This window comes from Quercus lobata, chromosome 7, assembly GCF_001633185.2.
Source record: "Quercus lobata isolate SW786 chromosome 7, ValleyOak3.0 Primary Assembly, whole genome shotgun sequence".
Classification (NCBI taxonomy): domain Eukaryota; kingdom Viridiplantae; phylum Streptophyta; class Magnoliopsida; order Fagales; family Fagaceae; genus Quercus; species Quercus lobata.
The window spans coordinates 5,070,040-5,141,882 of record NC_044910.1 but is presented as its reverse complement, the minus strand read 5'-3'; the positions used below and the strand labels follow the sequence as shown (position 1 = coordinate 5,141,882).

At 33.7% G+C, this 71,843-nt stretch overlaps 6 protein-coding genes and 1 long non-coding RNA gene across 7 annotated transcripts in view; 3 read left to right on the top strand and 4 right to left on the bottom strand.

The window, feature by feature from the left end:
- LOC115953966 (guanine nucleotide-binding protein-like NSN1) overlaps positions 1 to 1,982 on the top strand; it is a 5,121-nt gene extending 3,139 nt beyond the window's left edge. The window contains exons 6-9 of the mRNA XM_031071804.1: positions 1 to 192; positions 676 to 855; positions 1,065 to 1,276; positions 1,461 to 1,982. The exon at positions 1 to 192 is cut by the window's left edge and continues 73 nt beyond it. Of these exons, the coding sequence (XP_030927664.1) occupies positions 1 to 192; positions 676 to 855; positions 1,065 to 1,276; positions 1,461 to 1,829 (953 nt within the window). The 3' untranslated portion in view covers positions 1,830 to 1,982. The remainder of the gene's footprint in view (positions 193 to 675; positions 856 to 1,064; positions 1,277 to 1,460) is intronic.
- A 9,160-nt stretch (positions 1,983 to 11,142) lies between these two features.
- Positions 11,143 to 14,404, bottom strand: LOC115953429. Its single transcript, XR_004083698.1, has 3 exons — positions 14,282 to 14,404; positions 13,618 to 14,005; positions 11,143 to 13,271 (listed from the first exon to the last, which is right to left on the bottom strand). It is a non-coding gene; the product is annotated as an uncharacterized LOC115953429 (long non-coding RNA).
- An 85-nt stretch (positions 14,405 to 14,489) lies between these two features.
- Positions 14,490 to 21,519, bottom strand: LOC115951427 (TMV resistance protein N-like). The gene is made up of 7 exons (XM_031068640.1): positions 21,323 to 21,519; positions 20,683 to 21,177; positions 18,256 to 19,087; positions 16,908 to 17,216; positions 15,598 to 16,254; positions 14,948 to 15,524; positions 14,490 to 14,530 (listed from the first exon to the last, which is right to left on the bottom strand). Exons 1-7 carry the CDS (start codon positions 21,517 to 21,519, stop codon positions 14,490 to 14,492), a joined length of 3,108 nt encoding a protein of 1,035 aa, XP_030924500.1.
- A 16,743-nt stretch (positions 21,520 to 38,262) lies between these two features.
- LOC115954005 lies at positions 38,263 to 41,953 on the top strand. Its single transcript, XM_031071854.1, has 4 exons — positions 38,263 to 38,438; positions 39,417 to 39,539; positions 41,157 to 41,259; positions 41,406 to 41,953. Exons 1-4 carry the CDS (start codon positions 38,344 to 38,346, stop codon positions 41,649 to 41,651), a joined length of 567 nt encoding a protein of 188 aa, XP_030927714.1. The 5' UTR covers positions 38,263 to 38,343; the 3' UTR covers positions 41,652 to 41,953.
- A 6,605-nt stretch (positions 41,954 to 48,558) lies between these two features.
- Positions 48,559 to 50,473, top strand: LOC115953863 (protein GAST1). Its single transcript, XM_031071686.1, has 4 exons — positions 48,559 to 48,708; positions 49,704 to 49,763; positions 49,905 to 49,938; positions 50,219 to 50,473. Exons 1-4 carry the CDS (start codon positions 48,574 to 48,576, stop codon positions 50,398 to 50,400), a joined length of 411 nt encoding a protein of 136 aa, XP_030927546.1. The 5' UTR covers positions 48,559 to 48,573; the 3' UTR covers positions 50,401 to 50,473.
- A 1,352-nt stretch (positions 50,474 to 51,825) lies between these two features.
- On the bottom strand, positions 51,826 to 60,392 carry LOC115953445 (UDP-N-acetylglucosamine--dolichyl-phosphate N-acetylglucosaminephosphotransferase). The gene is made up of 11 exons (XM_031071088.1): positions 59,922 to 60,392; positions 58,629 to 58,716; positions 57,345 to 57,436; positions 57,112 to 57,230; positions 55,365 to 55,480; positions 55,163 to 55,290; positions 54,825 to 54,911; positions 53,389 to 53,449; positions 53,239 to 53,279; positions 53,032 to 53,152; positions 51,826 to 52,300 (listed from the first exon to the last, which is right to left on the bottom strand). Exons 1-11 carry the CDS (start codon positions 60,305 to 60,307, stop codon positions 52,241 to 52,243), a joined length of 1,299 nt encoding a protein of 432 aa, XP_030926948.1. The 5' UTR covers positions 60,308 to 60,392; the 3' UTR covers positions 51,826 to 52,240.
- Positions 60,393 to 62,949: 2,557 nt separating this feature from the next.
- On the bottom strand, positions 62,950 to 70,932 carry LOC115953668 (DNA-(apurinic or apyrimidinic site) lyase, chloroplastic). The gene is given in 13 exon segments (XM_031071420.1): positions 62,950 to 63,377; positions 63,732 to 63,891; positions 64,842 to 64,922; positions 65,423 to 65,470; positions 65,545 to 65,682; positions 66,178 to 66,285; positions 67,983 to 68,063; positions 68,066 to 68,298; positions 68,493 to 68,744; positions 68,937 to 69,016; positions 69,219 to 69,319; positions 69,404 to 69,608; positions 70,728 to 70,932. Coding segments are annotated over 13 exon segments (1,659 nt in total). The 5' UTR covers positions 70,778 to 70,932; the 3' UTR covers positions 62,950 to 63,255.
- Between the last annotated feature and the right edge of the window lie 911 nt (positions 70,933 to 71,843).

Below are 71,843 nucleotides of genomic sequence, written 5' to 3'. Positions count from 1 at the left end.
AGAGATCCCATGTTGTCAATGTTGGTTCTACTCCTGGCTTAACAAGATCTATGCAAGAGGTTCAGTTAGACAAGAATGTAAAATTGTTAGACTGCCCTGGTGTTGTGATGCTTAGATCTGGAGCAAATGATGCATCTATAACTCTTCGTAATTGCAAAAGAATCGAGAAGTTGGATGACCCGATTGGTCCAGGTGAGTGAACTCATCCTTTGTCCTTGTGCTGGTTTATTTGCTATTCTGCTTGAGTACCTTTTCATGTGGCAAAGGAAATACAGCATTCTATTCCTTTATTAATTCGCATTCTCCCTCCAACTGTCTTTGTATGTAAGGAGATTGCATATATAGAATCAAGGACAATAAATGTTAATTAAAGAAGCTACAGTGACGTCAAATTCTATTAATATGTATTCTCCACTATCTATTAAGCTCAATTGGCGCCTACTAGTGTTTCTAACAGAGACGCCTAGGTTCAAATCCCCCCACCCCCAACTATTGAATTATCAAACAAAATTATTTACAAATCAAAAAAAGAAAAATGATCTATTTAGAAATTCTGGTGCATATTTCTTTAGGAAGAAGTCCTTTGGATAGTAAAATTTTTGTGGATTCTGTGTTATTATATTAAGTTATATCAGCGGATTTTGATATTATACTGTCCCTGTCCCATCTGTGCAGTGAAGGAGATTCTAAGGCGTTGCCCACCCAGCATGTTGGTAACTCTGTACAAGCTCCCTAGCTTTGACTCAGTCGATGACTTCCTTCAAAAAGTGGCTACTGTTAGGGGTAAGCTGAAAAAGGGTGGTGTTGTGGATGTGGAAGCTGCTGCAAGAATTGTTCTGCATGACTGGAATCAGGGTATGTGTTAGGCATTTATGGTTTATGTGCCCTGGGAATATGCAAACAAACAAGGGGAGAACAGGAAAAGCAAATTGTAATATATAAAGATGCAAAGTGATGTTAATAATTTGGGTGTTAGAGGTGTTGAGTTCGATTCTCAGAATGCCCCTAATTATCTATTGTTTTACTTATATAAAAAAGTAAGTTAATAATTTGATTTTTTGTAGGTAAGATTCCATATTACACTATGCCCCCAATTAGGAATCAAGGAGAGCCTTCAGAGGCCAAGATTGTTTCTGAGCTTGGGAAAGAATTTGACATTGATGAGGTTTATGACACTGAATCTTCGTTCATTGGAAGCCTCAAGTCTGTTGATGATCTCAACCCTGTGGAAGTTCCTCCGAGTTGCCCCCTCAATTTTGATGAGGATCTACTAGAGGTTTGTGATCTCTCTTAGTTTTAAGCATCTATTTATGGTCTTAGGCTGTGAAGTGACTTTGGGTGCTCCAAATCTCCATCCCCGAGAGGAGCACACCTCCTCATTGTTTTCATTATACGTTGTTTTTTAAATGTATGAAACTAATACCTTAATGTCCAACTCTTTTTGCATTTTTATGCATTAGAATGATGAACCAAAACATTCAATCCAAAGTGGTGAAGTCCCCAAAGACATGTATAATGATGGTGACGATGTGTCCATGGCATGTGAAGAAGATGAAGAAGGCAGGAACAAAGGAAAAACTGCTACTAGCAGGCAGAATGAGAAGTTATATGCTGTTGAAGGTATGCTTAATACAAAGATGAAGAAAGCAGAGAAGAAGAGAAGGAAAAAAGCTGAAAAATCAATCCCAGAAGATGCCATGGATGATGACTATGACTTCAAAGTAGATTATGTCAAAAAAAGATCTGCCATGGATGTTGGTGATGAGGATGATGGTAATCAAATAATTGGTAAGGTGCCTATGTCTGGTATTGAGTTCACTGATGAGTGATGTAAGACTAAAAATGGCATGCCTTATCTTTAAATGGAGTGAATGCTTTTGTATTTTATTTTGGTTGAGTCGGCCAATTTTGGAAAGGATAAAGAGAGTTAATTGAGTATTGTGATTTGGCTACTTATTGTTTAATCCCATGCTTTTCTGTACCCTCTCTCTCTCTCTCTCTCTCTCTCTCAAATGCATTGGTGCGTACACATAAACATGAGTGGCAAATTTCAGATCACCCTATTTTTTTAAGGAAATTTTAATTACTTCTTTTCCCACAATTACCAAATGTAGAGTTCCCCTAGCTTGTGATCAGAACACTGGATTAACCAAAAAAAGTTCGTCTAAATCCAAAATCCTAAATTTAGGAACCTTTAATCCACAATCTTTGGTGAACTGAGGCTTTTTGTTGATCCATTAAGCTTGAAATGAAAGTCATCTCTTCCATGATCCAAGCAACTCTTTGGGGGCCAAATTTTGGCTTAACATTTATACGTATTGTGTTCTTCAATAATTCTTTTGAAAATGAAAACAAATTATGAAATTAATTGTCAAAGACCAAGCCATAAATGAAAACAAAATTCAAATCTCAAAATTTATGACATGAGTTTCAAGTATCTTATGACTAATTAGCTTTGACGGAATTATAAAAAAAGAATACATATTTTTTTTTTTTGGGAAAATAGGAATATGCATAGAAATTAAATAGTCACAAGTCTATTACAAGATCTGCCCTCTTATCAAGGATACCAAATTCTCCACCACAAGCAGTGGGTTATCGGATAAAACATAAGTACTAATTACAGAAATTCCAAGTTTAGCAAGAGCATCCACACGGTAGTTTGCTTTGCATAATGTTTGCTTAATTTGGCTGTTAGGGAAGGTATTCGAAAGGTTCTAGTGAATGATTGGCCATAAATTTTTTCATGAGATGAACAACAATCAATGAATCAAAGCATCCAGCTCTACATCCAAGTTCACTGGAAATTATATTTCAGGAGAGCTTGTTGTGCCTCACTATAAAAATGTCTTTTCTAGGGTTTTTGGTTCTTTTTTTGCTAAATTTACTCATTGTGTCGTCACTGGGAAAAGGTGTCTTCTTTGCCTATTTAATTTTCTTCTTGCTGCTCTATCGTTTTGTAGTTACTGAAATTCAAACTTTGTTCCTCTATCTATCTATCTATCTATCTATTTATCTATATCTATCACATTTTTATATGTTCAGGGTAGCTTCTACATTGGGTACTGCTCTTCCTTCGCCATTGCCATGGATGTCCATCCCCTACAAAGAGTATTGGTATCTCTGCTATGATTCAATTCTTGCCTGCTGCAGATCGTGACTGTCTTCATATTCAATGATTCTTCCACTTTTTGACTGACATATTCTACCCTGCAACCATTTCATGCTGCTCATCAGTTGCATTTAGAATTTTGCGGGCTATTCATCACATGATTGTCCATCCAGATTCAATTCTTGGATTGTTGTAGGAATGAGTTGATTTAAGTATATTGGTTCCTTTCTAGGTTGGTTATGTGTTTATTGAAGCCTTCTGGTTTATTTAGGATCTATGCATGGTTTTTTTGTATGCACTGGTTCCTTAATTTGAAATATATTGATCAAATTTTGTACTTACAGACAACATGTACTGCTTCTTCACAACTGATCATGACTTCATAACCAAGCAACTGCAAGACTGTCAAAAAAAAGCAACTGCAAAAGATTTATAACTGATTGAATAAAATAGTGTTCAAGTGCCTCTGGTGAGTGGAAACAAACAGTATATAAGGCACTTGGCCAAAAAAAAGTGTCATATGCAAATATGAGATTGTTTAGGAAAAATATCCAAAATATAGAATATCACAGCTGCTTGCTTTGCCTAAATATGTCCTTTTTTATTATTTATTTATTCTATATTCCTTATGCAAAAAAAGATAATGAAAACAATATGATGTGTGAACAAGGATTAATTTTACTTCTCCACCCAACTCTAAATTGGGGAATAGGTCCTGGTGGGGAAGTTATAAATATTTTTCCATGTTGTGTCTCTAGAGTTAAAACGATATTATAAATTAGAGTTTTTGCATTGACCTAATATAATAAAATATTTAGTTCCTATTAAATATCCCTCTTTCTCTCTGTCTTTTTTTGGGCACTTGTATGTTACTGAGACTCAAGGTCATTGGCAAACATATTTTGAGTAGTTGGAATGCATTAAATTGATCTACTTGATGTTGATTTTCATTGAACTTTTTGAAGTTACCAGTTCTCAACCAAATAAGTTAACCTACTACAATGGCTGATATTCCAAATTTTTTGTTTCAGCTCTTGCTTCCTAGTTAGTACATCCTTTGTTCAAAATATTGTCATGATTCAACATTTCAATTTTGGCTATAGCGCGTGATCTAGTAGAGTACTATGCTCACATCGATGTCTTTCTGATTCCAAATATGCAGGCATTCATTGCCCTTGTCAACTGTAAAACCACCTACTTCACCAGACCTTAACTGAAAACTTGAACAAATCTAATCACACAATTTGATTATTAATTTGGCTAAACAAAAGTGTTTGTAATCCCCTTCAAGTTTGCTGAATTTTTATTTTATTTCGTCCAAAAAAAAAAAAAAAAAAAAAGCAAACGTTATACGTAGGTTTGAAAACATTTGACAATGACATTGATATTTTTTTGATGATAACTATAGCTTTTTAGCATTTGATAAGAGCAGCCTCCAATTTTTAGTTGATCTTATGCATTAATAGCCTGACTGGAATTGTTACAGTGAATTCAAACAAAACCAAAAGAATTTTCGAGCAATTTTATGATAATTACCAAATTTCCAGCTTAGAAAACTAAACCCTTATTCTAACAGGGGAAGGGTGTACATCTCAATATTCTGCATTTCTACTCATATATCTCCCAGTTTGTAGAGAACCCTTCTAGCCTATTTAAACAGTTAAATGATCCACATTTCCTAACTTCAATGAATGATGTTTTCACTATATTAAACATTTAGTAGAAAATTATACTGATGGGAAAAAGAGCAAGCTTGATAAAAACCTGCATTCCTACAAGATAACTGTAATACCATAAAGGAGGTGTTGCATGAATTTTGCCAAAAATCTGGGCAGAGGATGAGTGAAGTCAAATCTCGTGTATTTTTCTCTCCAAATGTGAGTCCGGATCAAAGAGAGCTTCTCTCTGGTAGTCTTGGGTTTAATTCGACTCCTAATCTTGGTAAGTACCTGGGGTTTCCGTTAAAGCATACAGGAGACCGCAAGCACGACTTTGATTTTGTGCTAGATAGAGTTAAGAAGAAGTTGGCAGGGTGGAAAGCTAACTTACTCTCTATGGTTGGCTGGGTAGTTCTCATCCAGGCTTCCTCCTCAACCATCCCAAATTATGTGATGCAATATGCTTCCCTTCCTAATAAAATTCCTAATGGTATTGATAGGGTCAATAGAAAAAAACTTTCTCTGGGGGTCAACAGAACATGCTAAAAAAATGCATTGGGTTTAATTGGGGCGAAGTGACTAAACCAAAAGAGGCAAGTGGGTTGGGTTTACAAACTGCTAAAGGTAGGAATATGGCGCTCTTGGCCAAGCTCAATTGGAGGTTTCATAAAGAGGGGAATGCTCCTTGGGCTAAGGTTTTGAGGTTCAAGTATTGCAATAGGCAACGAATTAGTGCAAGGAATGAAGCGAGACTTCCAAGCTCTCTGGTCTGGAAAGGTTTAAAGAAAGGTGAAGAAGTTTTCAAAAAAGGGGTTAAATGGATCCCAAGCCATGAAAGCAACCTTAATTTCTGGTCTGATACATGGTCAAATCTTGGTCCCATCTGGTCTCTTAGTCATGGCTCGATCCCGCAAGATTTGGAGAATTTACAAATCAAAGATGTGCTTTCTCCTACTGGCTGGGATTGGACTACTATCCCTTTTGAGCTGCCCTCTGAAGTTAAAGCTGACATTCAAGCTGTCCCTGTTCCTCGTGTGGCAAGATGCAGTGATAAACTAGCCTGGAAGTATTCTATAAAAGGGAAGTTTGATATGAGTAGTGCCTATCTCCTTGCCATAAACTCTTTCGGTATGGGGTCCTTCTCTGGTTCTTGGATTTGGAAGCTTCCTTCCCTGCCTAGAATTCAAATGTTTATTTGGAAGTGTATGCAGCAGAGTATTGGTGTTAAGGAATGCCTAGCTAATAGAGGGATTCCGCTTGATACTACCTATCCGTTGTGCCATTTAGAAGTCGAATCTATTTTGCATGCCCTCAGAGATTGTAGATTGGTTAAACCCATTTGGCAACAATTGGGTTTATACTGTGTGCAATCTTCCTTCTTCTCTCAAGACATCAAGGAATGGCTAATCTCTAATGGTGGCCTTAAGTCCTCTCAAAATGCTGTGGGTATTCCTTGGAATGTCATATTCTCTTTTGCTCTTTGGTTGATTTGGAAGCAGCGGAACCAGGTTGTTTTCAATAGAAAGAGTGTTAATTCGAACCTTGGTAAGAGTATTTCATCACAGGCTTCGGAGTTTTTCCTTTGTGCCTCTCAACCAAGATGGAACAGCCCAATGGTGCTCAGACAAGTGAAGTGGGAAAGACCGAAGCTGGGGTGGTTGAAGTTGAACACTAACGGGTCTTGGAGTTCAGCGTTAGGCAAGGCTACTTGATGCAAATCATGTTATGAAGAACAAAGAGTTTTTATTATTTTCCTTTTCCTATTTGAATTAGGATTTATTTACTCTAGTACTTTGAATTAAAATCCTTTTCCTAGTTGAATTGGGATTTTAATTGTTTTTCTTTTCCTAGTTATATTGTTTTTCCTTTCTCAAGTAGAAGTAGGTTTATTATTTCTTTTCCTAAAAGGAGTAGGAGAAATTCTATTCCTATAAATACTCTTTATAGAGAGGTTATTTATGTTATGTGTGTTTTTGAATAAAAGTTTGCTAGATAGGTTTTCTCTTTTACTTTGCCTATTAGCCTAGTGTTCTTGTAGAACTTAGGTTTAGTGGAAGAGTTGTAATATTTGTGTGTTATAGATTCTGTTTCTACATGCCTACGCTGCATCACTACTAGGGGAGGCTTGATCAGAGACGATATGGGCAATTGGGTGGTTGGGTTTACAAGGAAGCTGGGCAACGTGAACAGTTTCACTGCGGAAATTTAGGCTCTGCGGGATGGTCTGATGCTTAGCCATCAAATGAAACTCCCTGCTATTATTATCGAGCTAGACACTGAGGCTCTTGTGGATGCTCTTAAAAATCCCCGTTACAGTAACTCAGTCATCTCTCCTTTATTTGATGATTATAAGTATCTGATTTCCCAAATTCCCCAAGTTCGTATCAATCATGTATTTCGAGAGGCTAATAAATGTGCGGATTGGTTAGCTAATTCTCGCCACTCTCAAGTTTCAGAGTTTATTATTCATTCTGTTCCTCCCATGGAATTGGTCTCCCTTGTTGAGGCTGATATTCATGGTGTCTCTTGTAACAGGCTTTGTCCTGGGTTTGTTCCTGTTTGCTAGTTGAATGTTAATTCCAGTTTACCAAAAAAAAAAAGAGGCAATATAAACTCCAACAACTTCATGAAAATTGGTTGAAGACTGAAAAATTTTGCTAGTCCACCAAGGTTTGATACTTCAAAGAATTTGATCATCGGGTTGAGTCATTTTGCTCATCGACACTTTCCCTCTTTCCATTGCAACAAAAGAAGTGTGGCAACTTGACCTGACCACAGCTCCTGTGAAAGGAGTGTTGTAAATTGTACAAACAATACATCAATATAAAGACAAGATTACTTATTGGGACCACGTAAGTACGTATATTCAATTTTTGAAACAGGTGTCGTAACTCATTAGTGTTTGGTTTAACACATGCATGAGGTGGAGGCCACAAAACTTTAGCTTTTTACTACGCGTGTACTATTGTTATGTTTGAACTGTTGTATTAGTAAATTTAGTCATAGAGGATGCACTATGCTCACTTTGTAATAAATTCATTCCTTCATCTAAGGTTTTCAAGAAATGATTGAATATTAGTTCATGGCATTATTATTTACAATTTCTCTCTTTCTTTTGCAAACCCTTGAGGCCCTGCTTTCTCTTCTAAAATGAAGCAAAACCTCCTTAAGTAAATGATTTGTCAACTCACTAAGACTTCATTTGGATAAGCTTATTTTCACCCTAAAAGAAAATGTACAACTTTTCAAAATATCATCATTTTTAAAGTACAGTTGTACTTTTACACAATAAACAAAATAAGCCAATAAAGGCTAATAATTCAGCTACTACACAGAGACTTCATGTTTGAAGACAGCAAACCAAATAAGACTCAAAATTAGCAAAGCAACCTAAAGTGTTCCTTAGAGAAAATCAAGAGTTAAGTAAAAGACAACTGCCAAACTATGGTTTTAAAACGTTAAAAGCCTTGAATCATAACTGAAACCCAATAATACTTGAATGTAAAATGCATTATTGGTTTTTTTTATAAAATTTAAAAACACTTTCAAATAACAAATATAAATAACTTAATTTAAAAAATCTAATATATTATAAGCTAAATTGCAAAGTATACCCCAAAGTTTAAACCGTTTCGTAACTAAGATTGAGTAAGGTATTTTGGATGTTTTTGATATACGTGTGGGTGAAAAATGTATAAATATATTTGAAATGTGAAAAATATGTATTGAGTAGGATTAGCAAATGTTTTTACACCTTAAAGGTTCATTCCGTTAGGAAAAACAAATCCGCCCCTTCATTAGTGGACTCGCTTACATGGCTGTTAAGTAACACACAGGCACCAAGACCCACTTGAGACCTTTAATATGACCTTTAACATGTAATTATTTTTTGGTCACTTCAGCCTTCCCAAAACTGCTCTTTCTGTCTTTCACATGAATTAAATCAAATTGAAATCCACAGAACGTCGCCGTTTACGGTTTATCTGAAGGAAAAAAAAAAAAACCCACGTCCAAGAACGACGCCGTTTCACGAGAAACTCAAAACCCTGCTTGAGCTCCCTTATTTCTTCTTCTTCTTCGGTTTGAGTTTCAACAGAAAAACAAATACATCAAAGTTTGTAATACTACACTGTACTGTGGCCATCAGTTAAAGCACAATCTTACGAGAGATAGAGAGAGGGGAAAATCTTTGGCCACTGTCTGACTGCTTGAATCCCCACCGGTAACGTGTTTTGTTTTTCCTTTTATATATACATATTTTTGTGTGTAAACTCTTTTTTTTTTTTTTGATAATTTGTGTGTGTGTAAACTCTTGTTTGTCTTTTTGGATGTGTGAGATTTTACCTTCTTACATATATGTTGCTCCCTGAACATAAAGGGTAATAATAACACAAATCATTAAATTAAACAATTTAAAAATAATAATCTTACTTTTTTTTTTATCTATATATTTTAATAAATTTGGATTTTTTTTGAAACCTAATAAATTTGGATTTAAAATAGGTAAATCTCAACCCAAAACTGTATTTTAATCATTATTTCTATTTTTAAGTTAATGGATCGAATTAAACCGAATTGGATCAAAGGGGATCGAAGTGGACTGAAATAGACTGAAGTAGACCGAAATTGGCCGAATGGACAAAAGTAGACCATAAGAACAGAATTGGACCTAAATGGACTGAAGTGGAAAGGATTAGACCGAAATGGACCAAAATTGTGAATTTAAATAGTTGAAAATTGTGACTTCCTGTGCAAAAGTGGTGAGTATGTGAGCCACGTGTGAAAGTGTGTGAAATAGACATTTTCAAATGTGATGGGGCGTCCTATTGTATGAGATATTTCTGTTTACAAGAAAGTTTCCTCCCTAGTCTCCTCGTTTAGAGAATTTGAAGGAAGAAAAAAACATTTTTATTTAGCTAAAATTTATGGTAAAATATAAAAATTATCATTAGATTTTACCCAATACTTGATACTATCAAAACTTTTAAAAGTACAAACAAAAAGCCATTCGAAAATTTATCTACTTCTGCTTCTTTTTTTCATCTCTAGTTGTTATTTATTTATCATTTGCTATTCAGACCCTCTTTTGTGCATCTAATATTATTAGATAATTGCCTGTTTAATAAAGGAATGGACTATGTTCTTTCTTTCTCTGTGTGTTTGTTTTCACAACTTCTCAATATCCTCTGTTTCAGCTTTCAAGTCAAATCAACAACTCTTTTGCTTAGTCTTCAATGCCTATTTTCCTTTGTTTTTTGTTTGGCATGGCAGAAGGGTCGAACTTTCTGGCTACTGCTACATGAAAGTCAATTCATTGATAATGATTCCCCCCCCCCCCCTTTTTCTTAATCCTTTCCTTTATCTTTTTTACTTTCTTTAAAATTATAAATAAATAACTAACTAAAAGGGAGATGGTAATTTCATGGCCAGCAATGGAGCCTATAATTGAAATTTCATTAAGATGTGAACACATGACAATTATTTGACACGTGTTCAAATCTCAACAAATCCAATGCACTGGATCTGAGCCGATTCCCTTACTCAAAAGTTTCATTCTTAGTCTCCTCGTTCGGAGTTGGGAAATTGGTCTCTCTCTCTCTCTCTCTCTCTCTCTCAAAGATATGAATAGTGCTCAATTTTATCACATTCATGATTGATACCGGCATACTGCCATAATTCCAACAAGCACGATTTTTTTTCCCAAATAGAGGTAGAAAATTTATTGAATAGAGTAATGAAAGAATACATCAAATCGCTGTATGGTGCTTCCCCTTGCCATAGTTGTGAGGACTTAATACAGTAGGCATGTTTAGCCATACACAATGCTCCTCTAATGTTGTTAGTCAGGTTGATATAAGATATTATTCATTTATTCATTCCTATGGGAGGACACATAGGACTGAACAATTCCTCGGTTGAATATATTGTCATTATTTATGACTAGCATCTTTGTATGCATTTGATTTTATAGACACACACGTACGCACACTAACAGATACTTATAAGTATATACCAAAAATTTGTAGTAATTCTATTTTCATTCTTACAAAATAGCAAAGATGGCATTAATGTCTTTATTAAGGAGGTTTAAATCTTAAAACTCTAAAATCTTCCACAACCAAAACATTGGAAAGAGTTCCCATTTTTCTTCTTTCAAGTTGTGAGAAATGGAATGGTGATATTACTGTGTTTTCCTTTCATACATTGGATAAAAATTAGTATTAGCCAAACGAGACTCCTTGGTAACATCTTACAAATAAAAAATCTTGTCCATTCAACTAAATAAACTCTGAAGTCTAGACTAAATATCTCCATCAAATATCCTCTCTCTTGCTTTTGATGCCTGAAACATCAACATAAATACAACTAGGCATTCAAAATGGTTTAGTCTAATATTTTGTCCATTCAACTCAATTGGACACCAATTATTTCAGTCACAAATAGTTATAAGGTTCTCAATTTTCATACTATTTGATCAAGTTGAACATGAATTTTATTTGTAGAAAGGTGTAAAAATAAAACCAAATATATAGAAAGGATTAATTTTTTTGTACTAATAACCTGTTTTTCCCAATTTGTGAAACTTGTTTTACGAGCAAGCAGATATGCCTGTACAGTAGACCTTGTCAGCATTCCGATCCAAAGACCCTTTCCTTTCAAGTGTACAACGAAGGCCAAAACAACGCCTACTGGAACCCCAACCAGATAATATGCCCCAAGATTTACATAGGCTCCTATATCCTGCCAGCCACTTCCTCTAGCGACCCCTGATGCATATATAGCACAACATAACTTTGTGAGTTAATGGCAAGCAATATCAAGGAAGAATCACAACTTCTACATTGACATCTTTTGCTAATCTATTTTGATGAAATATACACAATATAATAATGATGGTTATGACTATGGCATAACAACTAACTAGACATTTCCTGTTAAGGATGTAAGGCTATTTGTTAAACCAGAAAGAAATTTACTTCCGAGAGTAAACTTGTTTAATTCTTTCCACACCATTAGTAAACTTTTTTATTGCAAAGAAAATATTCTAAATTAATAATGAACTAATGTGTATTTGATAGTATAGCTATAGTATTCACTTGAATTGATAAGAATTAAGAAGTTATAACTTTCAAAAATTTAGCTCCAACTCAAAGCCCATTACATGAGAGAAATATGAGAAAGTTACTTGAAAGTACTGCTTGTAAGCCATCCACGATTATTATTTATTAAGAGACAAAGCAAAGGACCCATATCTGCAATACGATCTACAATTTCCTTCTTACAGCTAAAGGCATAGCCCAAAACACGATGGCAGAAGAAGAGAATCATGGCTACAATAACCATCTCTGCAACTACAAGAACTATTATGGCCTTAACAGTTATTTTAGCTGCTTGTGCATTCCCAGCTCCCAACTCATTTGAAACCCGAGTGTGACAGAGCATTTAATGCATTCTTTTCCAAAACAATTGTATACCATGCTTAGACAAGTTTAGGCGTAAGGAAACAAATTTAAGAGCAAACCTTGCTGTGCTGCAAATCCATATGGTATGTAGTAGTACAAATTAGTAATTGTAAGGCTGCATGCAGTGAAAAATTAGAAGCATTCTATTGTAAACCTCATATATTACATATGGAAAAGAAGCATACCATAGCAAAAGCACTGAAGTCTCCAATTCTGGATTTGGTAAAAGACCAGAAAGCAAAATAAGTCCCTCCAAACGACCACCATACAGACTATTATGATTAGCATGCAACAAAATGCTAAGAGACTTAATACATGTAGGCGAAAAATGAAGACTACATATGTCTTCTATTCTACACTGATTAAAAAACAAGGTTAATATTATTTTCAGCTATAATGCATGGATGAAATTTATCTAGAGGAGGATAAAGGAGACAAGGACTTTACAATGAGACTGTAGCCAGTTACAATGGCGTAAGAGGTGGCAACAGAGACCCCGGAAAGAGAAAGTTCATCAAGGTGTCCCACCATCATCAGGGAAACAGATGGCAGGCAATACTGCAAGACCAAGATGGCTACCATTGGTGCTGATAAAAAGCTCACCATCTTTAGCTCTATCACAAACACCTCCCACTTCCCTTCTATTTCCTACCTCAATTCCTTCTGAAACAAACAGTGCCTATTCACATTTCCAAGTCTGATTCAACCAACATATAGATTTAAGACCAGTTGTGCCAGTCTGAAATAGTTATAGGATTTGGAATATTCAAGCTTTACAATCAATTTGAGCATAAATATACTAAATTGCAGTAAGAAGAAGAAGAAAATGGAGGGCTGGGGTGGGGGAACAATTATGTAGAAAGGAAGAAATTTTTGTACTAATAATAATTTGCTTCTGCCAATTAGTGAATTTTGTTGCATGAGCAAGCAAAAATGCTTGTACAAGACTGTCTCTACATCCAATTCAAGGGACTTCAGTATACAGCAGATAATATTCTCCAAGTTTGACATCAGCTTCTATATGTTGTCAGCAGATTCCTATAGCAAAATCAAGGAAGAATCACGAATTCTACATTGGCCTGATATGCTGATTTAATTTGACGAAAGATATTAACAATATACCGGTTAGGCCATAACTATCAACTAGACATATCCCAAAAATAATCAAAGAAGATAACATCAAGGGTGAACTTGTTTGAAGCTTCCAACAGTGTTTGTTGACTTTTTAATTGCATGGAAAATTTTCTAGAATAAAGACAGCATTAATGCTTAGCTAATCGTATAGCGTGATTGATAAAAAGTAGTAGCTTCTAAACGTCTCCAAAATTCACAACTCAAGGACATTAACTCAAAATCACTACACAAGAGAATTGAGTGAATTTACCTGAAAGTATAGCTTGTATATCATCCAATAACAGTAGGCTCAATTGAATGCCATCCTACGGAAATCATTATAATTGACACGGACTAGAACCCTTTAAAAAAGTTAAGAAAAGAACCCACTCTACTATCATTATGAAACAAGATACAAGGATATGTCACTTGAATACATTTCCAAATAATTATAACTGAAAACATTTATAAATTTAATACAACAGACCAGGATTTTTATCTAAAAAGAAAAACAGTCATACTGACAGATATGCTTATGCACGTCCAGTAACAGTAGCCTCAACTGAAATTCAAGCTATGAAAATCTTTGCTATTTAGCATCCAGTCAAAGTATAAGCAGGACATGAGTCTAGAGACATCAATTGTTATCACCTGCATGGCTGCATATATGTGAAAACTTAAGTTAGTACAGTACCATAATTAAAAAAATAAATAAATAATATTTCACTCATTAATAATCAGTATAATTGGAGTTCCTCCTTGCCCTTTCTGGAAGGCATAGCACCAATGATTATGACATATAGACATGGTAGAAAAGGAAGTACTATACAATCTCTAGTTTTCATGTTTCAAAAATTTTTTAGGAAAATTTCTCCTGCTTTTGCCAGCACTAAACAAGGCGAGTATGAAAATTAGCATAATACTTGAACACTTACAAATGGGATGCCATAATAGGACTGAATCATCTACATTAGCAAAATCCTTAAAGTTCATCATCATCATCATTCCCATCATCCCCATCATCATCATCGTCGTAGTCGTCGTCGTCGTCATCATCATCCCCATCATCATTATCAACATCATCATCATCATCACCAACTGTATCTATGTGAAAACCTGAGTTAGTATGATAATAATAATAATTCACTCATTATTAATCAGTGTAATTGGAGTTTGCTTCCTTCCTGTTTTGTAAGGCATAATACCATTACACCAATGATTATGAAGAATATAAACGGTAAGGAAGGAAATACTATACAACAGTCTCTAGCTTTTACATTTCAAAAATTTACCAAGAAAAGTTGTATTGCATTTGCCAGCACAAAATGAATAAGCAAAATAGCATAATACTCTGATAGTTACAAATAGGATGCCAAAATAGGATTGAACTATCTAAATTAGCAAAATCCTTAGAGAAATGTAACGGGTTAAGCTTTAGAATGTATTTCCTATTATTCTTAACTACTTGTTAGACAATTGTCAATAAACTCATGTGGCAAAATTTAAGTTTAATTTTTAGGAACTCAAAACATGTAAGGTGATTGGGCTTGCTTGCACACACAGTGAGCCAAAAGAAGAAAAAGAAAAATTACTTGACTTACTTGCCAACGACGAAGGTTGTTTGAGATGGTCATTACTAGTGAATTCAGAGATGAAACCTTTCCCAAAGCTCTCAATCAAACATTGTGCATTTGTTTGGCTGAACTCGTCCACATCTTGCTCGTACACCAAATTGACCCCACATTCATGTACATGAAAGGCTGAGTCATAGGTCTCAAATATAACCTTAATCTTACGGCATTCACCATTCCCAACAGCAGCAAACCAATCATCACGAGACAAATACAATAGCCAAATACTGTCCTCACAATGCATGAACGTATTGAAAAGTTCAGAGGCATAGTGATTCTGAGTCATATCACCAAGGGCTGTCACACGAGCTCCAACACCAAATCTATTCCCTTTACAAGCTGATACTGATGCACAGAGAGCGAACCCCATCCATTTACTATTACACCAATTTGAAGGCAGCTCTATGCTTATTGAATTTCCCACACTTTGATGAGTTAACCATGATGGAATTTCAAATCCGTGAATAGTTATCTGAAATTCAGTTATAGATCCATCCTCTTTCCTTTTGGAAGAAGTTTCACAAACTGTTTTAAGACAAAGGAGTCCCTGTAACCAAAACACAACTACTGTTATAGGTAGCTGTTACTTTTATCAATTAAAGAGAAAGAGAAGACATTACCTGTAGGTAACGGAACAATCTTGTAAAAGCTACTCCACTGCCGCTCTCATCATACGGATGCCACCGGAAGACTGGTTGTGACAAGCTACTTAGTTTGACCAGTGCTGGTGACGGTTTTAGAGAAAAACAACATTGAGCATTTATAAATCTTAAAGTTGATGGAAGCCTCGGCAATGATTTTAGTTTTTTGCATCCGCGAAGAATGAGTGTTTCAAGAGACCTCAAATCATCCATGTTGCTTGGAAGACATTCGAGATTTTTGCAGGAACTTAGATCTAATAAAGTAAGGGCAGTCAAACACTGGATTGATGAGGGTGCTAGTTTCTTAATAGCAGCCGCACCCAAATAGATTTTTGATAGGCTTTTCATAATTCCAGTAAATTTCAGAATTGAACTGAAATTGTAGCAACAAGAAAGATCAAGAAGCGTAAGGGATTGCATTTCAGCAGACATGCTGGGAAGATCAGTAAGAGATTCACAGCTATCCAATTTTAAATACTGAAGCCTGCTGAGTTGTCCAATAGATGGGTGGATCTCAACCAAACTATCGCAGCAAGAAAGATTTAGTCCCTCAAGTCTCGGAACACCTGAAAAGTCAGGTGTCCTAATAAGGTTTTCTGAAAAACTAAGATCGATGAACTTTAACTTGACTGAATGCTGTTACAACCAAAAAAAAAAAAAAAAAGCTTCCATTAAACATAGAAATTAATTTAATAAGTAAAGAATTCTTTTAATTAATTATACAACTTTATAAATGAAAGGATGAAGCTCGTGAAGTGTATTTGTAGCTACACCTAGTGGATTTTAGGTGGATAGAAAAAATGGGAGGGAAAGAAATTTATTAGAGTATTTGGTTGGGTGGATTGCCATATTTTCTCCTCGGCCCACCAAAATGTCTCCCCAAATTGAGGAGAAAACTGAAGAGAAAATTTGGGAAAAATATTTACCTGCTTGTGCAAACTGCAAACCATAACATCCTTTGCAACTTTCACATGATTTTGTGGATTTTTTTTTTAGCTAATTTGTTTTTTTATTTATTTAATAGGAGCATGAAAGTAAATTTATACAAAAAATATTTTCTAACCTCTTCTTTTTCTTCTCAACCAAACAAATGAGTTTTTCAACTCTCAACTTTTCCATTTTCCCAAGCAAACACACATGAGAGAAAACTAAATATTTTCTATCCTCTCACTTTTCTATCTCTCTTCCATTTTCTCTATCCTCCCACTTTTCTATACTTCTAATCAAACAAACCATTAAAAAAACAGAAATAGTAAATGATAGAAAGACAGTTAAAAGAACAAAATTACCATTGCTCCTTCCCAAAGATATTCAAATGTGCCATGCGGCAAGCCAAGTTGAACAAGCTCCTTTGGTTGGAAACTAGATGCCAAACATCTTAAAGGACATGATGCCCATGAAAGATGTCTTAGCTCATTAGGAATAGCAAGATGCCCAGGATTGAGGGCCTTCGGGGAGTCCAGCTTTCCAAATCTCAGTGGCTTCTTAATTATCAGCAATCTAAGATTAGACATCTTTGAAAACATTTCAGGAAATTCTTCAAAGTTTAAATGCTCTTCCTCGTATTTGACAGCTATGGCTCGAATTTCATCCGTTGCCTAAGATTTCAAAAACAAAAGCTTGCATGGTCAAATGATAAGAATAGTAGAATTACTCAAGTTTTATACTGTGTTAAAGCAGTAAAGGACATAGAAAATATCTAAATGAAATTACTCAAGTTTTGCATTGCAATTTTGTGGACAAAAAGAGAAATTTAAATGAAAATGCAAAAGGATTGGTATGTGGCTTTGCATATTTAAGAAAATTACATTTTTCATTATAGGAGAAAAGTTGTGTTTTCAATTCACAGCTCATGAAAATTGCCAGAAAATTGCATTTTCACACGGCATTTTTTCATCTTTACAAAAAAATTTTACATATTTTTCCAAACACTTAATTTCACTTTTTTTTTTTAAAACACATTTTCAAAACACAACTTCTAAAATTTTCAAAACATTAATTTAAAAAAAAACTAACCCTAACAGATTCTAAGAGTCCCACCAGTAACTAAATAGATCGTGGTACAACATCATATGTTAATAGTAAAATGTACTACATATTAAGTCCTATTGATAGATTGTACTACATCTTTTTTTTAAATCTTTTCTTTTTCTTATTAATCTATTTAAAATTCATACATTAAAACTAAGAAGGTCCACTTCTACCATTTGGAAATTCAAGACCAACTAGGGAAAAAATAGAAATCACAAAATTTACTTCTAAAGTGATGGAAAAAGAAAAAAAAGCCAACACGATGATTTTTTTTTTTATATTAAAAAAAATGTTAAGATAGCCTTTTGTTAATGCAGTAACCAAGAGATGAATGATTAGTTCATTAAATCAAGAAAATAAATTCAATTTTATAAACAATTACAAAGATATATATATATATATATATATATTCAAAATATAAGAAATCACCATTGGCAGTTTATTAGCATGTGAATGTTTTATTCTTAATTTCATTACTTTAATACTTAGGTAACCACTTACTTATTGATTTTTTTTAAAGAACTACTTTATTGAAGAAAATCATGTTACTATACCTACTCAATATTATTCATTGAAATAAAATTATAGCTTTATCATTTTTCTTACCATATTGTTCTTCAATACATGAAGTAGGTCCTCAGTAAGCCACAACCTACTCTGCTTTCCGAGATTCCCACCTGATTCAAAACGAATAATTTTTTGACCCATTTCTGCTAGTAGATCATGCATCCCCAAATATTCACCATCATCCACAGTTAGGAGAGATCTTTCCACAAGAACACTAATACCAATTATTGCATCGAAATCACAATTCTCTAATATCTGTATTACTTGATCTTTCTTCCTCCGTCTAAAGAAACATGCAATATCTAAGAATATCTCCTTCCACATTTCTTCCAATCCATCATAACTTATTTTAAGTATATCAAATATATCTCCTTTAGTTTTTTTAAAACTTTTCAATGCACTTTTCCATTCATCTACTGTTCTTCCAACCAAAAAGGATCCCAAAGTAACAAGAGCTAATGGAAGGCCATTAGCATAATTTACAACTTCCTGAGAGAGCTGCATATAACCTTCTTTGGGTTGTTCCATTTTGAAGGCTTTCAAACAAAAAAGTTTTGAAGCATCTTCATTATTTAATACTTCAGGCTTATACCTTTTATGTACTCCATGTTGGACCAACACATGTTCATCTCTAGTTGTTATGATGATCCAACTCCCCAATCCAAACCAATCTTGCTCTCCAGCCAATTTGTCTAATTGGTCCAATCGGTCAACATCATCTATAACAAGTAAAACTTTTTTATGACACAACCTTTTCTTAATCATGTCAACCCCTTCATAAACATTCCTTATTTTTATATTTTGGTCCCCCAAAATGTCTGCAAGAAGCTGCTGTTGTAATTGAGGCAATCCCTTCATTTTTGAATCTTCCCTAACATTGGCAATAAAACTAAAACCTTCAAAATGACTACGAAACTCATCATAAATAACTCTAGCAAGAGTTGTCTTACCCAACCCCCCCATACCATAAATCCCTATCATGCAAATACTATTTTCAAAACCTAAATATGAGGGGATCAATTTTGCCATAGTAGATTCTATTCCTACGAAGTTTTTGGTTATGCTTGAGGATTTAGAACTCAATTTCTCCATCATCTCATTCACAATGTGTTGGATAAATTCGGACTCATGCCTGGGAAGAAGATAGAAAAATTTTACATGATGGTCCAAACCAGTTATAAATAATCTTTTTCACAATGTGTTGGATAAATTATGACTCATGCCAATGAACAAGATAAAAAATAATTATATGATGGTCAAACACATTTATAAGACTATGGAAGGAAGAACAATATTAGGCAAGAATACTCCTTGCTCAAACACATGTCAATTCATTAGCTCAAGCAACGTGGATACAAGAATTGTATATCATATTAGTTATATAGTTCAAACATACATATTCAAAGCTATAGTTTTTGTTGACTTGGTTGAAACATATCCATCAAATTTAAGCTTGCTTGAGTAGTTAAGCCTTAGTACCTGCACAAATGCAAGTCTTTACCTCTTGAGTCTAGGGCCAAATTATTTTTTCTCCCCGCTTAACTGCTTAAGCGAAGGTGTTCATTAAATTTCTATTTAGGCACTAATATCATTACAAACTACTAAAAGCTCTACTTCTTCAAAGTTATGTAAACAGTTTTTTACTAAATAAAATTATGTAAACAATTAATATGTAATTAAAATGGTTAAAATGTGCTTTAGGTTTACCCAAAACAATGATTGGGGCCAAAACTAAATCGTTTTAAAAAGGACAAATTCCCAACATAAACTTAATCCAATATATAGTTTGGGAAAAAGGTAATTTGGGGTTGTTAAAGCATCACATTGAGTTATAAAAAAGCATTGTAAACGTGGAAGACAATAACCCCTCACATTTCTAACCATATTTAATTTATCAATTTTTTCTTGAATAATAGTGAGAAAACAATAACAAAAGTAAAGTTAAAAACAAAAGATGGAGAATATGAACCAGGCATCCAGCATGGCAACACCCAAGCCAAGAACTTGATCATGCTGCAAGGAAGGGAGGGAGAGGAAGTGGAAGAAATGAAATGAAATTGAGGGACAAAATTTGTCTGTAAAATGCAAATTCTGCTAAGTTGGATAAAAAATCCAAATAGTTTTATTTTAGTCCAGACTTTAAGGAAATGAATATAGTAATTAAAATTTTGTGAACTAAATTGCAGAATGGCAAAACCACAAAGCGTAAATTATGATTTACCCAAAAAAAAATGAAGATAATAGACAATTTCAATAGACTTATAATTCATAGAAATTTATGTCCTTAAAACCAAGAATTTCCTTTTAAATTATTGCAAAGGAGCATTTCCGAAGTCCTAAAGAAGTGCAACAAGATTCTAACTATTATATGTTGTAATATTTCAATCCATGCATATTATGCTACATTATATATACTTCATGAAATAAGAAAGAAGACTACTTGTTTAAATATCAAAAGAAATATACCTATCTTGTAAATGCCAACCTGAGAGATTTGCTACTTCTCTCAAAGCAGCCCTCCACATTTCCACCATCTTTATGTTATCTTTAAATCGTTTTTCATGATCATTAAAGGCCTGTCCAAAAGTTCCTGTCTGTTTCCGTACATCAGATGGATCCACATCATAAAAAATAGGCCAAATCATCAATTTTCTCTCTCTCATGCATTTAACGATATGTGCAAGTTCAACCAAGCACCATGTTGAAAATGCATAATTTCTTGAGAAAATAACAATAGCAAACCTCGATTCTTCTATTGCTTTCAAAAGCTCCGGCGAAATAGATTTTCCTCTCTCAAGTTCTTCATCATCCCTAAAGGTCAAAATGCCTTTCCGTTGTAAAGCAGCATATAGATGGTCAGTAAAACCTCTACGGGTATCCACTCCTCTAAAACTGAGAAACACCTCATATTTCCATTGAGGTGTTGAAGAAGAAGATGGTGATGACATTGAGGCTCCCTGACTGCACATGGAAACAGTTTAAAATATACTAGAAAATGTTAAACTATTTTATATGTATAATTTTGACAAAAAGAAGTTTAACATAAGAGAAAATATTCATGTTGAAGATTCATTTTTTATTTTTTTGGAGGGTGATCATGGCAAACCTTGATTCTTCTTTTTCTTGTATAAGCTCTTGTGAAATACAATTTCCTCTCTCAAGTTCTTCATTTTTCCTAAAAATCCAAACGCCAATCCATCGCCAAACGGCAAATACAATATCTACAAAAAAATTTCTAAAATTCCACCGAGGTGTTGAAGAAGAAGAGGATGATGATGACGATGAGATTCCTTGAGTCCTCATGGAAATACTGGCAAATCTTGAGAAATATAAAATTAATAGGAACGTAAATTAAGGAAGAGGAAAACAATTTGACATGGAAATTTCATTTCAAGATAAAAGGGATGAATGTGTGTGAAAAATGACTGACTTACAGATTTGGAAATAGAAATTACAGTAGACTAGTAATGACTGGTGATTTGTAATGCCCGAAACCCACTTGATAATTGCGTGTTTAATAAAAGATTTGTACTCTGTTCTTTCTTTCTCCGTGTATTTGTGTTCACAAATTCACATCCCCTGTTTTCAGTCAAGCCAAATAGCCAGTCTCAAATGCCTTTTCCCATTTACTTTCTTTCTTTTTTTTTTTTTTTTTTTTTTTTTTTTTTTTTTGTGACTTGGCTTGACACAAATTACTTTCTTATTCCTTCACTTTATTGCTTATTATTATTATTTAAATCGATAGAGTACAGAATATTTTTGTGGTATCCAGCTATGACAATGAAACTATGTTTAAATTTATTTTTTTATTCAGAAAATTGAAAAAGAACAATTTTTTTATTTATTTTTTGCTAAAATTTATGGTAAAAATTATCATTAGATCTTGTTATACTATCAAAACTTTAAAAGAGTACAAATGTCACATAAAGCCGTTTGAAAATTTATCTGCTCTTGCTTTACTTTCCTCTTCTTCTTTTTTCTTCGTTTTTTTACAAACTTCCTTCTCCATTTCTAATGGTTATTAATTTAACTTTTTATATACATTAAAAAAAAGTGTTTTTTTCACCTCTCTAAAAGAACACTTTTTTTTTTTTAAAGAAAAAGAACACTTTTTCATGTATATAATATATTGAATAGATAAACAAAATCTCACATAAAATAATAATAGAAATAGTGAGTAATTGAGTGCAAAACTCATAAATTTAAGTTTTTTTCATGCTTGTTGGACTCTATTATATCTCCCATGTTCGTGTGTATTTACAATTTCACATTCATCTTTTTAGTCAAGTCAACCATGGTTTTATCCTTTACTTCCCTAGTGGTTATTCGACCATTTTTTTCTGGTCCCCCCACTTTTTTAATCCTTTTCTTTATTATTATTATTATGGCATTTGTTAATAAATATCATAAAGGCATCCATTTTATGAGATTTGAATTTTTTTTTTTTTTTTTTTTTTTTTGAGGGGGATGAGATTTGAGTTTATTGTAAGATACTACCATTTTTTTTTAAATATTCAATTTACTATCTAAGAACAAGAAATTAAATTATAAAAGAATGTGGTGTAAAATTTAAGTTTTACCGCTCCAACCCTAACATGTCATATCATCATATTACATATTAAAAAATGGACACAACCACACTTAATCAATTCTAATATTCATTTAAAAATTCAACTTAATTGTGAGTTTATTGAGATGTTATTATGTATGATAGGGTGTATTGAATTTAAAAAAAAAAAAAAAAAAAAAAACTGTTGGTATAACAATCTCTTATTGAATGATGTAAAACATGAGTTTTACCTTCCGTCCTTACCAAATTTGAACTACCAAGCATAAACATCATTTAATACAATTAGAAAGATCTTTTACGCATATAATTGGCATAACATGATGCGGTTCTTTTTCCATATTTTACGATTATTTATCTACATTGGCTGTAGAAATTCTTTCTAATTGCCACAATGCAAGACATACGCAGTTAAGGCAAATTATTGATATTAACCCCAATCTTAGAGGTTGTATTTGTATTTTAGCCTAAACTTCATTTTAAGTGTTTTATATTTGGCATAACTTTCATTTTAGTTTTTTATTAAAAAAAAAAATCATTTAGCCTTAAAAAAGTTTATTTTGTCAAATTAACCTTTAAATTTGCAATATTTGTGATTGTCATCCTTCCATCCAATGCCTTTACTGAGTTTTAATTTTTAATTTTTCCAGAATTCATAATATAATAATACTAATACCCCCAATCTCATAATCACAACTACAAACCATATCATACACACTGCAACTGCCACTGCCACTGCCACCATCAAACCCATGCACAGCTGCACAAGGCCACCATCAAAAACCAAAGCCCGTCAAACTGCCACTGACCAAACACCCTCATTCAAAGTTCAAATCTCACCATCAAACCCATGCACAGCTGCACAAAGCCCCCATCAAAAACCAAAGCCCGTCAAACTGCCACTGACCAAACACCCTCATTCAAAGTTCAAATCTCTACACAACCTTACCCACACCAGGCTAAACATCCAAAATCCCAATCAACCAAGTCTCCAATTCCAACAAATTCATTGTCTACCTCTAACTTGAAACTTTGAAACCCACTCAAATAGACCCATGTCTCCTTCCTCGCTTTGGTCATGCCAGTAAGATGACAAAGAGAAGAGAGATGAGAATATGAGATGATGAAAGCATTGTTCAGGGCAATCAGTCAAAGAAGAAGAAAAAAAAAAAAAAAAGCAATATTTCATGAGAGGGAATAGATAAGGTGGATTTTTTTTAATAAGAAAAAAAATATTTGATTTTACATTAATTTTAGAGAAAATATTTTTAGCAATAAGCAAGAAAAAGCTTTTAGAATTACTTAGATTTTCTAATAGTAATGCGTGGAAGGATGGCATTAACAAAGATTGCAAACTCAAAGGACTAAATTAACAAATCAAATTTTAAATAATTGAAACGAGAATTAATCCAAGGTTTAAGAATATAAAATGAGTTTTAGTCCCACTTTTATTATTTTATAAAAAGAAATGATATGTCCATAACATTTTTATAACTTTTTTACAACAAATCATAAGTGGTAAGTTGTTACTGGTTATTATTGTTGGGGCAAAAAAGTAATTTTAGTATTAGTTTCAATTTTAAACCAATAACAACTAACCACCTGTGATTTGTTATAAAAATATTGTGGATATAACACATCTCTTTTATAAAATACATTTTATTCCTTGCATTTAGGTTAATCCATTTTACCTTTAGAGCTTTTTTACAATATTATAGTTTATCCCTTGTGATTTATTGTAAAGTAAAAAAATTAATATTTTTGTTTTTATTCATGTAATTACATATAAGAATGTTCTCTCTCTCTTTTTATGAGTGTATGTATCTTATGAGGTGGATTTATAGAACACCTCCTTTATGTGGATACAACAAGTGTGTAGGACTCACTCAATGTGAGAGGAGGGATGCATAAATCCGTGTTATAAGATATTAACTCTTGTTTGGACCGTGTGTCCCAAGCAAGAACACATTCAACCAATATGATGAACCAGTGAATACTGAAGTATTGGAGCTACATGTAGCTCCAATACTTCCTAATTTTAATTTAGAAACTAGAACCCCAAAACTAAAGAGCATTGGAAGGATCAGACTCTTGAGTCTGAAAGTAGTGAATTTAGTGACTGATGTCAGTGTCAGTATAAATTCCTAGCTTTTGATATTTGCTCTGCCGTCTGCCCCATAGGCTTGTCCGCATAAAGTCTCTAAAGCCCTAGCCTTTCCCTCCCTGATTAGCAATCACAAAAACTCACTTATCATTATGCTTGAATTATATTCCTTGCTCTGGAATATCAGATTCTCAAACTAGCAGAGTGGTAAAATAATAATAATAATGATGTGTTAATGATAACAACAATAGATTTGAAAAACATCTATGTCAAAAAATTATGGTTTCGGATTGCTAATTTGTATAAGTAAATTAACAGATATTAAATAGTTTATATTAGGGAACATGGTATAAGTAAAAGACACCACTGCTAGTGCTCTAAGCAGGCTAGCGGAGGTTGAGTCAAGCACAAAAGTGGTCTAGTTTCCGCATGAAAATACTCAAATTTTTTTTTTGCTGAATTATGAAAATACTCAATTGAGAGAACATTTTTGCGGCTTTTCTATGTATACACTATACATATATTTCAGGAGCGGCCAAAATGGCCCATTAGCATTAATTTTTGAAATATTTAGCAACAGAGCACTGTTTCGGAAATAATTAGGGAAATACCACTTTTTCGGGCCCTATAGTGGCGTTTTCCAGCAAAATTTTTTTATAAGTCCCATAACAGGTTCAAGGGGCCCTATAGTGGCGTTTTTAAGCCCTATAGTGACGTTTTTGGGCCCTATAGCGGCGTTTTCCTGCAAAAATTTTTTATAAGTCCCATAACAGTTTCAAGGGGCCCTATAGTGGCGTTTTTAAGCCCTATAGTGACGTTTTTGGGCCCTATAGCGGCGTTTTCCTGCAAAAAAATTTTTATAAGTCCCCATAACAGGTTCAAGGGGCCCTATAGTGGCGTTTTTTAAGCCCTATTGTGACGTTTTCGGGCCCTATAGCGGCGTTTTCGGAAAAAGTGGTATTTCCCTAATTATTTCCGAAACAATGCTCTGTTGCTAAATATTTCAAAAATTAATGCTAATGGGCCATTTTTGCCTTTCAGGAGCAGTTGAGTCCATCTAAACAGTGAAATTCTCTTTAAGTGTGCCTTTGCGTAGCGGCTGCATTTGCTTTTGCGTGTGTTGCGTTTTTTTGGCTGCTCCCATGGCATTGTTCATGGGCCAGCCAAAGCACAAAAACACGTGAACAGTATTTTGTCTTTTAAAAAATATTTTGATATAATGTTTTTAGCAATAAGTTTTCAACTTTCAGTAAATAAGCGGTATTCAAATACACCCTAAGTCTCTTGGCATGGCACAACAACCACCGCACTAGTCGCTAATTATAAACATAGGAAATGTTTAGTAATTTTGTGGTGACCAGTTAATTCCTATGGGATGAATTACAACTTACATATCTGTGATTTGGCTGAAATTTAAGCTGTCTACATGTGGTTTAAAACTTAAAACTATACCCACCTGAGGTTAGCTCAATTAGAGTTTCATAACCCTACTTTATTAAAAACAGGGCTAAATATGTAATTTTGCTCCACTTTTATATTTATTTTCTCCAAAAACACAATATATATAAAAATACAAGATCAAATAAAATTAAAAAGAATCTAACAGAATACTTGTATTATGGGATTTCAAACCACATATAGGCAACTTAAATTTCGGTCAAATCTCAAGCGGGTAAGTTGTAAATTTCTGTTTTATTCATATGTCATTTACTACAAAAATTCATTGGAAAAAGAATGCCCTTACAAATTACCTTACAATGACATGTCAAATTGTAATATCTAACATCATAGACCATGTAGATTCAAGAAGGGGTGAGACTCTAAACCAAATCGCAAACCCACCAAGATGGTGGTGGCAATAAGAAGCAAGAGGTGGAGGAGACAAAACTCACATATAGGGGTGGCAATTCGTATTTGTCGATTGAATTCGTGTCGTGTTGAGCCATGAGTATTTTGCTATATGGGTTGACCCAAACCATTTAGTAAATGTGTCAAAAATCCTCAACCCTAACATGGCCTGGTTATTAAACAGGTTGACCCGACATAACCTGTTTAACCCGTTTAATTAACAAGTCATGTAAAAACCAACACAAATGACCCGTTTAATAACTTATTTAATTAATTGGTCATACTTGACCTAAATAACTTATTATCAATTCTCATATATCTAAAATTAAAATACAATTACAACCATAAATATAGTAATAAACATATAATTACAACAAAAAATTAAGTAATAGTAACAAAATAATAATAACAAAAGCTAATACCTTTATAAGCTAAACGGATCAAACGGGTCAGACGGGTCAGCCGTGTTAACCCAAATATGATCTAAACCTGTTTAACCTCAACCCACGACTTGTTTATAAATGGGTTAGTCATATTGGGTTCACAGGTCATGTCAGATTTTGTCACCCTTACTCAAATGTGAGAGAGAGAGAGAGAGAGAGAGAGAGATTAGTGCTCTAAGCAATGTATTCAAAAAGACAAATCCAAATCATGGAAATAAAACTATAAAATTAGATTCTAATGTAATCGTTTGGCATTGAAAACAATTGTAAAGTTGTGATTTTCAATTATGTTTAGTTGGCTTTAATTCTATGTTAAATTTGATTGTATTTTGTCAATCTTTTCCATGTATGTTTATGGATTTAATCTAAGGGTTGAGTGTGAGAGTTTGGTGAAGAATTGTAAAGAAAAGTGAAGTTTACAACTAGCTAGCAACTGGCTTGTGAGTAAACAACCTGCGAAAGGCCACGTGAGAAGTACATGTTGGAATTTGAACAATCTTTTTTCAGGCTGTATTTCACGAGTCACTTTGCGCTTGGCCAACCCGCAAGTGACCTGTGAAACTCTCTGCTTGGATGATTTTAAAGAGTGCTTTCCTCATTTCTTTACCCACACTATATAAGCTCACATTACCCACGAAATTGCAAGGAGACTTTCAGAGAGAAAACCCTAGCAATACACTTGAGAGTTAGAGATTGTAAACTTACAATCATCTACATAATTTCTCTTAGTTTTCCTTTACTCCTATCTCTCCAATTACAAATCTTTAAGAGGTTCTTAGCCTAAACACTTACCTCACCCAATGTAAGGATAAAACCGTCAAATGTGAGAGAAAAAAAAAAAGGGAATCACCAAATGTGACAAAAGAACTGTTAGATGCACCAAATGTGACAAAAGAACTGTTACATGTGATGTTGGAATTGCACAATGTGAGAATGAAACCATCAAATGTGAGAAAAAAATAAGGGAACTACCAAACGTGACAAAAGTACTGTCAAATGTGATGCTGGAACTGCACAATGTGAGGATGAAACTGTCAAATGTGAAAAAAAAAAAATAAAGGAACCATCAAATGTGACAAAAGAATAGTCACATGTGATATTGGAACTACACAATATGAAGATGGAACCGTCAAATGCGATGTTTTGATAACCTAATATAGCAGGTTGTCTACTAGTGAGTACCGTACTATAGAATTACCCTTAACTTGATGTGATATCAAGATGCTTTAATTAATTTGTTTTTGAGAAGAAAGATGCTTTAATTAATTAAGCTTCCATTACCTTGAGGTTGAAGGCAGCTGCCTTGGGTTAAGCCATGCTGAATTTCAATGAAAAAAAAAATCAGAATTTCACAAAAACTCTAATGATAATTATGGTATTTTTGGGAATCATTTTTGTTGGAGGATTTAATAAATCGTATCAAATGTCCATTTTATAAAATTTCATCATGGGAAAGTGACTAATTTTATGTGGCTATGCCGTCGTGGAGTTCGAGCCTCAGTGGTGATGGCCGCCCAAAAAGCATTTTAAGGTCACATTTTTAGCAAAACATGTAGGAATATGCATAAAGAAAAAAGGGGGGGAAAAATAGATCTGATGGAATTCAAAGACGAGAGACATTTATCAATTGATCTAATTGAAACCTACTGATTGTAGAAAATATTTACAATGATGCATTTGAATAGTGATGCAGACACAATGCAGTGACACGGTTTATACGCTTACAATCAGAATTAAGGCTTAAGACTATGGCAAATTGCCGATTTTCCATTTACCACTGCCTAGGAGGATCCAAAATCGTCCACTAATCATTTAGCTGTAACTTGTAAGGCTTTCCTCTCTTTCTATTTTTTTTTTTTTTTGGTGAGAAAGGCTGTAAGGCTTTTTGAACAAGTAATATTAGAAACACAACAATTTTCTCCAATTATTTTTCTTAATTGTTAACATAATAAATTATCATGAGAACAGCATCACTTTCACATGATCTCAATACCAACAAATCTAACTTGATTTTTTTTACCAAAAATCATAACATGATAACTCAATAATTACGGAAAAATTATAATAAAAAAAATTGTTGTGTACACTTACTATCTTTGAACTTTGAACAGTTGAGATCATTTATTTAATGAAACTCCCTAAAAGACCCTCATAGTTGTTGAGACAAATTGGCCAAATTGTCTTTCATGAACTCATCATGCATACAAAGAAGTGAACGATGAAGTTCTTTAAACAACCAAGTTGTCGACTCATGATAGCCTCGTCACCCAATGACTCTCATACTTTCATTCTTCCTTTCAATTTTTATTTGGGTGGAAGTTCAATTTCACCCATGTATATTAAATTGTGTTCAATTTCATCCTTGAACTTTCAAAATAAAGTTTCATTAACTATCAATTATGCCAATTTTATCACTCAACTTTCAATATCAAGTCAATTTTATCCTTAAAAGTTGACTTATTAAGAATAAAATTAACTTAATTTTGAAAGTTAAATGGTCAAAATTGACACAATAAATAATTGAAGAATAAAATTGACATAATTAAATTTATAGGGATGAAAACGAACTTTCCCCATTACTGAAGAACTAATAGCGTAATTTGAACTTTTTATTTACCAAAAAAGAAAAAAGAAATAGGTGAATTGTCCGAATTTTGCAAATAGCTAACACAACTTAAAAATATACCACTCCACCAGGGTAGAGTCTAGAGTGGGAGGCGACTTCACTACAATGTCTCTAATTTAGGTCTGAAATCAAAGAGAGAAATGTTGGGGATCATGTATTTGGCTTGTCCCATGTTGTAAACAATGTCTCCATATTTTGAACGATTGTTGCTCATTGTAGTGCCTGCTACTAGAGCAAGTCACACAATATTCACGAACAAAGAACCATAGGACAGAACCCAAAGACATGAGATAATGGTAGAGAGGAAGAAGAAGTTCTATTTTCCATGAGTTACACAAACAAGGGAGATTACACCCTTTTGTAACCCACTCCCATGTAACCTATGTTACATGGGAATTAATCCCATTAAATGTGTCCAACCAAAGGCCATGGCCCATGACCACTACCGGATGGCCAGACTGTCCAAATTCTAACATCTCCTACTCACACATAGTGGGCATTGCTCAAATATACATTTCTCATGTCATTGTCCTTTCTATTCATACTGGTTTAGTAGGTTGTGCGACCATTGAGCACACTTGCAAAAAATTTGGGAACAGCATACCAAATCTTATTATATAAAAAAAAATAAATAAACAGCATAGCCATATTCCTAAAGTGTCTTGTTATGCCCTAACTTATATGGCCACATCCAATTAAGCATCTCCAATCCTTGTCGAGTTCGATCAACAACTCAGAGCTATGCTTAACCTCCACTAATATGATGTACCCATGGTTATGTTGTGACATTCAAGGAGCTACATAACTTGCCGGCAGTGAATACAAACATAGCATAGATGTGTACCACCCTAAATGAAGCCTAAGTCATTCTGACACCAAGTTAAATAAGAACATGTCATCACAGATAGTAAGCATACTTGAACTTTTAAGGATGATTTCTTAGCCTCAGTTATACTCATTTTATGATATGACTGCATAGTTATTTTTTTACATTAGCAACTGAAGGTCTAAATGTATCTTCTAGTCAAGTGGCATTTTTTTTCACTACTGCACAATTGAGACAACTTTGGAATTTCAAAGGTGACGGTCAGCCATTCACTCAAAGACTTCCAATTACTGTGTATTGAAGATAATTATCAATCTCTAAATCACTTTTTTTTTTTTTTAGTAAACAGTAATACTTATTAGAACACATATGAAAATAAGAATAGTGTTTTAAACCGGGTTTATAATACATTATATAACCATAGTACAACTACAAAAGAGCCTAACCACTGTTTATAATCTCAATCTCCAACTATAAAGATTAGACCCTTTTGTAGTTGTACTCTGATTATATAATATATTATAAATCCGGTTTAAAACACTATTATTATTTTTGTGTGTATTTTAATAAGTATTATTGTTTACTCAAAAAAAAAAGAATAGGAATGTTTTTCCCACATTGGTTGGGTGTGTCTAGTGTCCACTATTTGAATCACTTTGATACAACCTATAGAATTTTTTTTTTTTTTTTTTTTTTTTTTGGGTGTGACTATATTGGAGCACTAATCATATCATAAAAACGCATCCATCCACATCCACACACAGAGTATTAACTATAAAGTAGATATCATGTGATTCATTTAAACACGAATTCGTCTATACCTAATTGTTCCCTCACATCAATTAGGTGACGGGAAGTGAAGAGCCCAACCCTTCCCCCTTCAGAATTTGTACTTTTAGTAAGCAAATTTGGGTGTAATGCTGAAAGCAATAACGGTTGTGCATATATATTATGCTAGTTATTGATGCAGATGACCAAAATTAGTAGTAATCATCTTAATTATACTTGGTTTCAAAGCCTCGTTCAATTGTGTTAGGTGTTATAGTTCCTTGGACAAACCCTACAATTTATTTATTTTTTAATTATTTCATAAGTAAACTACCCAATTTAATTATCTCACAAAACAGAAGTCATTGGGTTGATCCTTTTTGAAATTTATTTGCTAGCCTATCATAACATACACAATCAAAGTAACATTAAACAGTAACTTTGTTTCAAAATAAAAGAAATACAAAGAATTACATTAAAATGAAAGATGCTGTCCTATTCTATCAAATATTGCTAGGACTTGGAGTTGGCAGGAGTTCTGCTCTCCAGCACAAGTAAATAAAAAAAAATACACTATCAGAGAAGTCAGCCGCATACAATCCCATCCATGAATCAAGTGTGAAATCTAAACTAGACATGATGACCGATATCAGAAAGGCTAGAGAATGTGTCATCAACAAGGTTGAGTCCATCATCAAATTCATAGTCATTGCGCATCTTCTTGCTTGGCCTGGTTCCCTCTTTTGAATCCAAGACTTGAAATTCAGAGTGATCATCATGGGCGGGGAATGCATTTTCATCACCTCTGGAAGTAGAATCAAGCAGAAGATCTAGAAAACACAGTGGGTCAAAATAGGGCTCTATGCAACATCACCTATTTTTTTTTTAATTGATTTATTCATCTAATTTTTTTTATAATATTAAATGTATTAATCGAATAATTTTACACATTCATCTTGGACGGTTTTTTTCTTCTAATAATATCTTAGACAATTTTAACTTTACATATATTTTGTAAACTATACTTTACATATACTTTACATCTAAAGTTGCACCAACGGATATTTTTTATTTAATTTGAAAACTAATATTGTGGGGCCAGAGAATTCGTGGCCCAGGCCCACTCTACATTAGGGCCCAAGGCTTAAGCCGAAGAGAGCTATTGCCGAGGACGCATAATGAAAGCCCAAAGAAGGCCCGAGGATATGGCCGAGGACGATCTTATGCTCAACACCTCACAAAACGCCTGAAGAAAAGGACAAACTCAGTACAGGGGCAGGACAAGGGAGAAAGCTGCCAACATCGCAGTACAGAATCCTGCATCTGACAGGCCCATACTCCAAACCATGCTATTTAACTTTTCCAAGCATCCCCAACCACTCTAGGTATGGATTGACAGGACAGTCTGCACCCCAAAAAGTAAAACTTACACGTGGACACTAAAAGGGAGGTGAACACTAGTATAAAAAGGGAAGAGAGCGAAGGGGAAAGGGACCCCCGGAGGGAGGGGAAAATCCTACAAAAGAGAGAAGGGGAAGGATACTATGCTCCTCAGACTCTGTCCGAGGTCTTAAATCTTATAATCCGCACTAATGGAAGGCTTAGCTAGTCAAGCCAAGTCCACCCATATAAGCGCTTCCATAAAAACCACGACTAAACCGCTGACCTGTGACCAAAGTCCTGCCTTTCAAGCCCACTCTCTACAAATCATATTATTAGGGCCCTTTACTTACGAACCCAACGCCATTCTTGGGTCGTTAAATAATCGTGTCCCTACAAATATTATTTTAATAAATAATACTATTTTTTGAATTTATTTGTAATTTTGAATATCTTGTATTTTTCTTCAAACTGTGTTTTAAAACACAATTTTATTTTAAATGTCACAATTTCAAGTGAAATCATGCTTTAAAAATACCAACACTTAGAATTGTGTTAAAAAGTATGATTAAAAAAAACAAGACTTCCCCCCTCCCCCTTATCTACCTATCCAAAAAAAAAAAAAAAATACAAGACTTGTAAAAAATTATTTTTAAAATAATATAATTTTACAAATTATCTCCGAATCAGATGGCTCAAATTTCGCCCCCAATAGTAGAGGCAAAGGTAGCCTTCGCCTTAGAATAATCATCTTCAAGTCTTCTTCTTCTAAGTATCTATCGAGAGAGAGAGAGAGTCTCTCCATGTGTGAGTGTGAGAGTGATTTATTAAACCCAAACACTAAAACTAAGTATCAGCTAGTTGAGTTGAGTTGAGAGTTGAGTAGAGAAAGTTGGGGTTGCGTTGGGTTTAAGTCGTAGTCTCTCTTATTCTAAGTCGGAAAACAAAACCAAGCCAAGCAAAGAGAGGGATTTATATTGAAATTCAAAACCCAAACCCTGACTAACGGCTAGTCGGTGACCACAATATTTATTTATTTTTTCTTACTCCCCATTTTACCCCTCACTTTTACATTTATTGCACATAACGTGACACCCTCTTTTTTTAATGACACTTCTTCTCCTTGTAAGAGCAAGATGGAGGATAAGGTTATGAATTTAAGACCCACTGGTGGTGGGCGTGTAACTTATAAGTAAAATGAAAATGATCATTGGGCGTGTAACTTATATGTGCTATTTGTAATACATTTCGCTTCTGGGTATTACCTAGAGTTCTAGTCTTTTAGGTTGATGCAAGATGTCTTTTACTTTATAAACCAGCTTGTAGTAAGTTTTAACTTTACTTATGGACGGTTTTTTTTTTTTTTTCCTTCTTCTAATAATATCTTAGACAGTTTTAACTTTATATATATTTTTTATATACTATACTTTACTTATACTTTACATCCAAATTTGCACCATTGGCTATTTTTGAATTAATTTGAAAACTAATATTAGTTTAATGAACTAATACTATTTTTTGAATTTATTTGTAATTTTGTATATCTAGTATTTTTCTTCAAACTATGTTTTAAAACACAATTTTATTTTAAATGTCACAATTTCAAGTGAAATCATGCTTTAAAAATACCAACACTTGTATGATTAAAAATACAAGACCTTTAAAAAATTATTTTTAAAATAATATAATTTTACAAAGTATTTCACTAATAGGCTTGGTGTTTTAATATTTTAACATAAAATCATACCTATTTAGCAGAATTTTTATTAGCGGAATATCAATACATTATCAGTACAACCATCTATCTTTTTCTCTCTTTTTTTTTTTAATTTTTAATAATTTGTAATCTCTTGTCAATGATATTTTAAATATTTATAAAATTATAAGGGGACCAAAATATGTAAAATCGTTATTTTACAAGAAAATATCAAAAAACCTTTCCAAAATTTTATGTTTGTTTTACTTAATTTGACAAATACTATATATATATATATAGTGGAGATATGATCCTTGGTCAATGATGTTGTTGTCTTGTCTTTTATCAAACTCAGGAAATATTGAACTGGCTGCAGCCGAACTTAAATATATTAAATATTAATATATAGAAGTTGTTTCAAGATTGTTTTTGGTAGCACAGTGGCAAGGACGCGCGAGTTCACACCTCTTTTATAGTCCATTTGGATTGAGGGAGAGAGAGGGGGATAGAGTAGAGTAAAATTGGCACAAAATTAACATATTTTTAGCCAACTCTACTCTACTCCTCTTCATTCCTCCTCTCTCCCCCTTTATTCAAATGTGCCCTTAACTCAATTTCGACCCATGGTAAATACATTTTTATTTTTTCTCTCTTTATTGTAACAAAACTATGTTGATTTCGATTCATTTCATAACCCTATGTTTCATCTTTTTTGCTTCTCCATTTCTTGTAGTCATATCCCAAAAACATTTAGGCGAAATACTCTTTTCGTTCTTACATTTTCACCCCATTTCCACTTTGGTCTCTACTTTTTTTATTTTACCGCTTTTAGTCCCTAAATTAAAAAACATGTTCTATTTTAGTCCCTACTGTCATCTCACTAATAGAAATTGTCTACGTGGTAGACGTAGTGTATTGTTGGCACACTAAATGCTAACGTGATCATTAAAATAATAATTAAAAAAATTATTTTGCATTAAAAAAATGCCACATTAGTATCTAAATTTAAAAAAAAAAATTATTATTAATTTTAACTAAATAAAAAAATTGAAAACAAAATTAAAAACCAAAAATTACATGAATTAAGATCTAAGTATATCTTGAACCAAAAAAAATTAAACACAAAATTTAAATTTAAGAACACAAAATTAACTTCAGATCCACATCAGATTAAACATGAACACAAAATTTAAAACCCAAAAAATTTGAACAAAAATTTGAAACCTAGCCATCAAGAAGAAGAAATCATGGAAGATTTAATTCCATTTATTCTCCAAGCCATCAAGAAGCCGAAGCCTCACAACAAATATAATAGAAGCCACTCATAAAACTCAAAACGTAGCTACGATTTGTTAAATGCAGCAAAATCATTCAATGGTTCATCTTATAGGCGAACCCGATCTGAATTTCAACGACCAACCATAGAGTTTGTACAACAAAGATCTACATCATCTTCTTGTTAAAACCCATAAAATTTAAAACCCAAAAAATTAACATCAAATCCACATCAAAACAAAATTAAACATGAACAAATCCAAAAGATAAAACCCCCACACCACTAAAGCATCAAACACAAAATCTAAACCCACAAACCCAGATACGCCACAAACCCACAACCCCACAAACCCAAATCGGAATATAACATTGGGATACAACATACACCAGAAACCCAGATACACCACAAACCGAGGGAAATTGCAAACTAACACCAATCCCTAAACAATTTTGTTAGTTAGCATCATTTCCAAACTATTTAGGAAAATAACATCTCGATTGTGTAAGGCTTGATTTTGATGTGCTAAATTGATTATAAACAACTTGATTTCAAGTGGAACTCAAGTCTTAAAGACTCGAGTTCTTCCCTAACCTAGACACCCAACCCAGAAATTAACCCCCCCCCCCCCCCCCCCCCAAAACCCAAAAATAGAGCCCCCAATCTCAAGAGTGAAACAAAAACCCAAACCCAAAAATTGCGATCTTGGCCTTGGGTTTGACGATATCAGCACTGGAGCTGCTTGAGTTTGACGATCTTAGCTTGGATTTGACGATCTTAGCACTGGTTTGGGTTTGACGATCTCAGCATCGGAGCTTGGATTTGTTGATCTCAACACCAAAGGTTTGTTGATCTGGGTTGTGTTTTCTAGTTCGTTCTCAGGGTTATGTTTTCTAGTTCGTTTTCTGGGTTGTGTATTCCAATTCGTTTTTTGTGTTATGTTCTCTGAGTTGGTCTACGGTGGGAAATGGTTTAAAGAAACTCAAGTCTTATAGACTCGAGTTCCACAACGAACTCGATTTGCTACAGTGATCTCGAGCCTTGAAGACTTGAGATGCTAGTTTCCTAAATAGTTTGGAAACGTTGCTAACTAACGAAATTGTTTGAGAAATGGGGTTAGTTTGCAATTCCCCCCCCCCCCAAACCCAAATCGAAATATAACACACACCACAAACCCAGATCAACATACACCACAAACCCATAAATCAACATACACCACCGAGCTAAGAGATAAAGAGAGGAAAGAGAGAGACTTACTGATCTGGGATATAGAGACAACGATTCATAAGAGAGAGAATCAAGAGATAGAGAGAGTTTGAGCCATTTGGGTCTAAGTTTGAGCGAATTGTGAGATAGAAAGAGTGGGTCGGTCAGAGAAAGAAAAGAAAGAACCACCGTCAGTTGTGGCGGTGGCGGCAGTAACGATGAGCAGAGGAGGTTGGCCATGAACTTAGAAAAAGTTGTGAAAGTTTTGGAAGAGAGAGAGAAGAAGATTTAAGAATATTTTAGGAGGCAGTGAACCGTTTTGATAAGGTAGTTTTGGGGTTTGAAGTTTTTTGAGTGTGTGAAAATTTTCTGGGTTTGTGAATGAGATTTTTTTCGGGTTTGGTTGCCAAGAAAATACATGAAAAGAAAAGAAAAGAAAGACAAAGAAAAGGGAAGAAAATAAGGTTTAATTTGCTAAAAATATGAATCATGTTTTGGGGATGAACACAAAGAACATGATGATGTTCTTCCAAAAAAATGAATGAGAGGAATATAAAAATTTACTTAATTATCTTCTTTTTTTTTTTTAAAGTAGAATTTGAGAATTTTGTTATTTTTTTTTCTGTTGTGTTTATTTATTTATTTAAATGTTGCCATGGACTTTTTTATGTTAATTAAAATATTTTTTTTATTATTTTAATGGCCACATACGGCGTTCTGAATGCCAACAATGCAATTCGTTAACTACGTAAGATATTTTCGTTAAAGAGATGATGGTAGGGACTACAACGGAATGTGTTTTTCAAAATAAGGACTAAAAATGGCAAAAAGGAAAAAGTAGAGACCAAAGTGGGAATATGGTAAAAATGTAAAGACGAAAATGGTACTTTCGCTAAACGTTTAACCAAAAAAAAAAAGGATTTTATTAAAAAATAACTATAAAACCCAAACTATATTATTAGTTAGGCAAGGTTTGAAACAAGTTTCATTTCTAACAAATCGAGTCTAAAGGAGTCGATTTTGCTATGAGAAAGTCGAGTGTGAGACACTCAATTTCCAAGTTAGTATGGAAATCGACTATTAAACACTCGATTTCTAAGTGCAAATTCACTAGGTAAAATCGAGTGCAGAGAACTCGAATTGTTAGAAATCAAATATGTTTGAAACATTGCCTAACTAATAATATAGATTGGGTTTTATAGTTATTTTTTAATAAAATCCCAAAAAAAAAAAAAAAAACACAATCTTGTTGATTTTGAGTGCAGCCCATACATGTTTTTGAACTTGTCACCTGAGTCCAGCCCATATATAAATTTCTCAGTCCCAAAAAACACAAACATAAAAAACCGAAGTAGTGCACAATACCAGGAAGACAGAGATCAGCAAGGCCATGTCGTTCCTCAAAGGAGATTTGCTTACTCGTACCAGAAAGCTCGTCAAGGGCTTGGCCAAGTCCGAGCCTATCTGGCTCAAAGCCATGGAACAGTTTTGCCTCTCTCTCTCTCTCTCTCTCTCTCTCTCTCTATCTCTCTCTCTATTGCATTCAATAACTTATTAGTTTTACCTTTATCTGGGTTTTCTCAAATTGTAGTTTCATTTTATTATTATTTTTTTTATATATATGATTCAGTATATATGTGCTGTTTGTAATCCCATTTCGCTTCTGGGTATTACTTAATCATCATTATTTTGTTGAAAATGTGGTGGGGTTTAAGAGAATAGGCTTAATTTGTTATGGTCTCAATTCTGCTTGATTCTAATTTCAATTTTTGCAATTTCTAAATTGATTTGTCAAGTCTGTTCATTATTTCTTTGGTATTGGATTTTTTTTTTTTTTTTTGAGTTAAATTACTTGTTAAATTAGTTAAGAACAAATGGGTTGAATAGTATAAATTATAATAGACTAGTTAGCTCAATTTGTAAAGTCCTTTGCCCTCAAATAAGGGACCAGGGTTTGAACTCTGCTTATACCAAAAACCAATGGATGTCCTAGTCCGGTAATGAAGAGCAATTTGGTTCACCGCAAAAGAAATATAGTTGTGAATAAAGCATGTTTTTGAGACCAGGGTTTGAACTCTGCTTATACCAAAAACCAATGGATGTCCTAGTCCGGTAATGAAGAGCAATTTGGTTCACCGCAAAAGAAATATAGTTGTGAATAAAGTATGTCATAAGTGTGAACTTTTCTTCAAATGAATACATTCAATTCCAGCATTCTTAATCTATTATTATCAAAATTATGATTTCGATGCCTGTGATGCCCATATTAAGAATCTGTTTAAGCTCTTATTCATAAATGTTAATGCTTTGAATATGTTGTGCCAGTGGGCTCTAGCTCAAATGGCACCTCCTTCCCTTGCAAGAGGAAGGTGGCAATGAGATCATAGGTTCAAGACCCACTGGGTGCTTGTGTAAATTACTGATGAAAATAGCATTTTGATTATGTTGCTAACTTATGTGCAGTGCACCACCTGCAACATTTCCTCGTGCTGATGGGAAAGTGAAGAGGATCAGTCTCCCAGAGGATGTTTATATAAAAAAGTTCTTTCAGAAACATCCGGATTCAAAACATGAAGATGCCATCAAGTACTACGTTGCTTCTATATGTCTATTTTTCCTTTGCAGTGTTTGCTTTCTATTTTCTCGGTTAAGTTATTATGATATTCTTGTAACATATCTATTTTGTTATAAATTTGGTTTTCTTATGGTGCTAGCTAGCAGTATGTTATTGAAGAAAATTGATGGCTCAAATTTTTATATGTGAACAACAACAACAGCAAAAAAAAAGGAACAAAATGTTCTGAGTTTGTTCTGCACATTAGTTCTATTGGTCGGCAACCTTGAATGTTTGCTAACATTTTAATACTGCATGAACTGGGTATCTGTGTGATTGAGATGTATCCTGCATGTTGCTGACCTTACTTTTCTTTGCTGTTCAGGGGTTTGTGATTGCATGCCTGCACAAGTTATATTCTGAAAACGCATAAGTAGACTAGTTGCTTGATTTTGAAAGATGGAAATTCTTTTGAATTCAGTGTTGACTCACAGTTCTGATGAAGAACTGTTCATTGCTTTTATTCCTGCTTTGGATACCTAACTATTTATTCCAGTCTTCCTTTCTTTGTGACTTTGTGTTAGGAATTTACCCTAATTCTTAGAACTTGTGAGATGAGATGCCAAAAATAGAGAAAGAAATTACACAAAAGAAACAATCACAGACACAAATTTTACGTGGTTCGGCTACATCCATAAAGTTGCAGCAATTTCACTATCTTTTTTGATAGGTAATATCCTCTCAAGTTTATGTCTAACTTGAGATCCACACCAAATTACAATTATATCTATGTCTAGGAATTTATGTGAGCTCACATGAGATCTTCACTCACTTGAATATAACAACTTTCCTTGGTTGTAAAACCCAAAAAACCTCTCCCTAGAGAAAACTTCAATTTATCTTCCATTGTGTATGTCTCATGGCTAAAGGAAATCTCCTTGTTTTCTTTGCTCTCACTCACACAATTTTTCTTTCTTCACTGCGCTTGATGCATCACACACTTGGCTACTCACTCTATGCAGCACCCCTCTTCTTTTTCTTTTTCACGCAACCTGCTCTCTATGACTTTCAGCAGCACGCACACATCACAATACATATACAAATCTCTTTTATATGCATAAGTTAATAACCCTAGCTGCCTAGTACTTCTCCTAGGAAAATAAGAACTCCAAATCACAAAAAAAAAAAAAAAAAGGTCACGTTGCTCACTTGGTCACTATCCAAAAATTTTTGCATTTAATCCAGTGTGGGCTGGAAGTTTTGGTGCCATGCACCCAACACTTTGCTCACTGCAGCATTGATGGTTGTAGAATAATTCTTTTTTACAAGCTGCAAGTGACTCATTATTTTTATTGTCTTCTTTCTAGTAATTTTTGTTAGTTCCTTTCATATTGAATTTGAATTCATTCCACCTTCTTTGGATTCTAATATTTGCTAAGTTTTCAGACTGAATCTTGATAATAAGTGAGCCTATTTCCTGTATTAACTTGCTGAGTATCAAGTAATTTGCATATAGGCCTTGTTTTCAAGTCTACAATTATCTTATGATTAGGGGTCTTTTCATGATCTCTATAGCAACATTAAAATTGGTTTCTGGACTCATGAATGGAAGTCAAACATTAATTCACTTAGGCTTTGTGTTTCTACAGGATCTGTGGTTTCGATCCCCCTCCAGCTCGTATATTTGGTTTGCGGGTGCTTGACCTGAAGGAGCAGGGAGTTAGTGAGGAAGAAGCAATGGCTGTAGCTGATGTATGTATTCCTGACTCATAAATTCAGAAAAACTGGTGCACTTTGTTCTTCCTCTGTTTCTATTCCCCTCCTGCACCCCACACACCCCCCCCCCCCCCCCGCGGCGGTGAAATTTTTTTTAATTGCTGTTGTTTCTTGGTGTCTAGATGGAATATCGAGCAGAGAAAAAAGCAAAGAAAAAGGCATATTCTCGCTTGAAGCAGATTGCACGTCTTCAAGGGAAGAAACCTCCTCCTAACCCATATCCTAGTGCTATCAAAGAAATTCAAGCTGAGGAGAGGAAGTACGTTCGTGACCGTTTCTTTAACCCCAAGATACTTGAAATTGTGCAGAAGATGAAAGAGGAGAAGGCAGCAGAGGCACAAGACAGATTCAGGGGGGGTGGCTGGTAACCCTATAATGGCACTAGAGCACAAACATGGTGTTTTCTTTTGTTTCTGGTTCCTTAGTTCTGATAATAGTTAGGGCCAATAAACCACTAGGGTTCTAATACATTAGCTTTGATAGTTAGGTATAATGTGAGCTCAATTAGCAGGCCAAGCACTTTAGAAAGGATTTTTTTTTTTCCTTTTTATATGTTAAGATTCTCAAGAATCATCTTTGTTTTTTTGGGTTAACAAAAACTATAGATTCTGTTATTGATTGATCATTGAAGTTTTGAGCAAATATGTAATAAAATTATGTTTTGTGCTTCCATATTTAGTAGTGGTCATTCCTGAGAAGCATCATTCCAGAGACTGAGCTATATAACCCGCTAAAAGAAAAAGAAACCCTACTACTTTTTTCCCTTTTAACTTCATTCCCTAGGAGGCCCTTTCTTCGGCTTTTTATTGTTTGCATGTATTTCTCTTGAAGACTCTAATCTTGCATCCCACCTTCCTTCTTCCCTCCCACTTGGTCTGCAATATTTGATGGCCTATGTTTTGGCTTTTAGGTTTCTAACCTTCAGTTGGCAACTATTTGCAATGTCCATGGCTTCATTATCAACTTTATTCTACTTCATTCTTCAGCTTCTCCATATCCTTTTGAGTTTTGGATCACAGTCGTGGATATGTATTAAATCAGCAAAGATATTCAGGTCTACGTGGATAAGTATTCGAATCCACTGCTATCAGATCTTGTATTGGCCAATCTTCCTTCAAGATAATGGCCCGAGGTAAGATGAGGTTTCTGAAGTATACTTTTTATTTGTACATCAGGTTTTAAATGCTAATTAATACGGGGCTTCAATCTTTGATGAAGATTATAGATTTGCACCTAAAGTTAGGTCTAAAGCCACAATGTTCTTAATGGAAGAACGATATTCTTATATCTTAGAAAGTTAAGTGTTACTTTTGAAGGAAATAATTTTAAGTTTTGGGAGACTTCCTATGCTAAATAGGTTTGGTTTTTGTTGACAGTTAAGAAGAATTCCTCTTTATTTGGTTGATGAGATTCTCTAAAATAGATCAGCTTGTGCACTTTGCTGGATTCAATATTCTTTGCAAGATAGAACTTTAAGGCGTAAAATATCATTTTCCTTACTTCATTGATAATATCATGTCTTATTTCGGAGATCATATATTTTCTTTCCCTGTTTCAAGCTATTCATGGAATCCTCTTCATCAGAGATTAGATAGCTATGACTACACCATGAAGCAACATGTTGTTGGATCTCTTCTATTTACACCACTCTTACTTCTCTTACCGACCTCTATTTTCTATTCCTTCTTTAGCATTGTGAACACAACCATCAGCCTTATATGTATACTGATTGAAGTCGCTATCTCTGTTATTCATGCCACACCTTATATCAAAATTTTCCTTTGGTTGGCAATGCGAAAAGGATTTCCTTCTGGTATATGGTTTGAAATTGTAACTTGTTGGAGTAATCTGATTGATGATCCTGCGATTTGTAGTCTTGATAAATTTGATTCTCCATCAGAGAATTTGCATTGTAATCAAAATGGAGAGAAATCTAGTATTCTAGTTTCATTTCTACACAGAAACTTCTTGAGTATAGGTGAGGGAGGCCTCTAGCTATATTATCACTTGTGATATTATTTAGTGATGTTTCTGTAGGGATGAGTCTTAACAAAGCCTCTCATTTCAAGACCTGGGCTTTGCTAAGGAAATACCCACTCTCTCTCTCTCATACACATGCACACACATCTAAGTTTATATTTTACCATGTCACATCTATCTTTGACTGTCCATGTATGTGGTGTTTTTTTCACTAACCATAACTAGAAATTATATTTCAGGAGAGCTAGTTGTGCCTCACTATAGAAATGTCTTTTCTGGGGTTTTTGGTTGTTTTTTTTTTTTTTTTTTTTTGCAAAATCTACTTGTGGTGTCCTCACTGGAAAAGGTGTTCTTTGCCTATTTAGTTTTCTTCTTGCTGCTCTATCATTTCATATTTTCTGGCATTCAAACTTAGTTCCTCTATCTATCTATCTATCTATATCTATCGCTTTTTTATTTGTTCAGGGTAGCATCTACATTGCGTACTGCTCTTCCATCTCCATTACCATGGAAGTTCATCCCCTAAAAAGAGTGTTGGTATATCTGCTGTGATTCAATTCTTGCCTGCTGCAAATCGTGACTGTCTTCATATTCAATGATTCTTCCACTTTTTGACTAGCATTTTCTCCCCTGCAACCATTTCATGCTGCTCATCAGTTGCATTTAGAATTTTGCGGGCTATTCATCACATGATTGTCCATCCTGATTCAATTCTTGGATTGTTGTAGGAATGAGTTGATTTAAGAAAGTTGGTTCCTTTCTAGGTTGGTTATGCTTTTATTGAAGCCTTCTAGTTTATTTAGGATCTATGCTTGGTTATTTTGTATGCACTAGTTCCTTAATTCAAAATTTATTGATCAAATTTTGTACTTGTAGACAACATGAATTGCTCCTACACAACTGATCATGACTTCATAACCAAGCAACTGCCAAAGATTTATAATTGGTTGAATAACAATAGTGTTCAAGTGCCTTTGGAGAGTGGAAACAAACAGTATATAATAGCAAGATTGGATCAGATGTCATAGGCACACTAGGCCAAAAAAAAAAGTGTCATAGGCAAATATGAGATTGTTTGGGAAAAATATCCAAAATACAGAATATATCACAGCTGTTTGCTTTGCCTAAATATGTCATTTTTTATTATTTATATGTTTATTCTATATTCCTTATGCAAAAAAAGATAATAAAAACAATATAATGTGTGAACAATGATTGATTTTACTTCCCCACCCATCTCTAAATTGGGGAATAGGTCCTAGTGGGGAAGTAATAGATACTTTTCCATGTTGTGGCTCTGGAGTACAAAAACGATATCTATATTACTATTTAAGAGGTTTTTCTTATTTGGGATCCTCATTTTTTTTTGTTTAAAAAGTCCATACATCCCTATGTTTAAGTAGAGACAAAATTAAATGACAATCCGGTAAATATACAACTATAGCTCTCACTAAAGCATTGCCTAAAAAATAAGACCACTATCCTGTTAATTTTCAAATTACTTTATTTATTTATAAATTAGATTCTCAAAATAAAAATTATATATATAAAATAAAAATAAAAGTTTTTATTTTTTGCTACAAAAAAAGCCTCATTGCATGGGCGAAGCACGTATGATGAAATTCGCCCTCTTTCTCTCTGTCTATTTTTGGGCACTTGAGAGTTATTGGCCCTATGAGTTTTGTCCATTGCTTGGATTACCTATGTGCAGAAATGCTTCTTCTCAATTTCTTCTTCCTCAGTTCTGCCTCAAACTCCAAATAAATAAAAGATTGCTGACTTGTAATTACTTCAATTTCTGCTGTAGGCGTAACAGTTACTCTGAATCAACATTTACTTTATGAGAGATAGTCCTCTCTTATACCTTAAGTCCTTAGGCGTAGGTAGAATTTGATTTAAAGTCTGTTGTAGGAGGATAAAGATCTTTAATAACTAAGCTAGTTGAAGACTCAAGGATGTTCTTAGCCAAACCATCAAACCTTGAAGAAGTTTTCTCCTTGAGGTTTCTTCTATGATCCAGGAAATTGGACCCACTGAGTTACATGGAGGGCTCAAGCTAGACTTGCTTGAAGGATCCATGTTGCATAAGTGATCACGTTGACACAGGATCACACGTGGATAATCGATGCTTGAGGCTAATGATAATGTTACTGATAAGAATAATGTGTTGGAGTAGTTTCTGATAAGATAACAAAGAAGATAATTAAAGTTGTAGTTTGTTAGAGTAGGACTTGAGATTAGGCTTGATTATCTGATTTTTCTGTAGGGAATGTTGTGGTTATCAAGACAAGTAGCAGCTGCAATATTAGCAGCAGAGTTCATTGAATAAAACAGAGAAAGTTTCCTCATTTTTCTACCTTCTTTTTCTCTAGAAGGCTGGTCATCCTAATACCCAGCCTAGTTCTTGCTCTTTAACAATTTCTCTTGATAGAAAATTAATTCTAACAGTTTCACTTATTATATTTTCTAAGTTGACATGCAGTGATGCATGCTAATCCACCTTCCCTGCTTGAAATCACCCTTAACAATTTGGTAGAGAAGAAAATGTCATCAAGTGGTATATGAGCCTTGGTAAATAATCAAAGGAAAATAGGAGTGGATGAAGCCCTTTAAACGATATAGGGGAATTATTTAACCACTCCACTCTTTCAATTTTAAGTTTACTGAGAAACAAAAATGGAAGTAAATAGCAAACATAGGCTGTTTGAATTCTTAAGGAGATTAACACATTGTAAAATTGTTGAAAATTAGAAAAAGGGGATTGCTATGTGTCTTCCCCATGTTGCTTGTTGCTGAGCCAGAATGAGGAAACAGAAGAAGGAAATTCTGTATTTTCAATTTTGACCACCTTGTTCGATTATGCAGTTACAATGTTAAATGTGTGTTAATCTGTTGGTAGAGTTATAGATACTATATTATGTATTGCACGGTTGTGCTGCATTATTTGTTTATGGGCTAAATAATGATGCTTAAGTTAATTTCATACCAGAAACATTGTATTCTATAACTATATGCATTCTCTCTCTAAAATTTTCACTCATCTTTAGCCCATGTAGATGCTTTATGGGTCTTCGGTTGGGTAAACTTGATCCACACTGATAACAATTCTACATCTATGCCTTTGCAATTTACATAATCTATAAGTCTTCAAGGTACTCATGCATTTTCATGTACCTATCACACTAATCCATCCAAATTTCCTTACACCTTTGATTCTTTATAATTAATATGCAAGGATCCACAATACCAGTCTTAATTTCTTAAAAATTCATGTCATCATTGAGTGGTGTGGGGTTTATGAATTATTCTTACAATTAACTAAACTATATACACACACATAAAAAAGAGATTTTTTTTTTTTTTTTTTGTCATTTTCTCAAACAACATTCAAATAATTATTGGGTATTTGAATAATGAATAGAAACAAAAGCAAAGTTCACAAGAGGAAACTAACATAACCAACAGAACACCTAATCCTAATGGTTCAGATGGGCGGCTAATTATGGCAATATCTCTCTCTCTCTCTCTCTCTCTCTCTTCTCATACACACACATGGATGATGGATTTCCACATTACAACAGTAAGATAGCAACAAAACAAGGTAGTCACGGGAGTGGAATAGACTAAGAGAAAGCCTTTTAACAATAGGCAGCTGCCACCTATGAAGACAAAGAAGAGATATCGAGTGTTGAGTGTATGGTTTATGCTTAGTTCTTTAATCAATATCTGTTGTGTTACTTGTGTTTGAGTGGCATAAGTGAACCTAAAGTTGGGCATGTGAATGCACATGTGAGTAGGCCTCACATCATTCTCAACCTACCCATTTCACGTGGATGAGAATCAAAAGAAGCTTTGGAATGAACACCATTACAAACCCATACTTTTATGAACATGACCAATTTGGCCTTCCTTAATTGACACAAAATATATGAATTTCTTTAGTGAAACTTTTGTATCCTTGTCTATGGTTTACATGTATAAAGCGATGCCATTGCAAATTAAAAAGAAACTTCAATCTCAAACTATTGGTGCCTAGAGTTGATTAGCATAATAAAATAGATGTGCATATCCTGAATCTCACCCACTATTCTAAGGTTCAGAAGGCATAAATCCAAACCGGCCCCATTAAAAATCTCCTTAATCTTAAGCTAAGCCGTTTGATAACCCATTTTATCTGTCTCATCTTTAAATAATGAAACTAGCATGATTTAGGTTGAAACAACCTGGTTGAAAAATTATGGATAAATTATATTCTACTCCGTACAAACTTTGTTGTAGCCAATTGCTATAATTCCACTCAATATCTTTAGTAGATATAAATTTTGACAAATCCACTATTGGATTATATATTTTTTCTTATATCTTCTATGCTTGCAAAATTTCTAGAAAATCGAAGGTTAATAGTTATGTGATCAATTAAATGTTTAAATTTCATGTGTTTTGTAGTCTTAAATTATACATAAAAATGAATTTATGGATTGAATAGTATATGACATCCAATTGAGATAGAGTTTGACATACTTTTTAAGAACATAAAAAACTTGCAATCCAACAATTAAATTTTTAAAATGTGTAGTCATGTTAATTTTTTTAGTGGAAGCTGTAACCATTGGCTACAATCAAGTTTGTAGCAAAACATTGTCCTTTATATTTTTGGTCTCTAAACTTTGGGGTGAATTTGATGTTGGTGATTTAAATTTAAAAAGTTAGGATTTATTTTCTAAAAAAAAAATGAAATAATTTTGTTCATCTGTCTAGAGGCTTTGTTTGATTTTGGACCTTAAATATGAGATTTGTTCGACTCAGTCCCTAAAAATGGGGCATTTAAGCATCTTGCTAATCACATAAATAGAAAAACAGATGTGCAAAACTGTTTTTATTTTATTTTTTATTTCAAGGGCTAAATCGAAAATTTTCAAATTTGAGATACTTGCCCAATTAAGAGATGAAGGGTATTGCTTCTCAAAAAAAAAAAAAAGAGATGAAGGGTATTATTTTCCAAAAATCTAAATCTTTATCCACAAAATAAACAAACTAAAGAACTAATGAGATGACTTTCCCTTCTTGTCATTGTTCCTTTTTACATACAATGGATAAGGGTAGAAAGCAATGCAATAATTTCAAAGTACAGTTTCATTATTATTGCCCAAACATAAACTAGATGAAGGGTACAATTTGGTCATTTCAATTGATTCTCTATATTTATGTATTTTGTCCTTTGCAATAAATGTATTTTCCATTTTGGAAGCTACAAATTTTGTCCATATTGCTGTCTGTAACTGCTATAAATACTCTAAACTTCCATGACAAATGATAAGCATCCATCTTCACATAATCACTAAAATTCGTCCAAGTAAATTCACTCTCTCTACAATGGCAGTGAAGCTATGCCTTATAATGTTCTCTGTGGTCATCACGATGCTGCATTTACTAGTAGAGAACCATGTAAGCTACAATCTTAAAACTCTTTTTGATTTTTTTTTTCTTTTGCCTCAACATTTCTCTCTTCGATTTAAGAGTGATTAAGACCTAAAGTGGAGACATTGTAGTGAAGATACCTCTCAAGCTAGACTCTACTTAGTGTCAGCTATTTGCAAAAAGAAAGGATAATTCTATTTCTTTTTTGTTTGTTTGGTAAATAAAAGGGTCAAATTACACTTCTAGTTCTTTGTAACTGGGTTTTTTCAATTTCATTTCTATACGTATTTAATTATGTCAATTTTATTCTTCAACTATTTATTGTGTCAATGTCGACCCTCAACTTTCAAAATTAAGTCAATTTTACCCTTAATAAAATAATAATTGAAAAGTAGAAAGAATAAAAGTATGAGAGTCATTGGGTGACAATTAGATCATGAGCCGACAACATTGTAGTTTAGTGAACTTCATCGTTCACTTCTTTCTATGCTGCCATGCATGATGAGTTGATGAAAGACCATTTGTAGGGAAAAACCTTAACCATGCTACAAGCTACCTTTAAGAACTAAATTTCACATGCCACTATTGCAAGATTTCACCTATTCAAAGTTCAAAGGTAATAAGTACAGATACACATAACATTTTTTATAATTTTTTTTTTTTCATGATTATTGAGATAATATGTTATGATTTGTATTTTGTGTTAGAAAAAGTTATGCTAATAGTGAGACCATATTGAGAATTATTTGGGCAGCCCTATTTTATTCTTGGACATTCACATCATCTATTTCATGATTGTCCCTTTTTGTCCACTATGTATTTGTATCATTGTACAATTGGTCTTTTGTCCCCAAATGCATCATTGTAAATATTTTTCTCATATTGGTGGATTTCAATTAGTTTAATTGATGAGGTCTTTTCTTTAAATTTCATTGTACCTATTGTTTTTTCTTTTTCTTTTTCCTCTAAGCATCTCCCTATTTATTTATTGCTAATAATATGTCCTTAAAATGCTTTTTCAGGCTGCTATCATCACTCAGGCTCCAACACCACAGCCACATCAAATTAGCCCCTTTCCCATGGTGAGATTTTTGTAAAATGAACAAAATTTTCTCCGGATGAATTTGTAGATGGACATTCCATATGATTTCCGAAAATCCCATAATTATTTTTAGAATTTTTGTGAAATTCTTATGTTAATTTTTTTTTTTATTGAAATTCAGCATGGCGTAACCCAAGGCAGTCTTCAACCTCAAGGTAATGGCAGCCTAATTAATTAAAGCATCTTGAAGTCACATCAAATTAATAGAATTATGTTAGGCAACATTATGTACTAAATATGACTGATAAAAGTTTCGAAGTAAATTTCAATAATTTTTTGGAAAATTGTTTTTCTCTTAATCAAATTACAAATAAATTAAATTAACAAGAAGAGAGAAAAATTTTCCGGTGGAGCACTTTCTTTAGATTATTCTTTGGAATAAATTTTTGCAAAGAGACTCACCATATTGTTGTTGTATGTACTTGAATATTGCAGAGTGTTCTCCACGTTGCACCCAAAGATGTTCAAAAACAGCATTCAAAAAGCCATGCATGTTCTTCTGCCAAAAGTGTTGTGCTAAATGCTTATGTGTTCCTCCAGGAACTTATGGGAATAAGGAATTCTGCCCTTGCTACAATAACTGGAAGACCAAGAGAGGAGGACCCAAATGTCCTTGAACATTTCTTTCATTGCTTAAAATTGTTGTTATCTAGTGAGTAGTGAGCAATATAAACTACAAAATTGTTGGGATTTTTTTTTTCTTTCTTCTTCGATATGGTATCATTTGTTTGTATCGAATGTTGAATGGATACTCTATTTTTTTTTTTTTTTAACCTTATGTGATTTAATATATTTTTTTGTTGGTATGATAAATGACAAAATTTTTTGTTGTTAAATAAGAGATTTAAGACTTAGTCAAGCACAGAAAAAACACATAAAATTCAAATAATTCACAAACTGATTTTATTTATTAAAACACAACAAATTTGAACCCCATCAAGGTGATCGTATCAAACCCAAAAAAATCACCATAGTCCCTGAACTTCCCAACATATGCATGGGTTGAGTTGGTTTCGACTCGAGTAGACGAAGTTCGGTTTTAGGGGAAACCATGAAACAACAACTGTGGGCTTGTTGCCAGATCTTGAAGGAACTAGTCCAAATCTCGAAGATCTGAGAGAGAGAGAGAGAGAGGATGGTAGTTTCCGACGGGTCTGCATTCGGTCGGATCAGTTTCCATCGGGTTTCAAAACCCAAAACTGTCACTCTTACTAACTATTGAAATTGAGTTGTTTTAAGTTCAGGGTGCGGCCAAGTCGGTTGGATTCATTTGGTGCTAGGTTGGTTCGGACAACCTAGTGACATGTAGTATATAAGTATAGTAAAATTTCAATATTATTTTTTTAAAGATTTATATGAGAAACATTTAATTTAAAATATGATATTCTTCCTCAAATTTGGTTGCTTTTGAAAAAAATAATAATAATAATAATAATCAAAATGTTAAGAAAATGATTGAAGAATTTATGCTTTTTTTTTTATCAGTCAAATATCCCAGATGATGAGAAAACCTTGTTTAAGGAGGAACTGGAATCTGTCTCGTGTCTTTGGTAAAGAGAAAATGAAGCTTTCTTTCTTTTTCTTTTGGGTCAATTTTCAATGTCCTAGGTAAAAAATTTAAGGGTCTTCCTCTTTATCCTTAAGAATTGTGTCAAGCTTGTTGATTGTTACTCTTGTTTTGGGCTTAACAATCGCAATATTCAGAAAGTTTGTCTGGCGATTCATTGCGAGTGCACCATAAACTTTGTCACGTCATAGCACTACATAAACAATAGGTTCTATTCCTTTCACTGGAGGGGGTAGAGTTTAAAAATACCATAAAGCAACAGAATTTCCAGAACAATTACCCAAATTTGGATGTCAAGTTTACATACAAACCCATATTCCATTCCATTCCCACCAAAAAAAAAAAAAAAAAAAAAAAAAAACCCACATCAAACGGGTTCAATTGTCTAGCCATTTTTTCAAAAAGAGATGCATCATCCACTGTCTAATCCTAAATTATAAACCAGCATAGCATATGGATTCATCATCAGTAATCATATAACAAAGGTGTAGTTGTATAACAAGAGAAATATCAGCACTAATCATATAACACAGGTGTAGTTGTATAACAATAGAAATATCAGCACTGACATTGACTTTAACTCTATCTTGGATTTCCAGAAAGATAAACTCGGCCAGGATTTCCTCTACTCTCTCCCAGGGCCACAAGGCCACAATACATTTAGGTAACTATAAATCAATCTAACCAGTACATTGTCATTTAGACTTATCTCCAAAAATGTCAAAATTGCAAGCTACTTGCATTTAAGGTGAAAGATGTACTCCAATACGTTTGGTATTTTAACCACCTTTACAGCAAGAGGTCATATTACTACATATCCAGCAAGTAAGCAAAGTTAACCAGATGTTAACAAATATAACTAGGAAGATCATTTGTTTGACATTGCCGCCTCATTTGTACCAACCAGTGAGGAAATACCTCAGAGCGAAACAGAGGCAGCATGCAATAGCCTGTTGAAAATGGATATGAATGCACATATGAGCCATATTTGCACAAGTCATAAAAACACATATGCAAACATGTGTAACACCCAATAGACTGTCTTGCATGAGTTCTGATTAGAAAAAACACATACAATATTTTCTTCCCCAATAATTGTCCCAATATCTCTAGAAAAGCTGAAACTCTTAAGATTTGGGTTGTAGTGAAATCCAGTCAACCTTATCACTGGTAAGCAACCAATTTGTAAAAGCATGAGTAATATTAAAAATAGAACAAAATCGTTTTCTGTTGGTATTGGAAGCCTAGTTAAAGCAGCATGTTTGCATAACATTGACTTAATCAACATATTCTAAATCACTAACTTAAGAACCAAAGTTTACTGGGTGGGATTGGCAAGAGTTACTTAGATCTTTCCACGCACATTTCACAATCATTCAAGCCTAAAAGGGTTTTACAGGCAGAGGACCATTGATACAGGAACAGCAGGCAAATTTATTTCAAATTTTAAATTCTCAGATTTTAAGGTGATGCCAAGAACCCTTATCTGGTAAAGCCTAGGGTTTTCTGTTTCTACCTTATATTTCTTATTTTTTCAAACCCATTCTGCATCAACTAACAAACAATTGGGTTTTCATTTCTGATTGCATACAATTCAGGTGGTTTAGGCGAGAGCTCTTGCATTTGAAGATTACTACTAAAAAATCCACAGATCAAAAAACATATAACATTAATAAATCACCTGGAAAACAAGAAGAACAATGCAAAGTGACTTTTCTGACTTCCTGCCAAGTAGTCTTAAAGTAAAATTAACAAGCGTCCCGTCATTTGTCCCAGTTAGTAGTCCAGTCTTTGGGTCAAACCTGGTGATCAAAAAAGATATGCCAGATGTTATTGGAAAAGATATGCCAATTCCTAGAGCAGAAATCCTTAGGACACATGAACCTACCTAGGCAGACGATGCCGTGGACATGGAACCAAACCAGAAAGCTGAAGAAAAAAAACATAGGTTAGATTTATTTCTTATGTAGTAGAGTTCTAAACTATCAGGATTTTTTTTTGGTGTTGAGAGAGAGAGAGAGAGCTTATTAGATCAAACCTGCGGGAGTGATAAGAGGAAGTTCAAAACTTGGGGAGCAAAGAAAACCAGGAGCGTTTCACTGCAACAAAAATTTGAAAATGATAAAACAACAAAAAAACCATTATTAGTAGTAGATAAGCATGGTAATACAAACAGTATTGAAGATTAGCGAACTTTTAATCATGTTGATTAACTCTATAAAAGTAGCACTGATTAGATGAAATGCAAACAGGAGAGGATCCACCAACTTAGCATTTTTTCTTCTTCTAATGAATGCATAAACAGCACATTAGATCAGCAACCAAATGAGCTCTACAATGTTTGGTTAGGGGAAGGGGGGGAGGAAAATGGAGAAGAAGTTGATTTTTTCTTGTGTTTGGTATGAGAGAAAATGGGTAATGTCATGGATTTATCAATAAATAAATAAGAAAATAAAATGACCAAGTGTTCTCCACCTGTGCCCACAATATCTAATTTGCTTGAATTGGAGAGAAGAGGAGGAAATAGGAAAGGAAAAGACAATGACAATTTTGCCCCTCTTCTACCCATTTCTATCATTTCATTTTGGCATCAAATTAAGTCTACCTTCAGGGCTACACCAACCTAACCAAGGAAAAATAATTCAAATTCAGACAACAAAAACCTGATAATTATGAAAAAGAGGAAAGAGGTTCATAATCAATGGTTATGATGCTTAGATGGGGTTGGAGCTAAAAAAGTAACCCATAATTTCATAATCAGAAAGTAACCTAAAGCCCGAATTAACTTTCAAAACAGTACCAAATGAAAGAGGAAAGAACAAATCAGAGCATAAACTAAAGAACACCAATTTTTTTTTAAGAACACGACAACATATATAGATAGATTATGATTAAAAAAAAAAAAAATTAGAGAAGAAGGGACAGAAATAGGAATCTGATTCGCCACAAATTTTGGAAAAAAAGGAGAAGTACAAATTAAGTGTTGGAGAGAGATTGGAAATCTTGATGCTGAGATAAGCTCTGACGTGCTTGATCAGCTAGACCAGAGGAGTCCTCAAAAGAAATCGGTGGGTTTGATACGAACAAGGGGTTCATGAATGAATGCCACTTGTTGTTATTGTTGTTGTTGTTGTTAGTAACTTAGTATTTGCCCATTTACATTGTATGAAAAATAAAATTGAAAAATGTTAGTATGATTTACGGCAACGGCATGGCGGTAAAATTATAGCAATTACAATTTTTTTTTCCTTCCAATTTTCTTCCGAACCAAAAAAGGAAAATTTTGTATATTAATTTTCCATCCTGCCATTTTCTATGCCTTCTACCAAACACACATCAAGGAAAACAAAAATATTCTCTCTCCTATATTTAAGACAAGAGTACAACATATAATTTTGGCTAAAAAAAGGAAAAAGAAAAGTCCAACTTTGTCTGAAGCACATACACTTCAGAAGGGAACATAAGATAACAAACCTGAAATGGCCTAAGATCCCAACTACAGCCATAGTCATCCCAGCAAAGTAGGTGTAAGTATCTCCAACAAAAACTGATGAAGGGTACCTATCATAAGCAAGACAGCAAAAAATAACAAGAATAATTACTTTTTTTTATAAGTGAGATATTTTATTAAAAGAAAGGAAAGCTGAAAATGGCGAGCTTCCCTAAAGAATTACAAGTGGACATTCATATGTTCCAAAAAACCAACTACAGATTACAAAGAATTAATTGAAATTGCACAAAGAATGATCATAAGCAAGTGTAAATAAGGCTTAAAAAAATAAAAAATCTGTAACAAGATAATGTATCACTACCAGTTGAAAGAAAGTAATGCCAATGACGTTGCAAGGAAGGGTTGAACTAAATAAATAGAGAATGCATGGGCCTGCTTATATTCAGGATCTGTAGTCGCTCCAATTTGCATGATATTGTGTATCAAAATCTGCAAATTGGTAAAATGTGTCATATTCTGTAACAAAATTATAATCCAACTGTTTTATGAGTCTTCATGCTTACAGCAGATGCAATGACAACTGTTTGGCCAACTTCAAGTCCATTCAAACCAGCATGGATATTTATAGAGTTTGTACAAAAAACCGCCAAAAGCCCCATATATAGTTTATATATCCATCCTGTGACATCGGGGAGATAGTGGTAAGACAGACTGGAAAGATAAAGAATTCAACAATTAAAATAACAACCAACATTTCAAGTAAAAAGCATTTGCACAGTCGAGCAGGCAGAACCTATTCAATCCAATCAAACCACGATAATATCCCCCCCCCCCCCTCCCCCCCAAACGGGGGAGGGGGACTGAGCCACTTATTAAGTTCATTCAAACAATGGATCCAACTTTTGAAGTTTACTGCATAATCATGAATGCAATTCAAGCAGTGCTATGGTAGATTTTTCTATCCTGTCTTCAAAAAAATTTATTTGTTTATCATACCTTTAAGAGAAAGGACAAGAGTAAAACAACCACTTAGAAAAGGATATTTCATTGGTACCGTGCTCACTTTATGCTATTAAACCTTGTTTCAATGGTGCATGGAGAAACCAGATACCTAACAGCAAATATAATCTGCATCTCCTCAAACCCCACTGCATCCTTACTGTTGCCATGTCTCTTCCCTGATGCCACAATCCATTTGGTGACATCAGAAGCCTCAATGGAAGAAGCTGGTTTCACCTCTTCTTCTTTCATTAAATTCCACTTTCCATGTCCATCTCAATCATATTATTCTATGCAAGTACTTCAATTACAGGACAAAAGAAATTATGATCATAATGATATAAACTTTTTCCAATAGCACTCTTTTTTTTTTTTTTAAATCTTATTTTGTATAATCTTTTTATTTTTTTTCCAATTAGTAAGTTACACACCACCCAATAGGTTTCCCACAACCTCAACCTATATGCAATCTTTTTTTGTTTTTTGATAAATCACCCCCAATCCACTCTTGAGGGAAGAGGAAGTCTCATTTGAGCTAGGGCTCGCTGGCAATAGCACACTCCTTTACTCGATTCAATTCATCAAATATAAGTTCCATTATCATAGATTGCAGCATTGTCTAGAAATATAAGTTTCATTCTCATTGATTATGGCATTGACCAAGGAACAGCCAAGTCTAGAATCATAAAAAACCATAAACAATTTCCTTTCACAATAATCATCATCACAATAACACTACACTCATAAGTTAGATGGATAATTCCATGTTTTTGCAAAAATCTTCTGAAATTGAACAATGAAGAAGCTGATGCCTCACCCAGTAGGAGGGCCCTACACATCACTTCACACTTCCTAAAATAGGCGATACCATGTTGAGAAAGAATTTCACAATATTGACTGCATCCCTACTTTTATACATAAGCTTAAACTGATGGATCAGACTACAAATTCTAGATCTGTTATAAATCATTTGCCAACCCTCTAATGTTGACATGAACTCACTGGGAACAGTGATAGCATATTATGCATTTATGTCAAACTGTTACATATTCACATATTCATTGAAATTCAGGATCACCAATTAATTAGTAACAGAAAGAGTTCAATCATATTCCAGTCATTGTATAAATGTCAAAGTTTATACACCAATGGAGAATGGAACGGTACATAATGATATTACTACAATTAAAAAAAAATTATTGAAAGATAGGTTGATGTAAGAAAAGGGAGAGAGAGAATAAGTAACATAAAGACATTTTTCAATGGTTTGTTTCTATCTGTCATATCATTTCTCTGCATCAGAAATCATACCTAGATCAAGAATCTCTAGGCCAACATATGGAATGAGAGGCTTTGGTATAATAATAGTTGTATGCCCAGCATAGGCCATTAACAAAGGAAGAGCAGCAACTGATGGCAGCAGTAATTTCCTGCTCTTCACAATCACAAGGAAGCATATAAGAAATTAACAAAGCAATAGTACAGAAATTATGCTAAAACAAATGCTTATAGAACAAAACAGGCAAAGATGACTAGGGACTCACACTCTCCAAGGGACATCAAGGACATCATCAACAAACCCAAGTAATGTCATGAAGCAGATGGATGCTAATGCCGCGTTGTACTCGACAAGCCACTGCATAATTGATTTAGTAAACACTTCAATTTTCTTCTAGCTAAAGCATGTCACCCACTTATTAATATGATATTAGGAATAAGGCCATGATGACTTGAGCGTATAATTAATCCAAGGAGACCCCAGTAACTATGAAAAAGAAACTTAAAACATCTCTATCTTAAAATGATCGATAGAAAACACAAAGAAGCAAAGAGAAGAGAATTTATTTGAAGTAAACGTGAAAAAGCAAATCCCCATCGAACTTCCACTCTCTCAAGCAAAACGAAGACAGAGAAAGAATAGATTGCGTACAAAAGTATTATATGCCCCTCACATGCTTCCCAAAGATTCTCCATTTTCCTGCGAGCCTGCTAAAGGTTCCTGAAGGTGGACCACAATAATATCTACCTTCCTCAAAACCCTATGATGCCAATCCCACCTCAAACCAATTACCAGACCATCATGACTACTGGTAAGATTCCCCACCTCACTTCCATCAAGATAAAAGAAGCCATGAAAATTCTGAAATTTGATCCATTTAAAATCTTAGATCACTGCCAATTTTTTGACAAGAATGTCTGGTCATATGTGTTTGTCCTCAGTGAATATTCAAACTAGCAATAGTTTCATCATAAATGTCCTTAATAACCACATTAACCTTAAGTTCAAAAACAGAAAAATTCAAAATTCAGAAGGATACAATTAGATAGAATAAAAACTGACCAATAACCACATTAACCTTATGGTCCTCTAGTCAGTTTTTTTTTTTTTTTTGATAATATACTTTTAAGTTACTTATCAAAAAAAAAAAAACTGACTAGAGGACCATAACGCACCCATATGCCCCTCAACACTTTTTTATGTGGGGGGGGAGGGGGATAGATATCCATACGTCCCTCAAAATGCTACCAGTACTTAGAAGCCCATAGTCTAAAAAATTTATCATTAATTTTCTAGTTTGAAATTTTTTGATATTGGTTAGAAATTATGCTCCTACTACTAGCTGACCTCCTGCACCCCTTCAACCCCATGCTCTAATGCTTGGGGAGGTACCACTTGAACTAAAGCTTTCAGTGGTAGAAGATTTAAGAAACAATAATTGAACAATATAATTAAAAAAGCCATGTGCTCAAACATTCTTCTTCTTTTTCTTCTTTTCCATTTTAATTTTGTACGAGTTCATGAGCTAGAAATAAGACAATAAACTTACATTTGAATCTGATGTGAGGTTAAAATACTGAAATAAGATGGCCACGACCAAGAAAACAATTCCAACAACTATACCCAATGATTCAGGCCTGCAAACATACATAATATCATAATCAAGTTCAATGGTGGAATTTTAATACATACATAAGATTTATAGATAAACAAAACAATGGAGGGGGGGGGGGGGGGGGAATATGTACTGAAATCTTATCTCAAATTATTACTTATGAATGACAAGAATCTTTAAAGGGAGAGAAGAGAATTTAACAATAATATTCACGGTGTTTCTTTGAACTTAGCATCTCCTTTTGACAAGGATTCATATGAAATATTTGCTCCTATGGTTTACAAACCCTCACAATCAAAAATTTATTGATTGCTTAAGACCTGTTAAAATTTGTATTTAGGAACTCCTGAAACTTTTAATAGCAGAAATCAAAAATAAATTGTCCCCGATAAATTTTTATTTTCGGGTTGTTGGACCATTTGCAAGCACCTACAAACTGTGAACCTGCATTTTACAGGTTTTCATCTATAGTCTGACAAAAGAGAAATAACAGAACGTATTAAACCAAAAAGGAGAAGACAAACATAATCATACATTCGATTTTAAAATGGTTATTAAGTTTAAGAAGTCTCATAGGAAAATTAAATCCGATTCAAAACAAGGGTGATGCAGCTCGTATAATATCCAATAAACAAACAATTTTAAAACGCTAAAATTAAAAAACAAAACTTGAACAACCCAGATGCAAATCTTGGATCTTATAGATAATCAGCTCATCTAACTAACTTTATATATATAGATTTTACATTAACAGTGATAAGCAAAGCGATACATACCATTAGAAATCATTAATATCAATCAAGAAATAACTTCAAACAAATGGGGGTAAAAAATCACACTTCCAATCGCAATTGCCATGAAAATTGAAAACCCAACATAAACTCACTTTCATAAATTCGACCCAGATACTCAGTTGACAAATTCAATCAAAAACCAAATTTCCCACATACCCAGCTGACAAAATTCAAACTTCAAAACCAAAATCTAGCACACAACCAGTAGACAAATTCAATTAAAAACCAAATCTAACACATGCCCAGTTAATAAAATTCAATCAAAAACCAAATCTAACACATATCCAGTTGACAAAAGTCAACGAAAAACCAAATTTGACACATGCCCATCTGACAAAATTCAAACTTTAAAACCAAAATCCAACACACACCCAGATGATAAATTCAACGAAGAATCACAAGTAAGCCTCAAGCAAAGATGAAAAAGACTCACACTCTGAGAGTGCCTCCAGGGGTACCCTTCTTGTTGATGTCGTAGCCAAAGAGATTGCGCCTGAGGACGTATCTGGAAGCGACAGGTATGATCTTGACGGTAACGAAGAACCCAACAAGGCTGAGCACAGCATTGATGAGGATGGATTTCTTGAGGTCGCGGTCGATGTTGTAGTGGTGGAAGATGAGGTAGAAGTAAGGAGCTAGGAGCAAAAGCGAGAGCTTGAGAATGAAACTTGTCTTGGATTTCAGTGGCGCAGTTGGAGGCTCATTTGAAGAAGTAGTAGTAGTAGTAGCAGTTTTTGTTGTTGCTGTTGTGGGGTCTTGGGATTTGGGTTTCTCTTGCTCTGTGGTTGTGGCTGTTTGAGCTCTCTTGCGAGCTGCCATGGCTGACTCGCTTTCTCTCTGTGTCTATGTGTAAAAATGCTTTCTTTCTGTGTGTTTAAAATCTGTGTTGAACTTCTTTGCAATTTTATAAATAAAACTCTGCGTTTTGGAGCAGGCAAGAATTAGAATTTTGAGGAGGGGGAAGAATTTTTCTTTTCATTTTCATTGTCGTGTCATTTGGCCCAATCATAGCTTGCCATGTCATCTTATTCTCCACATCAGCAATGAGTTCACCTTAGATTGGCTGTTGTTGCTCTCCCAGTGTTGATTTTTCTCTTTCTTCTGTTTTTTTTTTTTTTTTGGTCCCATTTAGTCATTTACGAAGGTTTGTAAATCTCTGGCAAAGTCAAACTCATCACAATAATATGAGTTAAATTACCTTTTTTGTGGTAAATTAGTTAAATTATTTTCTCCCATTAAAAAAGAAAAAATATATGGAGTATATGGTAATTTTTTTATCAAATATCTAAAAATTTATCTTACATATCTTTTTTCTTTTTTAAGAATGAGTTCCAATGGTCACTTTCATAAATATAAGTGTTTATGGGGTGTGGGGGATAAAAGTCGGGGTTTAAATATCCAGAAAGAAATTTCGCACACATATACACTTAGATTAGGTTAGAATAAAATTTTTATCTTAAATAAAAATTATTATTATCTTCTTTCTCAAATAAAAAAATAAAATAAAATAATCTTACCTATCTTTATTATCTTATCTTAACATCAAACTCTTCATTTTTTTATTATATATTTCCTATCTACTTCTCTAGCATCTCACTTTACTAGACCTATGTGAGAAAAATGTATCTTATGTTTATGTTTATAGTATATGTAATATCTCTTTCTTCTTACACTTTTGTACCATTTTTTTAATTTTAATATACCAATTCTACCTCTTTCAGTCAAAAAAAAAAAAAAAAAATCTCTTTCTCATTACCATCCATCTAATTGATACAATGTAAAATAGATGTAACATATTCGAAGACATGATATCAACTCTCGTTCAAGAAAATGATTATATATGCTCGATACATTATGTGTCATCTTCACTTTCTAACTATTGTTATTTCATAAGCAATACCACTTATATAAAAAATTTCACAACAATTGAGTTGACAAGTTTTTATTAATTCTTACTTGTACTCATTATTAACATTATTTTTTTATTTACTACTATTAATCTGTCACACTATTCAAATGTAGGTTTTTTTAAAAAAAAATTATTGTGTCCATAAAATTTCTATTATTCCATTGCTAATGCTTAGAGAGCACTAGTAAGTATCACTCTATATTCACTGTTTTTCCCATTAAATATGGTTTTAGCGTCACTTTCTCACATTAAATATGGTGTACTTGCAATTAAGTTTAAATTAATGATAACTTCTTTTTTCAAAAAAAAAAATAATAATGATAACTGTTTTGTCTCACATCATTAAGATACCTGTCAAAATTAACAAAAAGTCAAATATTTATTACAAAAAAAATTGTCAAAATACTTTTAGGCCAAAATTCAATTTTTGATACTCCATACACTTGTCATGACTCATGACTTCAATTTCATCTCTATACATTAAATTCCGTATTCCAACTTTTGAAATTTCATTTATCAATTTGAGTTCTTTTACAATAATAACAAAATTTCATAACACTTTCTCACATTTTCATAACATTTATTATATTCAAAATAAAATAAAATAAAAATAGATAATATCGAAACTCACCACAATTCAAAATAAGGGTGTTGTGAAAATATTATGAGATTTTGGTATGCACCAAAAGTTTCTCAATCATCTTTAAAAAACCCCCTCAAAAAAAAAATCATCTTTAAAAAGGACTTGAATTTGAAAGTTAAAATCAAAATATTCCTTATCAAGAAACAAGATAAATACAATTAATGGTTGAGAAACGAAATTAATTATATAAGGATGAAGCTTGTATTATTGGAGGTCCAAAAGTGTAATTTGACCAATATTTATGCTTAAAACTTGTTTTCATTCAAACTAACTTATAATTCCTTTCCTTCAACCCAAAAAAAAACGAGATTATACGTAATTCCTTATACATGCACAAGTGCGATTAAGAATAATCACAATCATATATAAAACGTTTCTACCTAATTTTTATATGTAAATAATACAGTTAACATATAATTTAAAATGATTCTAAAAAAAAAAAAACATATAATTTTAAATGTCAAAAGCTTTGGTTTATATAATAATAACAAGAGAATCATGCATAATCCGATAATAGAAAACATGGCCATTTTGTGAATGCTCAACAATGTTGTTAATTGGTAACACTAAAAAATGGACTTTTGACAACTTAAGAAGTGAAAGGAAACCTTGGTGCTTGACATAATTATTGCTAGTATATTATTAACTAGAGTGAGAGTAAAGCATACACCAACCGCATAGAATATGCCTCTTTTTAGGTCCAAGATCTCACTTGGATCAAGTCCTCAAGGTACATCAAAAGATGCTGGGTTTATTTTTGGGCGATACAGTTATTGTCAATGAATGGTTTCTACAGTAGGAAATCTCAAATTTTCATGACTTTTCAATTTCTACCCACTACAAATATTCCATAATTCAACCTCCTGTGTAAATTACAGCAATCTTAAATAATAATAATAATAATAATAATAATAAAAGCTTCTTGACAAAAGACTAAATTAATGTAAAAACCATTAGAACACCTGAAATATTGTTAGCACAGTGGCAAAACAAGCTCTACAAAATTTTCACTTGTACCCCTCCACCATTAACTACTTACTAAGTTCTGTTTGTTCTGATTTAGGTTGATCACATAATCTTAAGCCAAAAAGAATATTAACAACCCCAAAATATCGCATTTGACAGGTCGGAAAAACTAAAAGTTTGAATACGAGGCCAAGTGCCTAGCACCAAGCGGGCAACAATTGCTACTAGCCCTCCTACCATCAGGGTGAGCTAAAGCTTAAGGATAAGGCCAATAGGACAATGATCACTACCGCCAACATCGGGGAGAATGTATGAGTCATAAGCCTTGTCTGCAATGGATTCTGAGACAAGGAAGTAGTCTATCCGCCACCCTGTAACAAAATACAATCCAGTTAAATGCAAGAACAAATATAATTTTTTCAAGAGGCTTGGGACAATGGGAATACTGATTTAAACACATTAAGTAGAATATAATGAAAGTACCAGAAAAACTAAACCTTGAGAAATCTTTACAAAGCTATAGGTTCATTGTTCAATGCATCATAAGATTGAAACCCGACCTCTGTGATTTGGTCTCAAAATACTTTTTTAAGGATATATGCATCCTTGGAACGAAATTACAATCAAAATGTAATCATAGAAGGATGGAGTTACGTACTCCTGAAATATCAAAGTCAATGAGAGAAAAATAACAACTAGATTTATGAATGTTGGCTGAGGTATACCTTTGTTTGTTTTGCGTAAACCATGCCGATAACCCCAGTAAGTATAGCCAACAACGCCTGGGTGTTGCCTTCTAAATGTATCCACAAAGCCCCTTGATAAGAAGTTTGTCCCAAATGATTTCCTTTCTTCATCGGTAAACCCAGCACTTCTTTTATTTCCCTATGGATTGATGCAAAAATAAAGAAATTGTAACTCTGGAATTGAAACTGACACTGAATGCTAGAATAAGCCAACCACAGCAAGTTTACAACATAGTTATGGGACAAAAATTCATCCAAACTGGTTTGAAGGATCTCCTCCAACCCATTACGTGGAAAAACATAAAACCATCCGTGTGTATTCTATTAAACAAGTTACATAACTCATTAAATAGGTCATATGACTAAAAGTACATATGGATGATTTATCAATTACCATGTTGTGGGTTGAGGGAATTTTCCTCCAAAGCGGTTTGGAGACAAACTTTTTCTAGTTGGTTGGGACTGTAACTGCTGTTTATTATATCAAAGAAGAACCAAAACTGAAAATCACCCTTGGGCTGCATTTTGGAATATATATCTTAGGTACTCCAAAGGTTATATATCTCATGGCATGATGTTATGGATATTTCTCATCTCTTCCGGCTAATTTTGAAATTCTTCAAAACAGCTCTTCTAGCTCTACAAGTTTTCACTTGTCACAAACTTAAATAAATATGCTAATTTTGAAATTCTTCAAAACAGCTCTTCTTGCTCTACAAGTTTTCAATTGTCATAAACTTAAATAAATATATGAATAAATAATCATAGAAATCTTCATTTAACATGTAAACACTGCGAATACAGGAGGAAGAAAATCAAAAGCCTCAGGCTTTTAAAGAAACAACCCCTTAAAAGGTTAAACACCAAAATACTACACGGGAGTGAGAAAGATAGAACTATCTGCATCTTCAATACAGGCTCTTGATCTTATTAACATCATCTCTTTATCCTTATTTTCTACTTTTGACAGCCTGGGGTTAAAATTACTAGAGTGTTTTTGGAATATTTTCTTGGTCTGCATCCATTTTCCAAGGTTTCAATACCAGGCAGGGGGGATTCATACACAACATGAAAATCTGGATCACTTACAGCAGGGTTAAATATGTCTATCTCTTCATGAGCACAATTCAGATCACCAGTCAAAATGACAGGCTTTGACTTTTCCAGCTCCTGTATCAAGCATGAAAAAAACACCATAAGCTTTAAGTTTTACCATAAACCTAAGTAAAATAATAGTTAACAAAGAACTTTGGACCTCAATAATAATACACTTACACACATGTATGCATTTCATGCATTGTTGCTTTTAAGCTCATAGGCTGTTTAAAACTATATTTTAGGTAAACTCTTATCTGATTAAAACTCATCAAGACATATAATTGTTGAGCACTAAGCTTTCAGTAGAGAAATCAATCCCCATCATTCAATCTAATAGTGTATGCTGCCAAAAAAACTTTATTTTTGGGATTATTTTATTTTTATGACAGAGTGAGATACATCCAACATGAACAACAAAGGAATCTGCTTGTATCTAAAAGCAGGAAAAAACAAAAAAAAAAATCTGAGAGCGGCATGAATAAACAAACTAGGAGACATGGAAATGGAACATACAACGAATGACATAAAAAATATCTATGAGAGAGAGAGAGGACACATAAAAGCATGCTTACTTTCATGTAATTGCTCAGAGACAAGTCCCATTCTGTAACCCTGTATGACTAGAATCAGAAGAACAGTCATTAGTCCAGAAAAGAAAACAACTAAGAGTGATATAATGCTTGAGGTCAAATACCAGTCTTTTCAAGCCATCTCCAGAATTAGGGACATATCCATTAAGCAGATAAAATGAATCAAACTCTGCTGTCACAAGCCGCCCTTCACTATCATGATCCGATATGCCTAGGCCATATCTGACTGAATGTGGCTTTACCTGTCAGAAAAGTGATAATTTATCAGAAACCAACAAACAAAGATTATTATTAAAAGCGAAAGGTTTTCTTGCAATTTATATAAAGAGGCAGCAGATATTCATGAAATGGAAGAATGAAAAACATCATTCATAAATCCAGTTAATCATTTATTAGCATTTACAAACAGCTTTAGTAAAAAACGACTGGTGTGCAAGACCTTGGTTGCCGAAAAATTATATACAATGCAGCAGTGGAGACCATGGTTCTTTTCTCAAGGTCACAGCTTTATCATGATAATCCTCAAATTAACAAGAGAAATTTCCGGGTTATCATCAAACTCATTGTTATCTATTATTATTATTTTTTTTTCAATTTACTTTTATTCACTTAGGAAATCATTTAAATAATAAAATTTAAAAGAAGGAATGCACATTGTAAAATCACATAAATAGCAATCTACTTGATGTTCTAAAGATATAAATTGACAGCCTGTTCTTGGGAAAGAAAAGCCATACCCTTGATATAATTGCTGTTCCAGAATAACCAAGTTTGGAAACACTACAAGTCCAGAAGGTATTGTCATAGCCATCTATGAGATACTTGATTTCCTCAACATCCTTCTCCTGTTTCCATGAAAGTGCAATTAAAAAGGGAGACAATCATATAAAGATGTAGAGGTAAATAAAATAATCATTTGTTCTTACGTTTACATTGCTTGGGAAATGAGAAACCTTGTATTTTGTGTATTTGGAGTTAAGTGAGTGACGCCAAGAACCGAGGTTGATCTACTGGTGAGCTGGAAAGGACATTTTGGCAAATGGCATAACATTGAACTTTGAAAGTTCATTCCTTTGGGACTTATCAAAAAAAAAAAAAAAAAAGTTCATTCCTTTGGGTTTATGTGGAGTATTTGAAGAGAAAGGGAATGCGAGAACTTTTTGAAAGGAATGAGCTGTTAGTAAGGAAATTGAAGTTTTTATCTTTGAGATTGCTCTACAAGTGGATGCCAACTAATTTTTTACTTTCTTCTCAAAATAATTGGAATTTTGTGATATTATGAATTTTAAATAACATTTTTTTTTTAATTAAAAAAAATTGGGGCTTTCTCTTGTATACATCCCATCTACTAGGGTAGCACAATTTTACATTTTTACTATTTTAGTGAATTTAAAGGAAGATGCAGAGGTAATTAAGACCACCAAGTGTGTGAATAATGTTCACTACTTTTCAAACTTCAATTTATATACATTACAGACAAATTATGAGCCAAACAAATGCTTCAAAATTAAATCAGAAGAACACAAGCTTTGGTAAGAAATTTTTTGAAAAGAATATTCTAGTTCCCCTAAAGAGAAACTGCCTGTTAACTACCAAGCTCAGGCTCTGACATGATCTAACATATGATATGGGAATTACTTGCCAGTACTTCATCTAATTCTAGTAGGACATGGCAGTGCACCATAAGGTGCTTAAACTATTAAAGTTCATTAATTAGGGGCCAGTCAAGACTTAGCTCATGCATTAAGAACTAATAAAATTTAATCTGGCTGGCTCTTCCAATAATAGATTAACCGATTAACCATTACCACTTCTTTCAAGTGTGCATTTGTGTTATCACCTTAAATTAGTGCCCAAAAATAGTCTTAGTACTACGTATTGGTAACAGTTGGATAGCTTCAGAACTGTTCCTGATAATCTAACCACCATCCAGAGAAAGGGAGTGGGTGGAAGGCGGGGGGGAATTAGTATGGATCACAATTTGAAAGTAAATTAAGATTCACATAACTTAATTCTTTCTCCCAACTTTCTGCTTTCTACCCTAAGTGAATCCTCTATATCCAAGAACATGTTAATGTAATCAATTCCAAATTCTTAGCATAAATGTTCAGCAATGTTTATTGTTAGAAAAATAATGGTTAAGTGATTGAATTCATCCTTTATATTAGTTTAAGCTTTTAGTACAAGTGGTGATTTATCATGGTATTAAAGAAATAGTCCCAAATCAAACCATGTCTATACTCTACCTCCATTTAAAAAGTTCAAAAATTCCATGTGTAGGACACCATTTTAAGGGGAAGTCTGGACCCATGTGTAAGAGAGAATGTCAAAAAATAGCAGTTGTGTGATTAAATTCACCCTTTCCTATCAACTCTAAAAGTTTTGGATAAGTGGTAGTTTAATAGCTATCTAAGGGGCAAATTAACCAAAAACTCAAACTTACTGAAACATGTCATTTGTTCTAATGAACATAAGGGCCTTGATTTATCTTTTACATGAAGTTTTTAACCTCAAGAAACAAAATACGCATTTATAAACTTGCCTGCAATTTGGTCTCTTGCAAGCACAACACATCAAAATCTTCCCTTTGAGCAAGTTGCAGTGCAGAAAACCCCTCTAACTTCAATAAGCCCTTAATCCATTGACATTCCAAGACATAAGCTTCACATACTTTGTATCCCTGGTAAGAGGTGGAGGCCTCATGGTTCTCGGATTATAAGGGATCCAACCTTTCTGAGGCTTCTTGTGGGCAAGAATTGTCCATGGTTCAGTCTTTACAACGGGCAAATTAACTTCATCACCGTTAACAGCTTCAGTAACAATCTCTGAAGTTCTCTTTGCCTGTGAGAACTTCCCACCTAACAACAATAACCCCGGCACAATCACACCATCTAAGTTAAACAAATTGAAGACGCAGATTAACAATAAAGCACACCATTGAGAGGGTCAGAGGGAGAGAGAGAGAGAGAGAGATAAGCTCCAGAAATCTTTATCATTTCATAGCATTACTAGACTCGATAGGAAAAAGAAAAAATTATAAATTCTACAGCACCTGAAACCCCATCAGATTTGGTTGACAGCTTTTGTTTCATAGTGACCAATTTAGCATCAACTTTGACTGCATTTCCCTCAGCTACAGATTTCTTTATTCTTCCCTTGTGCCGTGGAAGAGAGGGAACCTCCAAATCAGTGTTGACATTTTCAACATGTTCTTCCTCAGATAAATTTTTAACCTTACTTTGTATTGACATACTTTCAGCAGAAACGTAGGATACATGTTCTTCTACCACCGGAGAATTTTCACCTGCAAATGTAAGAAACTTCTAACCATTATAAATAAGCAAATCGCCTATGCACACCAATAGGGTTTAGAGAACAACGATGAATAGAATAGAAAGCTTGGAATAACTAGTTGATTATCTAGAAAATTCTCTTGTTTTTGTTACATGTCCTCAACACCCACAATACATGATGCCAGTATAAAGTGTAGGAATACCATCTATTTTTGTGTCCACGAAACACTTCAAAGCATACACAAGGTCGCGTTTACTTCCTTTGGCAGGAACCCCTATACTCCTGACAAATCAAAATCATAATAAATCACTTAAAATTACAAGAAATACAGCTGAAATGTACCTTCTCCTATTTATCAATAACCCATTTCTAATATCATCATCCACAGGAAAGCATACTAATAGAGACTATTTCCAAAAGTCAATAATTCTCAAAAATACAATGAACGGCATTTCACTCACAAAGCACATAAACTTCTACTTACCTCAATGTACTTCGAAGCTCTTGAACTGTCATTGTCTCAATTTTTGCTGGGTCATCCTTAAATCTCTGAATCTCACCTAAAGAGCTTTTTACACCATTTTCCTACGTATCAAACAAATCTTAATCAATACAAATTCAGAATGACCATAAGACATATAACAGAGAACAAAGAAAAAAATAAACAACCTTGACAGCACCCTTCTCCATATCTTGGTTTGTACTGATTGACCCTTTCAGTTTCTTATCTTTCTTGTCCTCAACTATCTTGTCCTCAACTATCGAAGATGAGACAGGCACTGATGAATTCGAGAGGGATCGCTTAGACCCCATTGCACTTACTTTAAAAGAAACCAATGTTCCAATTCTCAAATTCCTTGGAAGTACTGCAATGCTACAATTTCCTGAGTCAGTTCAGATGTAAATCTTTCTTCTCCTAGGAATTTAGCTCTTTTTTTTCTCTTCTCTTAAAGGCTAAAATATACTTCTTGTCCCTAAAATGTAGTCCAAGTTATATTTTTACTCCTCAAATTAAAATTCATCTCTGAAAAATTCAAAAGATACCAATTTTATCTTCCAGAGGAAATCCTCTACATTTTTAATGAAAACATTTTAAGATCCAAATTAAATATTGCAAATATAAAGTAGTTTCATCATGTCATCTAAAATTTTAGATATATTCCCATTATAAGAAGAAATAAAATCTTAACTCTAAATGGAGTGTTCCATTTCAAATGGAGAGGATCCTTGTCCTCAAATGAAGAAATACCAAGTGATAAAAGACATGTTAAAAATCTGACATGGTCTATAATAAACTACTTGAAGGACAAATAGACGGAATAACAAAATGAGTTCTTCTATGTGCACAACATTTTCACAAGTTGAGGCGTCTTGGCACCTCACACACACTAGGGCTCATCACACACCCGGGCCCATCACCTCACACTCACACACACCCGAATAAGTCTAAAGACAAAATAAATTTCACAATATTTCTCATTACTGCTGGGGCAGCAGGTTATGATTTGTGTACAATAAACATGTTGATACCAGTGAAATTTGTTAGATTAAATGAATAAATTCACCATCTCTTGAAAGCTTAAGCTTTTGGAAAAATCGGTAATTTGACAAAACTGATGTTACACTGATCACAATCTGACACCTTTAACAAGTTGTGAAAATGTTACTAACTTTGTTGTGTTCATAGCAATGTTTCACAAACCCATGGCCACCACAACTCACAAACCACCTCAGCTTCATGTAAAACTGTTGTGAGATTCCTTGTGCCCATATACTTTCTCCAACGAAACTAATATATTTTGAAATTTTTATTGACAAAATTATTAACTTTCTAAAACTTGAGGAACAAAAACTCAAATTTCAGACCTTTTTTGTCTTCTTAATTTTTATAATTTTATCATATATGAAAACTGAAACATACCCAATAAAGAAAAAAAAAATCCATTGTGATATATTAATAAAAGTAAAGAAAAAAGAAAAGGGAAAGACAAACCCAGGAAGAATCGTGGAAGCCTTAAGCCCAAATTGCAATGCTGGCTTCATCGGAGGGGGGTGCGTACGTTAAGCAGTGACGGGCGCAGGTTAGCAGCAACATGGTCTAAAGAAGAGAAAGAAGAACCGCCAAAAGAACACAAAGTGTGTAGGCGTGGCTGGAGTGAAGTCAGTGGCGAGTTTGAGGACTAACTGTCGCGTGCGCTGTACGATGTTGTCGGGTTGGGTTGTGTTGTGTTTTGTGGGTGGAGGTACTCGATTACATGAATGTTGGTTGGGTCACCGGGTTTACGGTCTACCAGGTCGGGCCGGTCCAAGTTTAATAACTATGAACACGACACTACATAACATGCTTGACATATTTATCATGTTGGCCTATGTCCTGCTTAAATGGTTCTCTAAATGGTCTTGGTTTTGATTTTTTATTTTTGCATGGCGGCTGTTATGTCCTACTCAAGGTTTTCAGACCCGGACCGTTCATTAAACCGTAAAAGGGAGAGGTTCAAGGTTTTTGAGGTCGAACCGAGGTTGAACCGGGATCGAACCATGATGACATCATAATTAATTTAATAATTAATTAAAGCCTAAATATAGATATTAAATTTATAAAACTAGTAAAATTGATAATATATCTATATATGTGAGAGAAATTTAATGATTTTCAAGCATATATTTAATAATTAAATAAGAAAGTTAATAAAATAAAATAATAACCATGAAAACATTAAAATTTATGATTAATGTTTGAAGTAAATTTGAATATCTTTGAAGGATTTTAATTATAATTTTTTTTATTCCTTGTAAGAGATGGATAATTTAATTAAGTAGAATAAAATTAAAAAAAAAATTGCTAAGGGGTTGGACCGCACGGTTCTCACTGGTTCGTGTGGTCCAACCCCAGTTTTAACGGTTCACGGAATTAACAAAAAATCCAGTTCTTTATATTTAAAAAATCGGTTTTCATCCCGGTTTCTTGTTTTCACGGTCCGACCTCCCGATCCGGTCCGGTTCTGAAAACTATGGTCCCGCTCAAATTTCTCATGATCATTTAGTTTTTGAGTCCAAACTCAAGGTTTGTTCTTGTAAAGAAAAAAACATAGTGGTGTGCCATATTGAA

Excerpts from the sequence above, each read along its gene's own strand:
- LOC115951427 (XM_031068640.1), bottom strand. The coding sequence starts at position 21,519 with ATGAGGACTCAAGGAATCTCATCGTCATCATCATCCTCTTCTTCTTCA. Across the intron at positions 17,217-18,255 it reads ATGTATTGAAGAACAATATG|GCAACGGATGAAATTCGAGC; the intron begins GTAAGAAAAATG and ends TTGAAATCTTAG. Across the intron at positions 15,525-15,597 it reads GATTGTTCCGTTACCTACAG|GGACTCCTTTGTCTTAAAAC; the intron begins GTAATGTCTTCT and ends TTTTGGTTACAG.
- LOC115953445 (XM_031071088.1), bottom strand. The coding sequence starts at position 60,307 with ATGGCAGCTCGCAAGAGAGCTCAAACAGCCACAACCACAGAGCAAGAG. Across the intron at positions 53,450-54,824 it reads GGGATCTTAGGCCATTTCAG|TGAAACGCTCCTGGTTTTCT; the intron begins GTTTGTTATCTT and ends TTTTTGTTGCAG. Across the intron at positions 52,301-53,031 it reads TTGTTCTTCTTGTTTTCCAG|GCTATTGCATGCTGCCTCTG; the intron begins GTGATTTATTAA and ends CATTTTCAACAG.
- LOC115953863 (XM_031071686.1), top strand. The coding sequence starts at position 48,574 with ATGATAAGCATCCATCTTCACATAATCACTAAAATTCGTCCAAGTAAA. Across the intron at positions 48,709-49,703 it reads ATTTACTAGTAGAGAACCAT|GCTGCTATCATCACTCAGGC; the intron begins GTAAGCTACAAT and ends ATGCTTTTTCAG. Across the intron at positions 49,764-49,904 it reads AAATTAGCCCCTTTCCCATG|CATGGCGTAACCCAAGGCAG; the intron begins GTGAGATTTTTG and ends ATTGAAATTCAG.
- LOC115954005 (XM_031071854.1), top strand. The coding sequence starts at position 38,344 with ATGTCGTTCCTCAAAGGAGATTTGCTTACTCGTACCAGAAAGCTCGTC. Across the intron at positions 38,439-39,416 it reads TGGCTCAAAGCCATGGAACA|TGCACCACCTGCAACATTTC; the intron begins GTTTTGCCTCTC and ends ACTTATGTGCAG. Across the intron at positions 41,260-41,405 it reads AAGCAATGGCTGTAGCTGAT|ATGGAATATCGAGCAGAGAA; the intron begins GTATGTATTCCT and ends CTTGGTGTCTAG.